This window comes from Sphaeramia orbicularis, chromosome 12, assembly GCF_902148855.1.
Source record: "Sphaeramia orbicularis chromosome 12, fSphaOr1.1, whole genome shotgun sequence".
In the NCBI taxonomy this organism is placed as follows: domain Eukaryota; kingdom Metazoa; phylum Chordata; class Actinopteri; order Kurtiformes; family Apogonidae; genus Sphaeramia; species Sphaeramia orbicularis.
This window is the reverse complement of record NC_043968.1, coordinates 16,201,748-16,262,695: the sequence shown is the minus strand read 5'-3', so window position 1 is coordinate 16,262,695 and position 60,948 is coordinate 16,201,748. Positions and strand designations below refer to the sequence as shown.

General features: G+C 37.6%; 5 protein-coding genes across 9 annotated transcripts; 3 read left to right on the top strand and 2 right to left on the bottom strand.

Moving 5' to 3' along the window:
* Nucleotides 1-200: 200 nt before the first annotated feature.
* Nucleotides 201-16,067, top strand: LOC115429245 (protein sidekick-2). 2 transcript variants are annotated; one of them, XM_030148538.1, is made up of 16 exons: nucleotides 201-328; nucleotides 529-573; nucleotides 1,612-1,671; nucleotides 1,787-1,907; nucleotides 2,001-2,152; nucleotides 2,245-2,390; nucleotides 2,721-2,862; nucleotides 2,977-3,065; nucleotides 7,348-7,555; nucleotides 7,635-7,820; nucleotides 9,627-9,758; nucleotides 10,985-11,146; nucleotides 13,593-13,736; nucleotides 13,851-13,932; nucleotides 14,033-14,114; nucleotides 15,500-16,067. In XM_030148538.1, the coding sequence occupies exons 1-16, from the start codon at nucleotides 289-291 to the stop codon at nucleotides 15,962-15,964; spliced, it is 2,256 nt and encodes a 751-aa protein (XP_030004398.1). In that variant the 5' UTR covers nucleotides 201-288; the 3' UTR covers nucleotides 15,965-16,067. The 2 variants fall into 2 exon arrangements, with proteins under 2 accessions (XP_030004398.1, XP_030004397.1); XM_030148537.1 differs by having other exon boundaries at nucleotides 1,612-1,680.
* Nucleotides 16,068-23,026: 6,959 nt separating this feature from the next.
* On the bottom strand, nucleotides 23,027-33,004 carry srek1 (splicing regulatory glutamine/lysine-rich protein 1). 3 transcript variants are annotated; one of them, XM_030148407.1, is made up of 11 exons: nucleotides 32,791-33,004; nucleotides 32,511-32,644; nucleotides 30,392-30,507; nucleotides 30,154-30,297; nucleotides 28,425-28,603; nucleotides 28,197-28,327; nucleotides 27,992-28,106; nucleotides 27,773-27,880; nucleotides 26,586-26,657; nucleotides 26,389-26,500; nucleotides 23,027-24,705 (listed from the first exon to the last, which is right to left on the bottom strand). In XM_030148407.1, exons 1-11 carry the CDS (start codon nucleotides 32,916-32,918, stop codon nucleotides 24,541-24,543), a joined length of 1,404 nt encoding a protein of 467 aa, XP_030004267.1. In that variant the 5' UTR covers nucleotides 32,919-33,004; the 3' UTR covers nucleotides 23,027-24,540. The 3 variants fall into 3 exon arrangements, with proteins under 3 accessions (XP_030004267.1, XP_030004268.1, XP_030004269.1); XM_030148408.1 differs by having other exon boundaries at nucleotides 27,992-28,103; nucleotides 32,791-33,003; XM_030148409.1 differs by lacking the exon at nucleotides 32,791-33,004 and adding an exon at nucleotides 30,870-31,887 and having other exon boundaries at nucleotides 32,511-32,666.
* Nucleotides 33,005-35,146: 2,142 nt separating this feature from the next.
* ankra2 (ankyrin repeat, family A (RFXANK-like), 2) lies at nucleotides 35,147-39,423 on the top strand. Its single transcript, XM_030148410.1, has 9 exons — nucleotides 35,147-35,255; nucleotides 35,549-35,874; nucleotides 36,613-36,771; nucleotides 36,852-36,917; nucleotides 37,021-37,118; nucleotides 37,258-37,383; nucleotides 37,472-37,538; nucleotides 37,639-37,719; nucleotides 38,327-39,423. Exons 2-9 carry the CDS (start codon nucleotides 35,580-35,582, stop codon nucleotides 38,380-38,382), a joined length of 948 nt encoding a protein of 315 aa, XP_030004270.1. The 5' UTR covers nucleotides 35,147-35,255; nucleotides 35,549-35,579; the 3' UTR covers nucleotides 38,383-39,423.
* Nucleotides 39,424-41,099: 1,676 nt separating this feature from the next.
* On the bottom strand, nucleotides 41,100-46,756 carry btf3 (basic transcription factor 3). Of its 2 annotated transcripts, none has more exons than XM_030150355.1 (6): nucleotides 46,681-46,756; nucleotides 45,236-45,304; nucleotides 44,184-44,297; nucleotides 43,899-44,100; nucleotides 43,743-43,799; nucleotides 41,100-41,588 (listed from the first exon to the last, which is right to left on the bottom strand). In XM_030150355.1, the coding sequence occupies exons 2-6, from the start codon at nucleotides 45,302-45,304 to the stop codon at nucleotides 41,542-41,544; spliced, it is 489 nt and encodes a 162-aa protein (XP_030006215.1). In that variant the 5' UTR covers nucleotides 46,681-46,756; the 3' UTR covers nucleotides 41,100-41,541. The 2 variants fall into 2 exon arrangements, with proteins under 2 accessions (XP_030006215.1, XP_030006216.1); XM_030150356.1 differs by having other exon boundaries at nucleotides 46,619-46,732.
* Nucleotides 46,757-54,243: 7,487 nt separating this feature from the next.
* Nucleotides 54,244-56,058, top strand: foxd1 (forkhead box D1). The gene has a single exon (XM_030148288.1). The coding sequence runs from the start codon at nucleotides 54,497-54,499 to the stop codon at nucleotides 55,535-55,537; it is 1,041 nt and encodes a 346-aa protein (XP_030004148.1). The 5' UTR covers nucleotides 54,244-54,496; the 3' UTR covers nucleotides 55,538-56,058.
* The last annotated feature ends 4,890 nt before the right edge of the window (nucleotides 56,059-60,948 follow it).

Sequence of the window (60,948 nt, the reverse complement as noted above, 5' to 3'; positions counted from 1 at the left end):
AGTTTCAGTCTTGGTTCAGGCTTAAATCTATTTCTGGAAAGGAGAACTACACGAGGGAACCATGTTTTCAGTGTCAGTTTGTGAGCTCTGTGAAGTGTAGCATGTCTCCACCCCTCCACACTTAGCGTATAAGCCGCCTTTATGTTTCCTTGTGCTTGACTCACTGTGAGCAGCTACTGCGTGCATCATGAATATGAATGATAAGGTGCGGTGGGTGTGAGATCAGTCAGTCCCAGCCCCAGATGCTATGGTGTACTGTAGATTACAGTTGGGCTTTTTAGGCTTAAAATGTGCTTCAAAGACAAGCCGTCTCTGTTTGTCATCCTAGGTGAGTCATCTACTGAGTGTGCTTTTTCTTATCACTTATTATTTAGAGAAAAGAGAAAATAAGGAATACAAATGTCATACTTTATTAAGATTGTTGCATCTTTCTTTTGGAGGGTTAATTCTCTTCTCTGTCTGTTAACTTATGCCTGAGATGTTCTGCTTTTCCTCTTTGAATCATGTTGGATTTTGTTCATATTTAAGGTTTGATCCACACTTACTACACTACACTGTCATTGAAAGCATCAGGTAGGCTCATTTACTTTTTAAATGTTACAATATTTTTGCTTTTACTTACCATTGTATAGCTTTTCAAACATCACTTAATTCTTCAGAATATTATTTAACATTATTACATCGTTTTGTTGTTTGTCTAAAGTCTTAAGTTTTTTTTTTAAATTTACAACAGAAAATTGCTGTCATACATCTTTAGAATGCATGGTTTTATTTAAGTATTTTATTTAACCCTCAAAGGCCTAAAATGAATATCTATTTTATTGTAAAATAACTGCTGAACCTGGAATCATACCCAAATGTGCTTTGTAATGTCAGGTAAAGTGGAGTTTATCTGCTTTTTGTCTCATATGGATCTCCAGAAGCACCATAACAAATGTGTATGATTTATGGGGAAAAAAAGTCACTGTTTGCATTTATTCAGTTTATAATATAACTGTTTTGTTTTTTTTGTTTTTTTTTTTAGCACATTTGCTTGTCAGTTTAAGAATATAAATAAATACACTGAAAAACAATGAAAAAAATGTGACATCAGATGAAACTTCTGCTTCATGCCTTACGCTGACTGATGCTAAATCATAGAAAAACAGAATAAATACATGAGGCAGAGGTAAAAAAAAAAACTGATTTGGACCTTTGAGAGTTAAAAAGAAGTAATAATATAATTTCAGCATCAATCAAATCCATTTTGTGTCATTATTGTTTTTCCACTCAAATTATTGATTTCTTTAATAAATAATCACTTTTGGAGACTAAAGAAGTTAAAGATCCTTAAATATCTTTCAATCTCAATTTATTTCACAAAAAAAAAAAAAAAAAAACAGCTAGCATATTCTGGTATTTTTTTAGGCTCATCTGCAAGAATAAGATACTTTTTTGCAGAAAGAATCGGCCTCCTTTTATACAGATGGGACAAATCATATAAAAATGTCCCTTCAGTGCAATAGAATATTATTACCTTTGAGTGTTTCTTCTGTAGAAAAGACACTTATACCCACACAAAGACTTCAACATTCTTATCAGATGTAACACTAAACCAATACTATGTTTCAGCGGAACCCTGCAAGTCAAAGAACATTTCAGCAACATATCAGAACTGTGGGTTTCATCCAGGTAATGAAAGTATGTCTCAGTCATTCCTTGAATTGTTTGTAAAATCTGATTAAAGATCAGTAAAAAGTACTTTTTTCCCACTCCTAGCTAGTGTGTATACTTCCTTTGATTTCAGATGGAGTCCATGGTTTAGACTGTTTTATGAAACGTGAATTACCAGGCGAGCAATGGATATGTGTGTGGAAACCTGGAAGACACACATCAGAAAACATATACACACTAATTGTACAACAAGAGTGAGTATCACAAATTAGTTTTACATTGAACTGAATTGTGTTTACAAATCTAACATGAAACATCTTTTTCCCATATTCTTTTCATTCTTGAAGCAAAAATTATTGCAGAAGTTATAGCAGTGTAAGAGGAAACTCTCAAAAGATCAAAATATTTAAGACTAGGAACCTGACAGCCCAGGTTCTTGAAAACACAGAGTCAGAGAATTGCACAAAAGACATTTTCAGAGGTTCACCAAAGAGCCTGCGTAAGTACACAAAGATCCTTCTTTTTCTTGTATCCTTTTTAATGATGAATCCCTTCTATAAGTAAATGTTTTGTTTATTTTTAACATTTCAGTTCGCTGTGGTCCTCCATATAATGCAACTTTTCGCTGGCGTTCTGGAAGGCTATATGTGAACGTGAACTGGCAACAGAATGAAGAAAAACGAATTCAGAATTACACAGTGAGATATAAAGCATTGGACAGCCTGCTATGGAACGAGGTTAGCATTAAACACCCAAAAATACATTACACACAATATTTTAATAAAATGTTTAAGAAGTGTCAAGTCTTTCATGCATTTGGAGGAAAATATTTACAGAAAATTAGATTGTTTAGCACCTTTTTAGTCTCAAATAAAATACAATAAGGCAACATTTCAGATTTTCCATGCATGAAATATATGGCATGTTATACAATTATGCATGTGTTCACTTGTTGATCACATAATGTGAATAGTAAAACTACTGAAACAGCTGGAACTAACCATCATGTATGCAGTAGATGGATTAAAATGTCATGACATTTTAATTCAGTTTCATGTTGTTTTCAGTCATCAGTACAATACCGAAAGGAGGAGGGGTGTACAGTGGAGGGCCTCAACTCATCACTGGTCTACATTCTACAAATAAAGTGTGTCACAAATAAAGAATGCTCACAGTGCCCGTGGAGTGAAACACATACTATCCCACCAGGTCTGTTTTTTGGGATGCTAAATTATAATTCTGATTGATTTTAAAAAATTACTATAATGAATGACTGATTTTATTTCACAATAAGTACAACTGTCTGATGAAATTTTCCTTCAGAACTGACAGTACAGCCTGTTCTCACCAACCTTGAGGAGGCAGACATTACAGAGGGTAAAGGTCGCCGGTTGCTGTCACTAAACTGGGAGGTATGTACATCCCCTGGTCCTGTCCAGTCCTGGTATAGAGGGTATGCACATATGTCACTTCACCCCCAGGCCACGCCCCTTTAAGTCAGACTGAGTGGCAAAAACCAACCTGTTCAACATGACAGAGTATAGCAGTAAACACAGCGAGACCGGGAAAATGTGAAATATGAAATTAAATTAAGGACAATTGAACTGGACATGGATCTGTACGAGCTACCAACGAACAAGTGGTCCACGAACATTGACATGTGGACAGAAATGGAGTATCCTGACATCCAGGGTGGAGGGGATCATCACTATTTTTACCTAAAACAAATATACATGGTTTCATCATTACTGACAACCAGGGTCCAAAACTAGGGCCCAGATCCAAAGTCCATTTACAGTAGACCATGGACTGACCCCAGTGAATATATGCATGATCTACTGGTATTGAGGAGATTTATGTCTAGTTCATATCAAGCACTTTATACAACACAGATACTACTGCTGTGGACCATCAGGGTATGACTTTATACTTGTAAATTATGATATTTTTCCCACTTGTTTTTAAATTACGACATTATTCTTGTAATATTATGGCTTTATTGTCGGAAAATGAGGACTTTAATCTCATAAACGAATGACATTTTTGTTAAATTATGAGGGTTTTTTTTTTTATCGCTACGATTTTATTCTCATAACATTGTGATTCTTTTTGTATTTGACTTTATTATCATAAAATTATGGGTTTTATATCGACATTTTATGACTTTATACTTGTAGTGACAAGCGTTTTTATTTTCTTATGTGGCCCTAATACTCCGTCGTAGCTTTATTCTCCAGTTCCCCCGTATTTGAAAAACTGGGTTAGCCTCAGTTTAAGTTAGTTTACTAATCATGTAGGAGCACAAGGTTCAGAATCACAAACTGAAGACAAAAACCATGAAAGATCTGATCATGAAACCAAGAGCTTTACTAAGAAGTAACATTAGCCAAAACAATATGCAATTTAAGGTCTGATTTGACCCAAAAATATAGCATAAATTAATGTTACCTGACACCAAACAGGATCCACAAATCTAGGTTTGGTTTCCTGGATTTGTGGATCCATCTACTTCTCTTTTCTTTGTCTTTTGGTGCCTGTAAAATGATAGTTCCAACTGATTTTCAAACCTGTTCATAACAGCTCTTCCCCATTTTTTTTTTTTTTTTATTAAATATTGTTCTTCAGTTTAGACAGTATTGAAGCCAACGCTGCCACTCATCTCCCTCTTTCTGCCACTCAATGGGCGTAACCGAGGTGACTTCCACTGGTGGTGACGTCATGTGCATACCCTCTATTAATATACAGCCTGGGTCTTTCAATCTGTAGTGGTTTAATGGCTCTCTTATATTATATACACTTCAGTCATGATTGAATCTTCAAGTGCATAACATACAGTATCTATATGAATTTGTACCACATTATGCAAGCTAAAGATGTGCTGATTTCCTCAAGAGAGAAAAAAAAGTAGCATTGGCCCAGTGCACTTGTGTGGCACAGCACATATGAAGCACCTGCGATACACCGTTGTAGACTTTTTGGACTCATAGTCACACTGTTCTGAGAGCAAAACCATGTGCATCTCAGACCTCCTTCACCGCATCTTAATACGTCCTTAATGTGTTCAGACTTACTTTAGAGCTGTCCGTGTGTGATCGGATCACTCAGAACACATAAGCAAGTCTGTTGATGAATAATATCCACACAATATACACCAATCAATCATAGCATTCTGACCACTGGCAGGAGAATTAGTTAATATTGATTATTTCCTCGCAATGGTACGTTTCACTGGGTTGGATATATTAGGCAGCGAGTGACCATTTAGTCCTCAAAGCTGATGTGTCGGAAGCAGCAACATGAGTAACGTAAGGAACTGAGAGACTTTGACAAAAACCAAAGACTGGGTCAGAGCACCTCCACAACTGCAGGTCTTGTTGGGTGTTCCTGGTCGACAGTTGTTAGCACCAACCAAACATGAACTTTGGGAGGACATCCCAATCTTATTTGAGCATCTGTGGGAAGTGTTCGGCAAGCACTGATCCATGGAGGTCCACCTCTCTACTTCAGGGATCTGCTGCTAACATCTTGGTCCAGATACCACAACACACTTTCAGAGGTCTGATGGAGTCTAGGCCTCGGGTCAGCGCTGTTTTTGTGGAAAAAGGGGAACTACACAGTATTAGACAGGTGGTAATAATGTTGTGCTCCCATATATTTTTGACTGGTTGCCATCTGGTTGTTGCTTTTTAGATACTTTTGGTAGGTACTAACCACTTTACACTGGAAATGAACAACAAGATCTGGAGATGTTTCCTCCCAGTGATTTGACTGTCACAATTTCTCCTTTGTCAAAGTTGCTCAGATCCCTAATCTTCTGCATTTTGTTGTTTCTAACACATCAACTTTGATGACTTAATGTTCACTTGCTACTGACCAACAGGTTCCATGGGCAGTGCTGTACAAGTTACTTCCAAACTAATACAGTACAGATTACTTGTTACTTGTTATTTAAAAATAATTCCTTACCTTACAATATTACTGTCTCAAAATTGTAATGCGTTACATGACTCCTGTATTACTTTTGAGTTACATACAGACTCTCACCATAAATGACAGTAGAACACCACCCCCCACCACCCCCACCACCCCAATACAAGAGATAGGAGAGCCTTGTGACGCATAAATTTGTACCCTGAAATACATGAGGACGGATAGATGAGCAAGCAACGCTACGGTCTATGACGTTTGAATCCCAGGAGGAATGCTTGCCTTTTTTTCAACATTTAACATGTTCAAACAGTCGAGATTGCTGGTAGATAAATCCACAATTGATAAAGAATTCTTACTAGTCATAGAAACATTAGCTTACCTTGTCATTGCTGATCACAGGGATCATGCTAACTAGCTTCTGGAAAGCAGGGTTAAGGTTAGTAATGAACAAACGTCCATGTTGCCAACGTACTGTCTTCTGCCATCTTTGTTTTTTAGGGGTTTTTTTTTTTGGTTTTCATTTGAGCAATTAAACTATGAAAGTGTGTTATAACACAAACGCTACTGAACATGTACCAAGTAAAATATGACAGAAAATTGATTATGGCTAAACTTTACTTAGGGGGCCAAATGAGTGTCCATTTTTGTCAAAAAAAAAAAAAGTTGTAAGAAATGCATAGAACTGTGTTGAAATAATGCTAATACATTTGTGCACAGACTACTGATATTATTTGACAGTGGAAGCTCTATTTTCAGAAATACTGGATTTTGAATAGTACGTGTATGTGAAAACTTTTGCTGGTGGACGGACGTGACATTACCCATGATGATCTGGTCAGTACCAGTACTTTATTAGTAATAAACTTATATACTTACTATTGCTAATTATCCTCTTATTCATAAATGTTAGTTATTGTGGATCTAAAACAATAACAGCTGACACAAAAACACAAAATGTGGCAGTGGACGGATGTGACATGGTTGTTACGGATCCCATCATACTGATGGCAGCCATGTCACCGTTTCCACAAATGATCCCTGTGCAAAAACTAGGATCATAATTATTTATTGTATAGTTTATCATCATACTAAAGAGTAAATAACAATATAGAATTGTTATTTCTTTAAAAAAAATGCTTATTATTAGAAAACTATTGATTTAAAAAGTGACGTGTGGCATTCTTATGGATGGATCAGCACGATACTCCATATTGCAACCTGTAAAACATGTGATATGTAGTATAAAGTCTTGTAAGAAAAATAGGGGAATCTAAAAGAATAGAATATTTGTTTTTCAGGTAAATTCAGTTAAAATATAACTTGGGCATTTGTGACATGAAAATATAACATTAATTGTGATGAAATTGTACATTTTTGACGTGAAAATATAGTTCATATGACCATCAACATGTTGCAACATAACTGAAATCCTGTTAATTTGTATAACTTGCATTTGCCAACACAAAGTTCCTTTGGGGATTCACTTATATTGATTTCTCATGCACAAAGACATAAATAAGACCTCTAAGCAAACTTTAGCCAATTAGTAATGCCTTACACAACTGTGTTACTGTAAAAAAAAAAAAAAAAAGTAATCCATTACTGTAATGCATAACTTTTGTAACGTGTTACTCTCAACACTGCCCATGGGAATGAGTTAATCAATATTAATACCATTTTGCCTGTCAGTGGTCAGATGTTTTCTGGCTGATTGGTGCATAGCCATGAAAGATTACTATTCTAATACAATGCCCTCTTTGTTAGTTTTCTGCAAAGAGGATGCTTGATGGCTTCTATGTGACCATTGGGAAAGCGTCAGGAGAACCCCCCACTAAGCGCATGAACACCACTCGGCCACAAATCAGATTGATTTTGTCATATTCAGCTTATCACGTCAACATTAGTGCCTTCAACAACGCCAGTATCTCCCCAGGCTCAAGTTGGACAATAAAGAACCGGGAAGACAATCAAAGTGAGTACTCATGCACTATATCAAAACTTTGCCTCCAGAAAGATGAGACTGTGTTAAGCAAATGGCTTTATTTTCAAAGGTTCAGAAGCTCATCAGCTCAATGTGACAGTTCAGAGCAATACATCTTTTACTGTCTACTGGAAAGATCCCCTCGTCAAACAGTACGTCTGCTACTCTGTGGAGTGGACTAAGAAGGGACATAAGGCAGCACACAGGTCCTTCTTTGAGAATATGAAAAATTACAAGGAATTGTCCGATTTACCAGGTGTGTGTACATTTTATATATGAGGAAATACACACTGTTTGTTTACCTAAAAACTCACATAAAGCCTTTAGCTTTGATTACGGGAGACATTTGCTGCGGCATCGTTTATGCAACACAGTGTTTATTCAATGTCACAATAAAGATACAGCATAAAGATTGGACTGTGCTTCAGTGGAAGATGGTCATGTGGTCTGATGAGTCCAGACTGACCCTGTTTCAGAGTGATGGGTGAGAGGAGCGGTGGGTGAAGTAATTACCCATCATGCCTATTGCCTACAGCAAAAGCCTGTAGGGGCAGTGCTATGATCTCAGTTTGACTTCATCATTGTCAATACTGAAGGTGGGAGGCGAAAAGGGGGGATGTTTTTAAAATTCACATCCCGACCCTGAGGGGCAACATCCCGGTCTCCCAGCATGGATATTTGTTGTGTATTCACGTATGCTGTTCTGCATTTGTCCAGCAGTCAGTGCCAAAGCTCTCACATTATTCTGGGCATAACAACATGATTGTAAGGCTATTGTATTTCAGAATTACTAATATCTCCCAAAATATTGCTCCTATCAACTTGCCATTTTTGCTAGTCTCTTCCTTGACCAAAAATACATAAGTATGCCAAACTGCAGCAGTCAGCTCTTTCTGGATTTTGTGTGATGCACGAGACACAGACACACACAAACGCCAGAGTCCACTTCCCTTTTATAATATAGATGACCAGGTCTGAACATCAGTGGATTTTTTCTTTGCTGATGCACAGACATATTTCAAGATGACAAATACTAGGATTCATCAGGAGCAAATTATGAAGAAGTGGTTCAGGGAATATGAGACATCATTTTCACACATGGATTGGCCACAACAGAGTCCAGATCTAAACCACACTGATAACACTGGATTACAAAAATTTTTTTTTTTGCAAGTTGTCTAGGTTTTTTCAACTGAATTGGGACCATTTTGCACCGCTAAATCCAAAAATGACATCGGTTTTTCTCAATCAGGTCAGGTTTTTTTGCTAATTTGATTTTGAAAAATTTGATCTTCTCACAAAATATAATAATTAATACCAAAATAAGATTGGTAAGCACACTTTATGAAACTTGTGACTTGATTCCTGTTAGGTACAATGGTGCATTCACCGCAGATGTAGCAGAATACATCAGGCTTATTTTTGCAAGATCTTCTAGTCGAAGCCATTTCATTCACCTGTAATATTAAAAAAAACATTAATCATAAATTGGCAAAACTAAAATCTTCAGAACTTGTTTATTGCAAGAAATATGAAAGAATTTTGTATCTTATGATGTGAAAATGCCCATAAATTTAAGCAAAAATGTTAAAAAGCCAATATGTAGCATAGTTCAGAAAGTTGACCTGATTGAGCAAAATCAATGTGATTTTTGGATTCAGCACACCAAAATGATCCTAAATCAGCTCAAAAAACTTCAACAATAAATTTGTTGTTGACCAGTGTAATCTTTGGGGTGTGATGGAGAAGACTATACACAGCCGTCCAACTCTCGATTATCAGTACAAGATCTTTGCAAAAATGAATTCAACTCTAGATGGAAATAAATGTTGTGACATTGAACAACCATAAGGCGATTAGGGATGCCAGTGAATTTCCCACCAAAGGGATCAATAAAGTTAATCTATATCTGCATTTGTGTTGCATACGCTTACTGCAATGATGCCACAGTGAATGCTCAAACCTAAGGATGATCCAACAAAATATTAGTGTGACTTTTTTGTCCTGCTGTGTATATTCTATATTTGTAACATAATGCATATACTTGTTTTGATAAAAACAGAGCCTTTGGAGCCTTACAAGAGGTACAGTCTAAGTCTGCACACAAGACCAAACAAAAACACCTGCAACATGCAATATATCAATGGAAGCGAGGCCACCTATGGGAGCACACAGTTCTATTACATGGAAGGATGTAAGTCTAGTGTCCCTGTCTGGCGTGTTTGCTTTTATTTATCTTTTAACCCATAAAGACTCAAACATCCACCAGCGACCAAAACCATCTTAACTGTTTATTATCTGTTGATCCGCTAATCCTATCAATACACGTAAATAAGTTTCTCACCTTTTATGGTCATCAGATATGACTCATTTGGATGTTCAGACGCTCCATTGTGAACACAGAAACACCGTCATCTTCTACAACATTGATTCACCAGTAAAACCCATGGAGTCTGATCAATAGCAGTGTATGGAGACACTTGTTTAATGCTACATTAACCCTTTCATGCACGAATTATGAGAACCTTAATCAAGATTTTTTTTTCCTGAGTGTTTTTATTCCTCTTTAGGCATGAAAAAAACAATGCGATTGAAAATTTTCTTCTGAAAAATAAATTAAAAATACATAAATATTATTTAAATTTAAAAAAAAAAAAACCTACATACAAAAAATAATAATGAAAAAAAAATTCTTATGAACCTATTTTTCATGAAGTTGCAATAATGTCCACTCAGCTGGACACCAACACGTTTAATTTTTGATGCACAGAAACATGTATTTACTGATAAATTGTTTGAAAACTATGGAGAGGGCTTGTAATTCTGGGGGTTTATGCTCGGGAGAGATCTACATAATGTTACCAATTCATGTCAGAAAAGATATGTAGTGTCTTAAAACTTTAATAAAGATATGTGTAAAAAAAAAAAAAAAAAAAAAAAAAAAAAACAATGAAAAGAACAACAAAACCCATGAATACACAAAAGAGAACAGCTGTAGAAGAGCTGTCCACTGGTGTGACCACTGTGCATGAAAGGGTTAATGATATACTTTGATGAAAATGTCAGTTTTTTTCAGTTACCTCTGTTTTTTGATACAATAATCCTCAACTTGAATCTGAGCTTTTATGAACATCTACATGATCAGTACATTAAATATTGGAAAGTACCAGGTTTTTATTGGAAAAACGCAAAATATAGATAATATAGAGATTATTTGATAATAAATGGTGACAAGACACTTAAGAAATGCTAAATATAGAGAAAAAATCATTTGGGAACTATCACAAAAGTAGCACTGGGTCTTTATGGGTTAATTTACTGAAAGCGTGTTTAAATTCACACACAGAATACCACAATGTTAGTTTCCTCTTGTCACTTTTACATTACAATTCATGATTTCCTGATATTTCACCCTCAAAGTGCCGGTCAGCGCTCCTGCAAACATCAGCAGCCACAGTGTGACATTAAACTCTGCGGTGCTGCAGTGGTCGCCCATCCCAGAGGAAGACGTCAGAGGTTTTCTACTGGGCTACATAATCCACTACACTGAGTACCATGACCAGACAACTCACACTGAGACAAGTAAGCATCATCAACCCTCAAGCAATTCACATGTGTAGGTTATTTTCTGCTGTATTTTCTTGAGCTGAATTTGCCTCCTGGGGATTAACCCTTTAACCCCTAATGCAGTGGTTTCCAACCTTTTTTGGCTCGTGACCCCATTTTAACATCACAAATTTCTGGTGACTCCAGATATTCATAACACAGACATTTTTTTTTTTGGCTACAATTAATTTGTTATTGATCATGTAATAGTTTGCTATACTATGTTGCAAATAAACATTAATTTTAGACAACATTTAGTCTATATAATGTATATTATTTTGGATGGAGGCAGAAAAGCCAGGTGTAGATTACTGCACAAAGTGAGAATTTTTTTTTCTTTGGTCAGGATATGTAGAGTCAGTCCAGCTTGTATTTACAAGGCTGACAATTAATACTGAACAAACAATAACTCAAACTATGAATTATGAAAGAGCTGCAGCATCTGAAACCGACCACAACAAACATTTGAAAGATAAACAGAACCACAGTGCTTCAGTTTCAGCTTCACAGTTTGTCATGTCTTTTATGTGTTGTGATATTCTCTCTCAACTCACCAAATAGTTTTTATTACCTCCGCCAAGGAGGTTATGTTTTTGCCAGGGTTTGTTTGTTTGTTTGTTTGTCTGTTTGTTTATTTGTTTGTTTGTCTGTCCGTTAGTGTGCAACATAACTCAAAAAGTTACGGACAGATTTGGATGAAATTTTCAGGGTTTGTTGGAAATGGGATAAGGAAGAAATAATTAAATTTTGGTGGTGATCGGGGGTGGGGGGGCCCACGGGGGGGGCCACTGATCAGCCTTGGCGGAGGTCTGCGCTCTCTGAGTGCTTCTAGTTAGTAAGTGGGTTTTTTTTTTTTTTTTAAACCAATTACTAGAAATTCAAGCGACCCCATTTGAATTCCTGGCGACCCCATGTGGGGTCCCGACCCCAAGGTTGAAAAACACTGCCCTAACGTGTCTGTGGTGCTCGTTGTGAATGAATGATTACCTCCGCCAAGGAGGTTATGTTTTTGCCAGGGTTTGTTTGTTTGTTTGTCTGTCTGTTTGTCTGTCCGTTAGTGTGCAACATAACTCAAAAAGTTATGGACAGATTTGGATGAAATTTTCAGGGTTTGTTGGAAATGGGATAAGGAAGAAATAATTAAATTTTGGTGGTGATCGGGGGTGGGGGGGCCCACGGGGGGGCCCATTTCCAACAAACCCTGAAAATTTCATCAAAATCTGTCCATAACTTTTTGACTTATGTTGCACACTAACGGACAGACAAACAGACAGACAGACAGACAAACAAACAAACAAACCCTGGCAAAAACATAACCTCCTTGGCGTGGGGGGCCCACGGGGGGGGCCACTGATCAGCCTTGGCGGAGGTCTGCGCTCTCCGAGTGCTTCTAGTTTAATTTAAATATTCATAAAAATTCAAACATTTGCTCAATAGAAAAAAATTCAAAACATGCTGATAAAATAGACCTTGCGCTTTCCATAGACATCTGAGCATGCTCACTGCACCCCCCACCTCCTGTGTAATGGGGAGCTAAACATAGAGCAGTGAGTGAGACTGACTGACTATAAAAATAGATGGTTTGTTTGGGTTTCTTTTTTTTTTTTTTTTTTTTTTTTTTAACACCCTTTTCTTTGTTGTTGTTTTTTGTCTTTATTGTTGTTTGCAGTTTTGTCATAGTTTTCATTTATTTATTTATTTATTTACTTATTTATTTTTATTTATTTATTTATTTATTTATTTATTTTTAACGAGTTTTGACCATGTAACTGATTTTTAGAGTTCAACCAGGTGCCAAAAAGCAGCTGGACAGATTAAGAAACAAAAAAAAAATACTGGGCCAAAATTCAAATACTTGTTGTTGTTCAGTGTGTTCCAGTTTACAGTTCATGTTCAACATCCTACATTTCTTCTTGATGTACATTCTGAGTGCCTTATTGAGTACAAAACTGTAAAACTTCAAATCCTCTCTTTGTCTTTTTCTGTTATTTCACCCTGTTTTGACCCTAAAACACACATTAAAGAAAAATGACTGAAGAAAAGGAACACAAGCACATACTCACAGCAGCTTTTATGACACTGAAACAGATGCAAATTCCAAGCATTGAAATAATGTCTCAGGGGTTAAAAGGTTCATGAAGTTCATCTGTATCACTGGGTTTCCTCAGATCTGCCATGTGGTTTATTTACTGCTGTGTCAGTCTCTAGGGGTTTGTGGATGCAAAATGCAAATGCTAACAATTACAGAACAGAAGGAGGAATAAGAATAAGGTGGTTTGTGAATTTTTCAGGCCTACTATCGTACCTGTGTCAGTGCAGCATTTACAATTGTATGATTTTTTTTTTTACATTATCTGTCAATAACCTCACCGCTGAAGAACCTTGAGTATAATGTCAAAAACCTGTCACCCTTTGATTGCAGATATGACAGTAGCACCAGAGCTAAACAGCTATGAACTGGGGGGCCTCAAAACCGGCACGGCTTATCAGGTTCAGATATCAGGGTTCACGAGAGCAGGATCAGGAGTACGAAGCATCACAACCTTCTTTAAAACACATCACCAAGGTCAGATTCATCATTCACAATAGATTTACGATACTAATGCCAAGATCCAAATTGCATCTGAAGCATCAAACATAGTTAACATGTCTGTATTTTCTTTTTTTTTTCTTTCTACAGCATATTTTAGTCAGTTAGGTGTTACTATCATCTTTGCTATTCTGGCCATTGTGCTGCTTTTTGCCTCTCCACTGTTAAAAAGGTACAACACGTGACTATATCATTGAAAGCATAAGTGAAAACCTGTCACATCAGTCTGTTAAATATCTGTTTGCTCTTCTTTACCCTCCGTCTTAATCTAGAGTAAAAGCTGTTCTGTGGCCAAGCATTCCTAACCCTGAATACAGCAAAGCAATGCAGAAACTAGAAAAGTCCTGTGAATTGGTAAGTGTCAGTAGATGAGTGCGCATTTGTTTAAAGACTCGTCATAATGTAAGACTGTTGTCCATGTTTGTTAAAGGTGGGGTAGGAGATGTTTTCCTGGAGCATTTTTTACAATATTGCTTAAAATCCCCTTCACACCCCGATTACAACCAATTAATTAAATGCTCAAACACAAAAATAAAAAAAATGTAGTCACCTGTGGAGCAGACAGGACTGAAAAAACATCATCCAATCATTTTAACCCTTTCATGCATAGTGGTCACTCCAGTGGACAGCTATTCTCCAGCTGTTCTCTTGTATATTCATGAATTTTGTTTTAGTTCCATATCAGCCAACACAATGGACGCTTATGCAACACCCCATACATTACAATTCATACCATTAGTGTTCCTGTTCTTGCTAAACCTGATCTGTACTAAGATATTTGAGTTTAAATCAATTGCTAATTGTTATTAGACTGTAAATCAAATTTCTTTTAAAACAAAAATTTGTTTTTTTTTTGTTGCATATTATCTGAGTGAGTAATAACTGATATTTTAGTATGTTAAAATGTGAGGAAACATCAGATTCACAGCATTAAAAATGATTTTATTTCATAGTTTTCACACAGTATGCCAGTAAATACATTTTCCTTTGCTTCAAAAATTAAACACATGGTGTCCAGCTGAGAGGACATTTTTGTAACTCCATGAAAAATAGATTCATAAAAAAATGTCAATCACATTGTTTTTTTCATGCCTAAAGAGGAATAAAAACATTCAGGAAAAAAAAAATAAATCTTGATTTAGGTAATCATAATTAATGCATGAAAGGGTTAATCGGCCCATCAAAATGACTGAATGGTGACATGTCTATCAAACTCTACTGCCATTTGCCCCTCCCCCCTCTGCGCGTACCCCTCGTCGTGCATGAATAGTGCATTCTCAGAGGCTTGAAGCACTTGTACAGGAGATGAAGCCAGAGCCAAAGCTTGGCTATTTTAGCTATATTAGCATGGAAACTTCACCGGCAAACTGTTAGCCAGATAGGTATAAACTGGGGCTGTTCTGTAAGAGCGGGGGGTGTTGGATGAGACTGAATGAGGTATGCATGGATCCTCAAGCCGGAGCCGGGGCCAGAGCTATGGTCGGAGCCGAGGTCGGGGCCGTGGCTGGGCGAACTGATGCTGTGCAGCGCTCGTGAACCCTCGGGAACAAGCATTGCACATGCCAGTACTCTGGAGGCGTGGCTTCGGGGGGATGTCTGAAGAAAGGGGTTTGGACTTTTGAATTGTGTATTTTCAAAATGTAGTTTGCTCGAATCGTTTTTCCGAGATCTCCTACCCCACCTTTAAATGTCTAAAATGAGTGTGAACACCTTTTGGTCATTATTTTTATTTGAACCAGGAACTCCTGAAGGTGATCAACACTTTGAAGGTGGAAGAGTATGACACAAATAGTCTACAAATTATTGAAAAAGAAGCTGCGATCCCTGTTAGCGTATTACCATCAATATTACCGCTTCTCCACAACTCAGAAGAAGAAGAGGACGTACCAGAGGTAACTTGTGACGGGATGCAAAGAGACTCAGAAGATGCAACAGGAGACGGTGCTCCAGACAATCCTGCAGACACACAACACACAGACCTAGATAGATCTCAGTTTGTCTTCACGTCTGGATATACGACAATGGAGATGTTCCAGCAGCAGGTGATGCCTCAGACTGCTCAAACAGCTGCTCCTCAAGATGTGGAAAGTGAACCGGAGAAAGTGACAGCCTGGACTGTGGTCAGACCAGGACTGGACTATATACATCAGTTTAGTATTGATAGGCTAGTCTTGGATCATGAGGATATTTCCACTGTGTTATGAGAGAAATAACACTGGTCAACAACAAATTTATTGTTTAAGTTTTTTGAGCTGATTTAGGATCATTTTGGTGTGCTGAATCCAAAAATCACATTAATTTTGCTCAATCAGGTCAACTTTCTGAACTATGCTACATATTGGCTTTTTAACATTTTTGCTTACATTTATGGGCATTTTCACATCATATGATACAAAATTCTTTCATATTTCTTGCAATAAACGAGTTCTGAAGATTTTACTTTTGCCAATTTATGATTAATGTTTTTTTTTAATATTACAGGTGAATGAAATGGCTTCAACTAGAAGATCTTGCAAAAATAAGCCTGATGTATTCTGCTACATCTGCGGTGAATACACCATTGTACCTAACAGGAATCAAGTGATCAAATGATTTTTTTTGTCTTAAAACCTATTTTGGGTGAGAACTATATAAAAAAAGCAACTGATAAAGTCACAAAAATGTAACCAATTTTGTGAGAAGATCAAATTTTTCAAAATCAAATTAGCAAAAAACAACCTGACCTGATAGAGAAAAACAGATGTCATTTTTGGATTTAGCGGTGCAAAATGGTCCTAATTCAGTTGAAAAAACCTAGAAAACTTGCAAAAAACATTTTTTTGTAACCCAGTGTAATTAAAACATATTGCAGGACATTAACCCATAAAGACTCAAACAGCCACTGGCGACCAAAAGCATCTACTGATCTAAAACGTTTAATACCTGTTGATCTACTAATCCTATTAATATATGTAAATAATTGGCATAAAATGCAGTTTGTCATCTTTTCATGGTCATCAGATATGACCCATTTGGATGTTCAGAGGCTCCGTGGTGAACGTGGAAACATGGTCATCTTTTACAACATTAATTCACCAGTAAAACCCATGGAGTTGGATCAATGACAGTGGATAGAGACGCTTGGTTTATGTTGAGTTAATATGTTTTTGCCGAAAAGGTCCCTTTTTCTTAATTTTTCTCTGTTTTTGATATAATAACCCTCAACTTTACTCTGAGTTTTTAGGAACATCAACATGATCAGTAAAGCAATTATGGGAAAATACCCAATATTCACTGAATAAACACAAAATACAGAAGATAATATTATAATAAATTGTGATAAATCACTCAAGCAAAGTTAAATATAAAGACAAAAATATTTTTGGAATTGCCACAAAAGTAGCACTGGGTCTTTATGGGTTAAGAGCAAAAAACAAATAATTTTAGAAATCCTGTGTTTGATGGTCATATTTTGGATTCTGAATATCATTAACCTCATAGCATAATTATCTAAGTCATATTTTTGGCCATCTTGTGATATTTGTGTAACTTCACTGTTCTAATACTGCTGTTTCATTTTTTATTACTGGATATGACCAAAAGCAAATACATAATTATGCAGCTATGTTATGAGCTGATGATATTATAGCATTAGCTGTAGCAGAAAACAGGCAATTAACTCTAGGATTTGAAAAACTTAGACAATATTTATTCTTCAAATACTGCAAAACCCAATATCACAGCTCACTTTCACTTATCAAATGAAGACGAGCAGGTAAGGCATTTTTCGGCCAACAGCTTTCATTTCTAGCGTGCATTAAGGAAAATAAAAATAAACATAAAATGGCTGATCAATATCACCACACACACTTTAACCTAAATTCACACAAACACAATAACTCCATTGAACACATAACACAGAATATAACAGAGCATAATGTCCAATACCCACAATGCAATGCGGCAAGCATGCCACAATATGTTCTATTTTAGCTACCTTGTACATAGCGTATGAGTGTTACTTCAACTTCTTAAAAACAGTTATCAGCTACCTCACTGTGCTAACATACATCCCAGAATGTGACATCTGTTTATTGTTATCACTAGTTATTATCTTGTGCAAACAGGACACCGGGCCTGTCTCAATACAAAATTCACCAAATTTTATATTGAAGATCTAAAGATTGGTATTGACTGCTGATCTGGCATTTTTTAGAAGATTGGATCGGATCAGATTTAATTACGAGATTGGGCCGATCCGGGCCTGGTCTGGGGTTAAGGGGGGCATGAGGGGTCAATGCCCACTTAAACAAACATCCTTCCCCCTCAAATTAAAGTTTCCGAAGGTAGGGAAAAGGAAAATGAGCGGCACAATAGCGGGAGATTTAGAGGAATTTGTAAAGCGTCACTTTCACTTTGTATGGTTGTATGGTCTGCACATACTCTGAGAGGTACATACTGCATGGACCCCACCCCCACCCCACCCCGACCCACACACACACACACACACACACACACACACACACACACACACACACACACACACACATAATCCAGTGACGGACATATCCACTGATGTGTTATAGCAGGGGTGGCAAACATACGGCCCACAAGCCAAAATCTGTCCATCAAAGGTTCTAATTTGGCCACAGGATGAATTTGGAAAGTGCAAAAATGATACTAAAGTTATTAAGAGTCAAAGGTGTCATACTTGTTTCAGCTCAGGTTCCACATCCAGCCCAACTGTGATCTCAAGTAAAATAACAGCATAATAACCTATAAATAATGGCTCCAAATTTAAATCAAAATTCCATTGGAAAAAGTATCGGTGCCAGCCATAAAAAAAATTGAATCGGAAGCAAAAAAAATCCCAATCGGGACATCACTACTTGAAAGTCCAAACTTCGCAAGTTTGATCCAGGAGTACAGACAAACAGAAGGTGAGAAGACACACGATGGTTATGTGTGTATTGCAATTAGAAGTGGAGTTAGTGTATTGTATTTAATGTGACCGCCTCCATGTCAGCTCATCTTATCGTACATTTCTATCCTATAGTTGTCTTTACTATGATGTATAAAACACCACCCTCTGTCTCCGTTTTCAAATCAAAAGTGTTTAAAGTTTCTTAGTTTTGATTTAGTGAGCTATTTAGTCTATATAAGCCCGATAAATGGAACAAACCCAACGCTGACCCTGCCCTTATCTCATCTTTGCTAACTTCTCCTATCTGCCTCCATAACCATACACTGACCCTGAAAGACCTGAAAAATGTAGGTCAACATTTCCATGTAAATTTGACATGTTGGCCCTAATGTAACGTTGAAAATGAAGGTCAAGGTCGACGCCCAAAAGAACTCATCTAGGAGCTTCTCTCGTACATAAATACCAAACATGAAGAAGATCAGATGATGCGATGAAGAGTAATCGTGCCGACACTGATGGACAGACACAGACAGACACCGTGGGATACGTTAATACCCCTGGGGTCAAAGGGCGAGGGGTAAAAAGACGGAGATATGTTTTAATGTTACATACATAGGATCTAAAGGACTGACTGTAGACACAAATATGACTACAGTATTGTAGTGTGTTTAGCATCAACAGGGACAAAAAACTGACTTAATACAGATTAACTTGATACTACTGAGAAAATTTTTCATGAACACAGATAAATGGAGAAGAGAGTTTTCAGAAGACGCCTGGTAATAAAACATATCAATACCTTCAGGTTGGTTAAGTGAAAACATGCAGTACCTCTCCTTGATGCAAATAACTTGTAGATATTTGTAGATCTTTGGCAAAAAGCAAGTTTCTCTTCATTTTTAATGTAAAAATGTATTTTATATCGTTTAATTGAATGAATATATTATGTATTTTATTGTTTTGATGTGCCTTGTTCAGACTGCTCTTCAAAGTTTTTTGTTATGTGTGAATTATCTTTTGCAATAAACCTGGGTGAAACAAACACACACCTTGAAAATTATGAACTTCAAGTAAAAGTTAAGCATTAAATGAATATACAATACTACTAGTTTTACTTTAAGGAAAAATTATTGGCAAAAAGTATTTAAAGTGTGAATAGTAAAAGTAGTCATTGTGCAGTAAAACAGGCCCTGTCAGTGTCTCACTATTTACCATTGTATGTTGTTTTGAGTCTTATTAATTAATTAATTAATTAATTAATTTACCATTCATTCATTCATTTTCTGAACCCGCTTTATCCTCATTAGGGTCACGGGGGTCACTTGGAGCCTATCCCAGCTACATAGGGGCGAAGGCGGGGTACACCCTGGACAAGTCGCCAGTTCATCGCAGTTATTTATTTATTTAATTCATTTATTTTTATTGTTTATTGTTATTTGAGTCATTTTACTGCTGCAGAAATGTGTATATTGCACTTTACACCGCTTATTCCTAACTATTTTATATACTGTTGGAAGGTCATTTACTATAGGATCAAGACGGACACATATTTGCCTGGGATTTACTGAGGCACAAAACTAGTATGACAGTTATAAAATGGTAATACTACTGTAAAACACAAGTACATAAGTCAACTTTGTACTTGTACACTACAGGGCAAACACTTGGAAGCAAGACTAAATTTGTACAAAAAAAGTACATCATTTCATTGGTATACTTTACAACAAACCATAATTATATAAAGAGTCAATAATCAGAATACATTTTTACTGTTATAATCAGGTATTTGGGTTTTTCTTGCTTAGACTATAAGATCCTCTAGCTTTAACAACAGCAGGACACATACAAAGCATTCATTCAGTTTTTAAAGGTATGTGTCATGTCAATGAATGCGAAGTCTGATCATGAAGTAAATTCAGGGTGTCCACAAAGTCTCTTCACAATTTAAAAAATGTTTTACAAAAGCAATTGATGAGATTATGTTCATCAGATTTGTTCTATGTACTCCGTGGTTATCACCGTTTTTAATCACATTGCGAGATCATGTGCAATCCAATCATTGGTCCATTTTTCTTCAATGACAGATCAATTACTGCAAATATTTACCTTGACCTTTTGACTGAATATGTGGCATCACAACTGGATGACCTTCAACCAACCATCATTTTCCAGGTAGATGGTGCACTACCTCATTGGGAACTACATGTTGGTGGGTTCCTAAATCAAACATTTCCAGCCCAGTGGATTGGAAGGGATGGTCCAATTCCTGGACACTTCGTTCACCACATATCACTCGCCTGGATTTCTGTTATGTCTGGGTTATATTAAAGATATCACATATTGGTCAAAGATACAGGACATCAACGACCTGAAGTAAAAGATCACTGATGCCATTGATGAGGCTATACTACAGCCAACATGGAAACAAATCCAGTACTGTCTGGATGTGCTCCATTCAAGTCCATATAGAGGTGAATTAAATGAGGCAAAAATACTTCAAAGTCTACTTTTCATTATGTTTTCACTGTCTGTTTGTCTGTTAGCAAGATAACTCCAAAAGTTACGGAAGGATTTTGATGAAATTTTCAGGAAATGTTGACACTGGCACAAGGAACAAATGATTAAATTTTGGTAGTGATCAGGGGGTTGGAGTGGGGTGGGGAGACTGATCAGCCTTGGCGGAGGTCTGCGTTGTCCGAGTGCTTTTCTAGTTTTGTAATAATTTCCACAGATTTGTCTATTCATTTGCTTTGGTAATAAATGTTAAATTTTAGAGACTTTATGGACATCATGTACATGCCAAAATCTATAGAATCCATGCTTCTTTTTAACCATGTAAAGCCTGAACCATTAAATCATTGACAGAAAATTCCAGTTCTTTGAAATTGGAGCCTTTATTGGTCCTTCTGAAAAACCAAAAACATTTTTTTTAAATATAAATTTCCATGTATGAGTTTCAATTTTGTATCATATTTGACATATTGGGTCTCAGTGCTCAAATATTATTTTTGAACAAACAAAAACATGACACAAACATGTCTAATAAATTGGTCATTCCTTTTCAAAATTGGCAAAGTTCTGCCTCCTTCCTCATCAATGACAGTCTTGCAGTGTCACTGGAAAGGCCTCTGGTGAACAAATTCCTTCCCCCTGGTGAATTATCTGTGTATTGCATGTATCAAATTGTATACATCAAGTTTTTCAAGAAAGAAAAAATCACACTGGTCATGTAGAGAGCTTCAAAACTTATGTATCAAACATAATATGTTTGGTGTTATAGGGTTAAGGTGTTGTGAACAGAAACTTGAAGTTGCTTCCAAACTTTTGGCCTGTAGTGTTCGTTGCACCGCTGCAGAACAGTAACTACTGACCCCAGATCTGATGGAACCACAAAGCCACTTAAGCATCATGAGAAGTCTCTTTATTGAGCACTTTGAAAACATATATACTTTTTTAGATTTAGTAGGATCACATTCATCCAAGCTCTTCAAAAACAGTGTCTCCAAACATTTATGGTCAGCGCCCATTCCACAGGTAGCTAAAACACATTTTTAAAAGTAGGTTATATAATGTTATATAGGGGATTCATGGATATAAAAAATAAAATTCTTCACATACTTTATCACAGGTTACGACTTCAAAGTGAGCAGTTTTTCAGGATGTTGTTGTAAAATGCTTCAAATTATTATGTGATATGGGTTGTTCTTTTAAAATAATCTATTCCAGAAAAAAAAAAAAAAAAAACTGACACTTTCTGAAAAAATTTTCCCCACATTCCTCCATACTGGTACTGTAAACACTGAAAACAACTGAATGAAGAAAACATAGAGGCTGAAAATGAGAAATAACAAATAGCTTTTACCATTAAAGTCCTTTCATTACTGAAGTTAAGTGACGACACTTTAACAATGTTTCATTATTTTCAACTACTACTTGTAACATCTTAAACAATAAACTTGTGTAGAATCTGTCAGTAAGTCTCCTTAATTTATTAGAATAATCTGTACAATCTTAGTCTAGGCACTTTTTGACCCCTCTGTGCTTGTTTGTTGACCTGTGACACCTTCGTTTTGCATCATCTCACTTGCTTACGTTATGAGCTGGCATATACTGTGAGCACAACATAATTTTTACAGTATCGGCCTGCTTTGTATCTATAAAAAAAACAATAAAATAGGTAATATTTTATCTCACAGCATCACAACGATAACAGGAAAAAGACGACATAAAATACACACATAAAATATTTAAAAAATGCTCAGCAAGTAAATGTACACCCATAAAACAAATACATGAAATAAAGCAATGTCTTAATGTTGGCCTGATAATGAATCAAAACATACCCCCCTCCCCAAACTGCACGTTTTTCTTTTTACAGTATTTCAGCACTCGGTTAACAGAAACGGTTTAATACGAACCTGCATTCTTACAATTACAGCACTTCAAGTCACAAAATCAACACTGTATAATGTGAAGGAAACACTGGTTTCCAGATGGAGAGTTAGTGTCAAACAGGAGGTGAAGGATCGATAGTTCACACCTTCCTTCAGCATCACACAAAGGACCAACGAGCAGTCGATACAGAGGACGTTCTTCAGTTCTTTATGTACAGAAATGCACCATTTTAAAAGCTGAAGATGGCAGCTGGGGGTGTAAAGGTTATTTAATTCTTTAACCTCAGTATGTCACATGATTACCTACATGAATAGTGCTGCTTTTTAAGGACATTTCAGCTGCTGTGTAAATAAGTACGGCTGCTTAAACTGGTAGGCTGGTATTTAATTAGCATCTTCTAACACATCCACTGTTATGGTGGGAAATCAAATGCAAACCTGCCAAGAATAGTCATTTTTGTGCACCAGTGGGACGTCTATGTGGATGGATTTAAAAGCAGCAGCAGAGACTCGCCACTCAAAATGGCAAGAGGTTTTTTCATAATTTCTCTGTTCAAAAAGTGGAGTTATTTCACCTCTGACAGTCTGTATTTTCAGGATTTGTCAAAGTATTTCACATTTTTAAATAGGAAAAAGTCCCACACTTATGTAGTGCAAATGTCAAATGTGGAAAAAAAAAACACTGTTCTTCCAATAAAAGAGGAACTAAACTAATGGTATGATGTTATACATTTACTTTAGCTGTGAGTAAAAGTAAAAGTATAAGTGGTGTATTACTGTTGCAGGATATTGACATTTGCAATAAAACAGCAAAGATCTTTTTTTTTTAATGCTTAAAAACCATCTACAATACATTATTATTACTGTATATATTTATATATATTTTGGTATTGGATACTGAACCAAGTTTTCATGTTTTAGTCATTTAAAAATACATTCAAGATCCAGATGGATGAGCTGGGGACGTTTTTTCTGTGGTTATTAAAGCAGATGATGTGTTGAGATTAGAGCCACAAAGAAATATTTTAATATATACTTATGTAATTGCCAACGTGCATGTTTCATTACCTTATTATACATTTTTGTGTAAAATATTTTGTCGATTCAACATCCTGCTGGGTTTTTTTTAGCATATTATGGAAAAGCCAGGACTTCTGTTCAGCTCAGCTTTCATTTTTCTGAGTCTCTAGTGTTTGTGTTGTATTAGTGTGTGGAACACCCAAGAAGTCCCAATGTCCTCACATTATTTACACCAGTCCTCAATGTGAACTATCACTGCTGTACCAAGTGCTCACTTGTCCTTCAGGTGAGCTATAAGTGAAAAAGAAGTTGAACTACAGGATCCATGTGATAAAGAGTGTTCTATGTTGAGAGGACAGTAAGAAAAAAAAAATCAGAGGGCTGAGATGATGGATAAGATACACTGTTGTAAGTGTTAATACGGTGTTAATATATGCATACGCACAGTTTTTTTCCATGTAAGTCACTGTGCGTTGTGAACACCCACAGATGCATCATCCTCATTGTGAGTCTTGTAGCTGCCGTTGTGCTGGACGCATGGTGATGACATTATGTCCTCGTTGGGTGTGGCTGAGCCTTCTCTGTCACTTTCATCTCCCTTTTCTTCCCTGTCATAGTCCCTTCCCACCTGAAATAACAGCATGTTCAGGTTAGTTACTGATGAACCAGCAAAGTGAGCATCTTTACACTAACTGAGAAATGCAGATGTGCCCCTATCAGAGTATAAACTTTCAAGAAAAGTTAAGACATTTTCACAAACTAAAGGAAAATGTATCCATGCTGACCGTCACAGACTGCAGATAACACCTACATGACCTATACATGTGTCCTAGACATATACAGGTACATGTTGGACACAAAGCAAGAATAGATATGTGTAAATTGGGTTGTTGCACCATTATTTTGTTATCACTTTATTTTCCCTGCCCACACTGACATACACAAACCACAGTTTTTACATATCTCTGTGAGATGTTCAAATAAAGACAAAATGTTTGTTTTGCAAAATATTTGTGTTAGTATGGACATGGCCGTCTTTGTGAAGTCGAGTCCTGGTCCACACCAAAGGATATTTTTAAACACAAAAGTGGAAATGAATTTTGTTTTTTCACCATCTGCAGTACATAAGAAAGACTCAGAGTTTAGGGAGATCTCACAGCATGGAGACAAAGAGCAGAACCCACAGCTGAATGTGTGGGACCTTCAAGCAATGAACTGAATATAGCAGCATGGGCTCAGAGGACTTGGGAGAACTGTTGTCACTTTACACAGTCCAAAACAGCCTAAAGAAATGAAGCATGACACTGTATTAAGCTGCATAAAGGTTCAAATATTATCTACAAGCCACAGATTTTAAGTACTAGATTTGAAAAATTTGTCCGAACTTCTCTGGAAATGGAGTTTGTGCTTATTTTATCGCATGGGAAATCAGCTGAAACACTTGTATAAGGGCCACCTTTGATGCACATGAGATTCTTGGTGAAGATAACTTCAAAGAGCTGTCAAGTCTGTGGTTATCTAGAAAATAAAAAAAAACCTGAACACAAACACTTGCAAGGACTCAGTGGTTCCTGAGAATATAAAAATGTCATAGATGTTGATTGATAAGTCATTTGTGGCATGACTACTGACATGTTATCCTTCCAGTAACATTTTACAAGTAGGTCAGTGTTTATGTGGTTTGATGCTCAAGTTGGAAAGAGGTAAAAAGTTTCAACAAGTTTAGGCTGACAAAGGAAACAAGGCTTAGAAAAAGTGTTAATCATACTCAGTCCTCTGATGTTAACCATACTGGGTCTGTTTGATCATAAAGAACAGTTTCAAATCACATACATAACTATCTTTTACACTAGGTTTTGTACTGTTGAATAAAAACTCAGGTTAAAATAATCTAAATAAGCACTACATCACAAATCAGGGGCTGCAGCGGTGTTTTTGTCTTGTTACATTGTTTTATGTCAGTTTTTTTTGTTTGTCTGTTACGTCATTTTCATCATTTCAAAATAAGTCAAACCACAAATTCATCTACTCTCACTCAAGACCTAAAAAAACAGTCATAAAATTTTAAAGAAATAAGAATTTGCCACGTATTGTAATAATTATCCATAGAGTGATAGGAAAGTGTTTATGGTGATAAAAGTTTTGCTCATATCATCTAGTTCTATCTGGAGGGATCTCCTTAAATCCAAACACTTCCAATAACCCAGATGAATCTGACAAAACTGGACTCATTCATCTGTGTGACAGCCTGTTTACTCCATTGAGACACGGCAACACCTGAACTAAAGTCCTGTGTATGCTGTTGAAGTACCTTCATTGGCTTGGCCTTGTTCTTTATCCTGTCCTCGTCTTTGCGGTTTCTCCTGGATGTGGCATGGTCCTTTCTGTCTCGGCTCCGCTCCCTCCTCTTATCTTTCTTGCTTCTAAAATAAGTGAATGAACGGAAACTAACTCAGTAAGAATCAATACCAAACATTTACGTGATAATGTGAGATGTGATGAGAATACCTTTTTGGTGAGGGCGATTTAGGTCTTCTTCGAGGACTTCTGGACCGCTCTTTGCTCCTCCTCTTGTGGCCCCTTAATCAACACATGGATTTAATACAATTCTTGGATGTACAAGCTACATACTAAAGAAGCAGTTAGCTCCAAGAAATACAAAATACTATGGGATGAAGGTTTTCTGCCCGTGATGCCAGACCCTAGTCTAGTCTAGTCAGTAAGTAAGCTTGGAAGTTCACTGTAAACCTGATGACATCTATTACTGAAGGTGGGAAACGGAGGGAAACACCACAGTCAAGTATTCCCAGCATGTGGCTACATGTAATCCTGTATTTGTTGGTAGGGTCCGTGTCACTGATGATACATTCACACTGCAGGTAAAAGTGGCCAAAATCTGCCCAAATGTGACTCGTATCTAATTTTTTGGACAGTCTGAACAGCACAAATCTGAGGGCACTTTCATATGTGGTCCTAAAATCAAACACATATTTGACTTCAGACTGAAGCCACGTCGCATTTCATCTGACTTTTATGTCATTGATATGTGACAGACGTGACAATTCTGTGCTGGAGGAGGTGGGACCCGGTATAACAGGATAACTTCACCCCTGGGGAACTTATCCTAGTATAACTTCCTCCCAGGGAGAAGTTGTCTCAAGATGAGTTCCCCTCCCCCCTGGTCAACTATCCCCCCAGATAGAAGAAGGTAGATATTACATCAAAATTATATTATAGCGATTTCAATGTATATTACATACATAAAGACATGTACCTCTTAAGAAATAATAAATAAAAGGCGCTTTTAGTTCATCCGGGTACGATTCTGATGACAAGTAGTAGTGTACTTCCTGAATCTTTTTAGAAAAAGACAGTGCACTATGGCACGATGCCATGGTGGTGGTGGCGGCAGCGGGGGGGGGGGGGGGGGGGGGGGGGGGGGGGGGGGGGTGTCTTGTCCAAGGGGGAAAGTTCTTCTGTTACACCAGTGAGATCCATATTTACTTCTGTAAACACATTGTGCTGTGTGTGACATCACATCTTCCTCTGCACATGTGGGTCACTTCTGGACCGTAGACTGTTCACATGAGTCACTAATTAGAGGGTGAATAACCGTCGAAACTGAGCCTTAAAACCTGCAGTGTAAGTGCAGCATTTGTCACCACCAGCACTTCATGCAATTTTACCCAACAAACCTCGAACGACTGCGGCTGTGTCTTCTGTCTCTGGAGCGAGAGCGCCTCCTGTGGCTGCTTCGGGAACTGTGGGAGTCACTATTTGGCCATGACCTCTGAGATGGTTTGCTAAAGAAGAAAAGATTACAACAGCTGTAACTCAATGGACATGATTACCAGCTCACAGCCTTAAAGAAACTAAATCTAGAATTCCTAAGTGGTTCAGTAATTGTTGTGCACCTGTGTCTTGAACGAGACCCTTTCCTTCGTGTTCTTGAGTGTGAACGGGAATGGGACCGAGAGCGGGACCGGCGGGACCTTCTGGACCGACTGGAGGAACGCTTTTTTGTTTCTATTAGAGCAATAACAACAGTATCAGCATCAGTTCACAACACTGCTACAGTGTCCTTTTGCTAAACCCTGAAAACAGACTAATATCCTGTACCTGGCTCTATAGCAGCAGCGATTGTAGACTGGGCCTCTCTCACCCTCTTCATCACATTTTCCAGCTCCTTCGCAGCAGCCTGTGGTGTCAACTCTGGAGGCTTCACTATTGCGTTATTGGAATGATTAACCCTGGAGGAGAAAGTACGAAAAAAATATTAGATTCAAAAGGTTTGATGCTGGTTCTGCTTCACTGAATGCATTTATATATTTGTCAAATAACACTTACTTTAGTGGTCTGTCTCCAAACATGACTCCGTTGAAGGTCAGGGCTCTAGCAACAGAATCCTGCTCGACAAACTCAACGAAGGCAAAACGGGTCGGCTGAGTCTCATCTCCTGCCATTCGCACAAACTTCACATCTCCCACCTGCTTGAAGAACTCCAACAGCTGTTCTGCAGTGGTGGTCTGCGGGGAGAAAAATGACTGTAAATTATACTGATGTCAGTCAGATGCAGCCACTATCCTTGCACCATAAACTGTTCATGCGGTTCCTGGATGCAATGGGAGATTTTGTCATATGCAAGAATGAAAGCTTGTGTTGTTTGTGAACAGCTCTGCCATGTTGCAATCAAAACCTGATCATCAATCATCAAGTATAAATTACAAGTTTGTGAACATTTTGCAAGTCTGTTCCTGAGATTATGGATGAGTATTGTGTAGATTGTTATGATACTGCTGCTCTTACCAATACTACTTATCGACCCTTTGGCTTTAACAGTATTCATAGTATTTTTTACGTGAGGATTACAGTTCAAATTAGGAACAGAATTATTTGCTTTATTTTCTAATTTGTAGTGTAGGACTATGTAATTAATAATTTAGTAAGAGAGGCCAACAGTGTTGACTTGAACTTATCACTATCATGAATTCTGATTTTGCCACAATGATAATATGAAACAAATATTATAGCTTATTTTTTACTGCAAAGAAAATAGTCTTTCATCCATCATTTTTAAGAATAAATCTAAATGCAGGGCTTAAACAGTATTTTTAACAGTGCCGTAGTTTTCCTGCAGCCTCCTGATCTCTAAAACCACCAGCTCTGAATCTGTGAAAACTGATTAGATGATGCTTTAACTATTTCACATCAAATTTAGAAAACAAACCACAGTGAAACAATCAGCGGGTACCATCACTTTTAATCATTAACTTGGGTTCATATTTGGGCTGTAGCCTACTAGTGTACCAGTACATATCATGAACAAGTCACAAAGATGAACTATGATTAACATCAAACTGTGCATTAATTCGTCGGTACTTGATAGACTTTTACCAGAATTTATGACAGATCACTCAGGTTTCTGCCTGAATGCATACTGTTTGCGTGTTTCAGCTGCTTGAAGCTGCAGTGTGTGACCAAAAGTAAAAAATGCATCACAAGTAAACATCTTAGTCAGAAATGGAGTGGGTGAGAAAAAGTTTCCAAGCAACTTTCATGTTGCTGTAACACATAGGAGACTTATTTTTCTTCCTCTGGTACCATTAGAAAAAACAGTAACATTAGAGCTTATCAATACTGGGGTCTTTAATCATTTGGTCCCAGGGCCCATTAGTACCAGTTTTTGGTAATGTTTTAAACTGTACCAACATAAAGAACAGCTCTTTTTATAGCTATGCATATACCAAACTGACACAGAGTTTAACTGAAATGGACCAGGTTAGGAGCAAACACACCCTTAAGGTCCTTGGTGCACTTACATGGCAGCCCTCCATGTCCTGTCTTTCTTAAATGCTTTAATTAAGCATCTAAAAACTATGCAACATACATACAAGACAGAACTCTGAAGATGATGATGGGGAAACACTGGAAAGTAGGACCAACATGTGGGCATACTTCACTGTGTGCAATAGGCCTATAAGATAATCTAAATATGAATGTCACCCTGGTCTGCACCTACAAGTTGGAAAAAAGGCCATCCTGTGCACAGGGTATCTCCTAGTGAACACAGTTTTACCTGTGAGTTCAAGTTGCCAACATAAACAGTCCTCCTGATCTCATCAATTTTTGAGGGGTCGACGTTCCCCATGAGTGGGGGCTGGGAGTTCACCGCCATAGGGTCCAGGCTAGCTGATATCCGGTTTACAATGGGTAAGTTCAGCTGTAGGAGTGACGAAATGACACACACATATGTTATGTTTAGTGTAAATGAAAAACAGAAGAAAAAGTAAAAGGAGTACAAGGAGCCAACTTACATTCTGAAGTGGAGTTGGGGCTGGAATTGGCAGCAGTCCCCCACCAGGAATCAGACTGGGCACTGGGGTGGCAGGTGCCAAAAGTGACAAGGCCTTGGCCTCCTCTGGTATTTTCCCTGCAGGACAGAAGCAGATGTTACTGAAGGCAATAGAGGTACCTTTCTCTCTGTCTCCACTATGTCTGCACAATAATCCCACTGTATTCTAGAGAGAGAGAGAGCATACACTTCCCTATGCAGCCTACAAGAGTTACACTGTCTAACCATGGTTAATCTGGAGACTGGAGCATCCTTACTTTTGTTTCAATAAAATTATTCTCCTCAGTCAATCTGAATTATTATGTTCAATGACTTTCAAAAAAAATCTTAATTTTTCACAAACAAAAGAAGACTGATTTTGACCTTGGTCTCTTTTCATAGATCAAAAGAGGAAAAAAAACAATGCAGAGAATGAGTCAACACTTTGATGTTTGGGTCACCTGTACTGGAAACATATTGGTCATGAACCATACGATATCAAGCATGGGCGGTTTTCCGTGGGGCGATCGTTTCGCAGTGTTGGAAAGGTGTGCAACACAAGACAACCCCAATGGCTGCATCACTAATAGCACACAGAACATCAGATACAGAAAAGAACAACAATTTTAAGAAATGTTAACCAAGACTTAAGCTACAAAAACAACCAATTAGGAATTTTGCTCATTCCACTTTGGGTTAAAATCTGTTGCTTTGTTTCTGGAGAAGAGGCCTAGAATAAAACTAAAAATATCTACAAATTCAGTTCACTGTAGCTGGAGGCGCTGAGTATGAATAAACACGAGGAGTTTCCTGAACACTTAAAGTGCTAGGAAGCATTAATTGAAAAATAAATACCGACGCAAAGCATTAATGCAAACATCACAAATATTCAAGTCAAAAAAGAAATGGTGTTAAGTGGATAATATCTGTTATAATATACTAAGATCCATAACAGAACACTAGAGCAGTAATGTGAGGGAATGCTACAAACTTGAGCACAATGACTAGCCCTTCACTACATCAACAGCAGTAGGAGACTAGAGAATAAAGTGTTAGTGATCCTCCTAGCATCCCATGTGTGATACACATCCCACCGGTATGCCGTAGCAACCTGGACAGATTTCAATCACACACAAGCTGCAGCTGTAGCAGAGAAAGAGAGGGGGGTGGGGGTTGGACAATAATCAAAACAACAAACCAAAATAACAAATATAAACAACGCTAGAGATAAGCAATACTGTAGTTTCTAGATAGAGACAGTAGAGAGTGGACAACATGGGAGAGTATGAAAGGAAACAAACCAAAAGAAAAGAAAAATAAATAAAAAGAGACAAGGTGTCCATCTTGGAAGGTTCAGCGGGCTATTCTCCTGGTCACATTCCCCCTTGAAGGCTGCGTTGGCCCGATCGGGGATAGTGGCTTGGAAAACAATGCCTGACTCAGGCTAGTGTAGTGTAACGGCTGGGCCAGTCTAGTCATCTGATATGCACACATAATCACACAGAAAAAACATACAAAACCAAATTAATAAACTCAGTAGCCATCCAGCACCAAGTCACGTGGACAAAATGCATCAAGTTAGAGGTGATATAATTTTTGACTGTACACATAGGGACAACAGTGCCACCAAAGGGGAGGGAAATTTAAAGAAAAAGAGCACCAAAAATAAAAGAAAGAGAAAACGGATTACGTTAGCTGTGTTGCCATGAACTTAGTTATACATTTCCATGAAACATGTAATGGCTTTTGTTTAAGGGAAATACTTGGGTATTCAGTATATACAGTATGTGGAAAGCACCCTGTGACACCAGCAGAAACCTATGCTGATACTGGTAGGATGATAGCTGTGTAGATATGTTTATAAATGGGTGATCAGGCCCGTCAAAATAAAGTCTATGCCTGACTCTAATACATTTGACACAAATCTAATTTAAGAACGCGTGAATGGCACATCTTGCCAATTTTCCATGTCAGTAAAATTCCCATGTTCAACCAAAACAACAAACGGTTACATACATAAGGCAGAGGAGGCCATGGCAAATCTACTGACACATCTCAGACATTACATTTTTATTTGTTTGAACCAAGTGGGTTGCACTCACCTTCCGCACATGGAACTACTATCAAAGCTCTGTCAATAAAAACAGTATTGGTTAGATGTTGCGCCACACCAACACTGGATGGATCTCGGTACTTTATATAACACACTTTGGAGGAGAAAGAAAGTGGGGCATTGCTGCGGGAGGGAAAACAAACAGAAAGATGTATGCTTTAGTTAAAAACACAGCTGCGACGTGCTAATGTACTGTTGATATGTAGCTCCTGAAGGCCGCATATCCGCGGTGTTTCCTGGCTAACACAGCCGGGCCAAGCGGCTCTTACTCGGGAGGGTACAGCCGGAGCTCCTCGATGTCTCCCAGAAAACCGAACAAAGTACGCATCTGCTCGCTACTCACGGCCGAGGATAGGTTGGTAACCTGGACCACAGCAGTGCCCGGTATCCCGCTCATTGCATTAACTTATAAATACGGCGATATTTTAAGTATTTATTTCTCAGGTATCCTGCTTGGTGCAATATACACTAGTATCCAGGCGGGGAAAGTAGAGCGTCTACGGAACACTTCCTCCTCCTCTACTATCAAACAGCACTGGGGCTCATTAGCGCCCCCTACAGCGGTGGATATGGAAAACCATACCAGTATCTGAAAACTAATATGGGCATAGGATAATATATTACATACTTTTTTTTTTGTGTGTGTATATTTCAGCCCAAAGACCAATGAAATAAATTAACAGATAATTAACTCTGAGCTACAGCGACTTATATCAGAATAATGGAAAAAAAACATGACTTTTATTCCTTTTCATACAGTAAACGCCCCTAACGACGTGCAATGATTACATATTGACTCCCAGTTACCCTTTATCTATCAAGAATAAATCAAATTGTCACGATAACTTCATGTGAAGACTTAAAAACATTTTGTTCCAACTTTATGGGCAACAGTGTACATTTCAGTTTATCCTTAGCTTATAACTTTCTACAGTGTTTAAAGAACATGTCATGTGGTGGAGGTCACACATTAAAGTAATTGAAACAAGCTGCATTACATGCATTTTTACTTGATAATACTTACTCGGTTAATCTTATATTACTGACCAGCATGTGTTTCATGGTTTTTCTACTCTAATACACCTCCGTTGCTGGAGTGGAGCTGGTTAGAAAAAATCCTGTACATTACACATTTTAAGATCAAATCAGTAACAGCTATTTAAAAAATAAAGGTTGCTCATATTACTAACCAGATTTTTTTTCTTTGTACTCTTTTACTCTGCCACCTGGGGTACTGGTGTTGACATCAAGGTTAGTACAATCTTCTGTGTAGAGAAAGACCTCAGATGGGCTATGATACCAGGAGAAATGCACAGTTTTATCTAAGCTTGCAAAAAACTACTGTATGTTATTGCATATTGCATATTACTAACCATATTATATCACGTGTTATTCTGCCACCTGAGCTACTACAGTTCCCTGAACAATGAGATTTCAGCTTAAAAAAAGACAGTGAATAAAGTAAGCCATTGTGGGAAAAGCTATAGATACAATTACAGTATTTATTTGAAATAGTTTCTGGTTAAAAATTTTAAAAGGCTTGTCATTTTCACTGTTATATTTTATGTTCAGGTGTAGATTACTGACACCAGAAATATTTCAATGATGTCCAGTGACAACATCCATAACTCTTGAATGGATCAGTGTCCAACTCACTGAGTGTTGCTGATTTCCCACGATGCGATGAGTCATATTAAGACTCTGTTTTCTTTGCCCCGACTGACTGGCAGACCATGAGCACCATCCACAGGTGAAAAGTTGTGCATGCTGTTTATCATTACATTGTGTCTGCATCACAAAGAAACCTGCAGTGCCTCCCCGTGGCAACGCATACTAACTGGGTGTCCCTCAGGGATTTCAGATCAGCAGTGGGACGACTTAAATAGAAACCTCTTACTATTTTTAATCTTATGTTTTAGGTGGCTTGTTCTCTATGACCATCCTACGTGAAGAACATTCACATTTTCTGAACAGCACAATTTTACTAGAGCAAATGCTGTCAAGATTTTAACATATAGGCTTTGAAGACAGTTAAAAACAAGAGAGACACTGGTGATTAAGCCACAGCTCTGCATTGAGGAAATATAGCCTATTGAACTGTAATTACTGAGACACTGACAATTTTTAACATTTTAATGTTGCACCAGGCTCCTGACAGAGCTCATTCTAAAATAGCATTTTGTTTGTCAATTTGTCTTACATTTAAGTTTTTCAGTTTCATTTTGAATGTGTAATTTCTCCCAACTTGAAAAAATGTGAGGAACAGGATGAAAATGGCAGAGTTTACTAAACATGTGTTCAGTAAAATTCTGCTTCTTCAGTTCCTACGGAGTCCAGGTTGCATCTCCTCCACAATGCAAATATGAGATGAGATTACAAAAAATACAGTATTACTGTGTGCATTATAATGTATGTTCAAACAAGGATTTTTTTTTTTTTTCTGTGGTACAGAGCACATCTAATGAGTCTACATTTATGAAGAAGGGCAGAGCACTGACTTGACAAGACACATAGTAAGACAGATATGTGCTCTACAAACCTACAGACATGTCAGACGTTTGGTTCATTGGTAATTTAATAAGATTCTTCATCATCCGGAACCAAAGGAGAAGGAATTAAATAAGCGATGCACTGGCAACTCAACTGCGCATGCTCAAGTCTACCAAAACACCGTAACGATTGGGTTAACGGAGAAATCCGCATGACGATATCCGAGAAAACAATGCCTAATCGAGTGAGAAATTACTTTTATTTTACAACGAAGATTTTGTTTATGGTTGTGCTGCATGTGTTTCAGTTTTAAATGTTATTGTACATAGCCCCTGTAGCCTGTAATTTGAGTTAAGCTTACAACCATAATAGCTAGCATGCTAACAAATAGCTAATAAAAGTCTGTTTCTTTCTTAGGAATTACGTTCAGTTAGTCTTTAATTTGTGCATATTAGTTATCACTAACCCCAATACAAATTGTGTTGAACTTCTAATTATAAATGTGTAATATGGCTTCAAACTGTGTCCGCACATCAGTCTCCTGTCAGTGCTCAGTAGTGATCCGGTGATGGACAACGTTACGGTGTCAGCCTCCCATGGGACAGCGGACTGTCCTCTGGTAGCCGAGGACATGGAGGGGATTTGTGTCATGCCAGACCTGGGTGCCATCAAGACGGAGGAGTCGGTGGGTGCCGATGACGGAGGCACCCAGAATGTGGCCATGGGGATCAAGTTCATCCTGCCAAACCGCTTTGACATGAATGTGTGTTCACGGTTCGTCAAGTCGCTTAATGAAGAGGACAGTAAGAACATCCAGGACCAGGTCAACTCCGATCTGGAGGTGGCGTCTGTTTTATTCAAAGGTAATTAACTCTATATGTCTCCAAATTTATAATGAATTTGCATTTATTACTGTATTTTTCCTACATACAAACTCAATATTTAAATGACGGAAAGTAAGAAAGTCTTGTGTATCTGCACTTTTCCACGGAAATAAAAGCTCAAGGCTTTTCTAATAGTTCTCAATGATATGAGTTTGTAATTTGAGTTTTCTCAGTTTTCAAGCTATGTTAAGTGATTTCACCCAGGACCAAATCATTTACTGAAATGATAGATAGAATGTTACTACTACCATGGTTAACATTAGGTTGCAATAAAGGGGAAACTACTGAAAATCTTTTGTCTGTTTTTATACATTGTGAATTATCATTAGTGTCTCATTGATTTGCTACAAATTTCTAGTCCAGTGAAAACAGGCACTTGGTTAGAGTACATACATTCATACTTACACACGCATGCATGCACACACATACTAATGATGTTTACCTCCAAGGGCCAAACCAGTAATCACTAAAACGTTTTTGGAGTAGAGCTTTAGAATTTGGAAATTAAATCAGTTGATTAATTAAGTTATTAATTTAACAGAGGTTTTCAAATGACTTCTTTATTAGAGAGTCCATGACATGAACTTATAAAAACATATTTTATTCTGGTTGAGTTGGTATGGAATGACACCTTAATTATTTTGTGATGATCCCTGATGTACTGGACTATAGGTATAGTGAATACATGTACAATAAGTAGTATCTGTTCTCTTTCAGCGGAGTGCAATATCCAGACGTCACCTTCTCCGGGTATACAAGTGCGGCATGTTTACACCCCCTCCACTACCAAACATTTCTCCCCTATCAAACAGTCCACCACACTCACCAATAAACACCGTGGCAATGAGGTCTCTTCCACTCCTCTGCTGGTGCATTGTAAGTACAACAGTTGTTTTGATAATAACCTTTGTTTTGAAGCATAAGTGAGTAAATTGTCTACATATTTGTCTTTTTAGCTTTGTCCATTCATCAGCTAGCAGCTCAAGGAGAAATGGTGTTTCTGGCCAGCAGGATTGAACAAGGTAGGCAGCTACACCAGTACCTGAAATGTGAGTGTTTTTCAACTGATGTACCAGAAAACATAAGTGACTCTGATGTTTTTATCATTTTGTGTCATATCATTAGAGACTGTAATCAATCTCCAAGATGAGGAAGGATTTACTCCTCTAATGTGGGCTGCTGCACATGGGCAAATCGCTGTTGTTGAATTTTTGCTCCAAAATGTAGGGAAAATTTACTTGCTCTTTAATTATTTTTATTTTTTTACAAATTCTATAATCATGCTTTACATGTTACTAAGTCATAATGACAGTAATGCATGGCTTTAAGTTGTTTTCTCATATTGTTGTTAATCACCATTAGGGAGCTGACCCTAACCTTCTGGCCAAAGGCAGAGAAAGTGCTTTGTCCTTGGCCTGCAGTAAAGGATACACTGATATTGTGAAGATGCTTATCGACTGTGGTGTCGACGTCAATGAATATGACTGGGTAAGCTTTTGGCAAACAAAAAAGTAAAATGTTATCCTGAAATGAAACCCTGTGCGATCTGCTGTGATGTTGGCTCTGTGGCTTTCAGAATGGAGGAGCCCCTCTGCTGTATGCTGTTCATGGGAACCATGTACGCTGTGTGGAAATCCTTTTAGGTGAGGACAGATGTTTTAATAAATGCTCATGCAGTCAAAGAAACCTATGTTATTGTTTTGTGTAAATATGTGTGATAAAACTGTTGGGGTTTGTTTCCAGAGAGTGGGGCTGATCCTACCATTGAATCCGACTCTGGTTTTAATGCAATGGACATGGCTGTGGCTATGGGCCATCGGAATGGTACGTGGAAATTAAACAGATTTGTCATATGAGATACATTAAACCTTAAAGACTCACAACTATTTTTGTCACAACTTCCAAATGATATTTTTTGCCTTTCCCAAGGGATTTATCACCATATATTATAACATTATCCTCTGCATTTTTCAGTAAAATCAGGTGTTTCCTTATATTTAATTCATTGATCATGTGGATGTTCATAAAAGCTCAGTGTAATCTCAAAGGTTATTAGATGTAATTAGAAAAAAATTAAGAAAAAGTGACTTCTTCAACAAAATATATCATTAACTCAACATAAAAACAAGTGTCTACAACCACTGTTATTAGTCAGATTACATTGGAGTTATGGATGAATCAATTTTGCAGAAGAGAACAGTGTTTCCACTTCTTCTGACCAGACAAATGGATCATATCTGATGACTACGAAAAGATGAGAAACTGCATTCTACCTCAATTATTTTCATACATTGATAGGATTAGTGGTTCAACAGTTATTTCATATTTCAAATCAGTGGGTGTATTTGGTTGGTGGTGGATGTTTGGGTCAATATCAGATTATCAAATAAAAAAGGGATGCTGTTTTCAGTAAATGCTTTTCTCTCTTTAGTTCAACAGGTGATGGAGGCGCACTTACTGAAGTTACTGATGGGAATCAGAGAGTGAAGTGGGAAGATTTAGGGGAACAAAAGCTGGAGGCACAACACCAGGCTTTGAACAATCATTTAGCTTGTCCTCATTGTTGGCCTACACGAAGATCTTATCCCCTTAAGTCATATTTGAACATCAAAGATTTGTGATGTGTGACTTTTCAATTTTAACCCAGTTTTTAAAACCTATCGTACTCTGCACTTTTCATGTTGAAGGTGGAGTAGCACATTTGGTCAAGACTGACTGTAATGTTTTCAGCAGTGTGAAGTTAAATGTACAGTGTATTAAGACATGCTGTGATGCACATTTCTTCACTACTCTTCACCTAATGTTAACAGATATGCTTGGATGGCTCTGCTCCAAAGTTCAGCTCATGTAAATGACTAAACATGCAGTCAGCAGCTGTTTATCCCTTCCCTGTTATGTGTTTTTATCTTACAGTAACTTATTCACAATAACAATCTTTTAAATACTATTTTAATGTGGTGAGTTGAGTGCCAGCTGTACTGTCCTGTACAGTCTGAGGTGCTGTTTATTTTGTTCTGTTGCGAAATAGAATCGCAGATGTGTGCATTATTTTGCTGCCAAGACATTTGTTTTGATTGTACTTAGTTAATTTATTTTAGATTTTGTGTTGTACTGAAATTGTCAGACTGAAGTTATTCTGTTTTTTTGTTTTTTTTTCCCTCTGTATTGTGGTACAATGTCTGTTGGATGTCATGGATGTAATCCTGTTACAGTGGTGCTGTTGGACACTGAGGATGTTTGTGTTTTATACTTGTATTGACCTTAGCATCAGCCTTAGACTGATTTTATCTGGCTGCCATTCAAAGGTCACACTACTGTTCAGTCACTGAAATGAGGCTTTTATTTAATTAAAACATTTGGTCTAGAATGACTTGTAATTGCATCACATTCATGTTTATCAAGGGAAACTTTAAACATAAGCTTTTAGGATTATCCAGTTTTGAATCAAGAATAATGTGCAGAGAATTTTATGTCTTTGCTTGATTGATTCCTGGTGTTTATTAAATAAAAGGAATCTAAATGACATCATCAGAAGACTTCATTTTTTTAAAGGTGTGATGGTAGTTTTTTTCAAGACTTGCCGTTTAATTACAATTGATCAGTCTGTGAGGTTGGTTGTAATGTCATTTTGCAATGACAAGTAGCAATATTAAGTAATTCACAGAGTATAAGGCTTTTATGGTGGTTCAGAGCATATTAAATGTCCCATTGGGCTGGTAAATCTAGAGACTCCTGTCTGATAGGGCAAGTGGTAAGAAAGAAGTGCACACATTTTTTTGGATAATGGATAGTGCCAAGAAGTGAGTGATCTCTCGAATGTTACAGTTAACTCAGGTCTTTATATAAAAATTTATCCAGAGACAAGAAGAAAGTGATGAAGGGTGAGTAGATTTCTGTTGATATGTTTGTGTTGAACCCTTTGAGTTGAATTGTTAAAGGGTACCTATAGTGAGATTGCGCATAATACTAGTGGTTCTGTCTAGTAACTTGTGCTATAATCCGTTGTGAAATATGTGGGAGTACTAAATCACTGCTGAGTCAGTCAGACACAGTCAGAGACATGTTGCCTCTTTCATGGGCTGTTCCAGCACCGGTAGTGACGAAGACCCGTTGATTTGTCCAATTACCAAGCTGTGATGGACTGGTCACTGTCCTTGTGCAGCAGATACCAGTCTAAGGTGACACATTATTGGCCAGCACTAGGGTCACTTCTCTGGGAGTACAAAGCTAACGGCTCCACAAACAATCGCAGAAATCCACTCAATCTGGCTCACTGACTGCTACTTGTTTACTCGCACTCCATCACCCAGAAACCACATGGGTACGTCACTTCTGGCCAGCAATGGCTGCTCCCCATAGGTTCTGCCCCCATGTGTGATTCATGTAATAAAAAGGTCCAGTGTGGTGCATTTATTGCGATCCTTTTCAAACTGAATTTGCGCTGCTCTTGCTTATAAGTAAAACACAAAACACAGTTACTGTTGTAGGCATGACCAGTACAGGTTCACTTTAAAGCAGTGATTCTCAATTGGTGGCTCGTGACTCGAAAGTTGGTCGCAAACCCATTTTCAATGGGTCATGGGGCTTTGCCTGATCAAAAAATAAACAAATCCTGTGCTTTATTATTTGAGGTGAGCGCTGTCCATTCACACTAGCCAACAGTAGGTGGTGGTAATGCGCTGTAATGCTTATTAACACCAGACACAACTTAAAAGACCCAAAGGTTTATATTCATATCATGTTGAAGCTCAGGTATAACGACAACTACATCAGATAGGATTTTACCTACATTGAGGACAGAAACCTCAGTGTGTTTAATTTTTTAGCCCAGTGCACATTTTTGGTTTTGGTTAAAATGTACTAAATTTAGCGTTGAAGAGTATTTCCCTTTTTAGCAAATCAATAAACTTGTCTTCTGTGTTGGCATACTTTGATATTCTGTATTATCTCAGGTTCAAAACACACTGTCTTTTTATTAAATACATTTGAGAAGTTTAACTTCTATTAATTTTGGTCACGGCTTATTATTGAGGGGTGATAGTGGGTCTTAAATATAGACCAGTTGAGAACCACTGCTTTAAAGAGTCTATCCAAAGATCAACTGACTCCCTTTAACATTCTATCCATCTACAAAAGAGCGAAATGAGTATTTCAGTTGTAGAAATTGTACTTCAGAGGGGGAGAAAAAATAGATTTCAAACTTGTTGACAGTAGCAAAGGTTTATTCCAGATATGGTTTCTTTTTGAGAGGCCACAAAGGATTAATGTTCAGTAACATGGAGGAAACAGATGTACAACAGGAGCATTTAACACCACATTTTACATAAAATCTCTCGACTCAGACAGGACATAGAGAACACAGCACCACGAGTATTTGGAGAGTCTGGTGGCAAAGAAGAGGCAGAATGAGTACTAAAATACCTTAAATACTACAACCTCTGGTTTTAACACTTTTAGAGTACTATTCTGAACAATATGACTCAATACTAATTCATTTAAGAGTGTGCAAATACTTAGTGTTGCACGTTACAGAATATTCACAGGTACTTCAGCCGTTGTAACCTTCTACCTCTTATAATAAACTGAAGAACATCTTGTGTCCCATATGGTCCTGTCAGGTTTTGACACTCCAGAGTCCTGTTTCCTCTAGTTAGCCTCATCCTTGGATGCTTCGTCAAAGTTCTCCACCAGATCTGAAACAAAAGAGTTGGCGATAAACAGATGAGTTCGCGAGAAAGGCACGTCCATCTGCGCAAATGACTCAAGAGGTGCCAGAGCACAATTCAGGAAAAGTGTGTTTATCTGAAAGGCGATACTAGATGTAATGGAGCCACAATGCTGTGCTCATCTTTCCAATTCTTATATAGACTGATGTGCACGTTCACACTGACTGAAAGCAGCTGGAAAAATGACGAGCATCAAAAAAGTTGGCGTCGATGACTGTGAAATGTGAGAAATCTGCCTCTTGAAGACTTAGTTCAAGAGGTCAAGGGTTAAAATGGAAGCGATTCAAGAGGTCTGAGTAAATGTGTTCCCTTCAGTGGGAGAACAAAAAGGAAACTTAATTCCAGTAACAACATGATGGCAATGGCTGTTAACCCCGTGTCATCAGGCTTTAACGGCTCTTATTGCTGGATACACGTGTAATCGTTTGTTACATTAGTGAGATCTTGAGCCAGTCCTGGGAAAAGTGGAGATTTTTGTAATGGCAACCTCATGTTTGACCCAATTTCTTCACAAAGAAAAGCAAACTTGGTTGTATGATCTTATAAACAATGAATGCCGGAGTCAAACACACAACTGTGTAGCGCCAGCATCAGTTATTGATGAATCCCCTCTTTATGACCTCTTTCAACAGCTACCAAAGCAAACCTGTCACGGATTTAAACAGAAACATCGAGGGTCAAGCCTGGTTGATGCTTCTACACTAGTGGTTACAGAAAACACATACACAGACTTGTGTACAGGATCTTAACATAGTCCAGATCAACATGCATGTTGTTGACAGACGCACCACCTGAGGGCTGTAGGAACCGACATTATTAGCCGCTTGAGGGTTTTTTTTCCAGGTGGTTTATAAATCCAATGATACTGTGAACGAGGGTAACATAGAATATGCTGTTGACAGATTTTCTTTAAACCAACACTGTGCTGGCGTCTAAGGCCTGACATTTCAAGCAAAAACACTTTGACAATTGCTGGGAGGTTGTCAATGATTATCTGAATACTGCAGGAGGTCATTATTATCCACCGCTTTATCAAACAACATCAGTTATAAAATAAACACTTCAAGTAAATCATTGTTTCCAACAACAGATAAAAGCTTTATAGTGGTTTCAGCCAGATTCAAACATTGCACATATACAAGAGTCCTGAACAGACCCGGCAAAGTCAACAAAACCACCTTCATTCTGTTCTTAGGAAGGGGCTTGTAAACTCATCGTTTCTGACTCTAGTTATGAGTACATATATGTATATATACACACACACACAAGGACAAAAGAAAGTTAAAAGAAAGTAAAACCCCCACTGGTCACTGAAATAACTTGAAACTAACAAAAGTAATAATAAATAAAAATTAACTAAAAATTAACCAATGAAAATCAGACATTGCTTTTGAATTGTGGTTTAACAGAATCATTTTAAAAAGCACATTAATGGAACTGGCCTGGACAAAAAAAAATGATGGTACCCTTAACTTGATATTTTGTTGCACGACCTAAAGCAACAGACTATACAGAATTTAAAAATATAAAAGCCTAAAAGTACAACATGAGAATGTCAAGTCAAACTGTCCACTGTATAAAGATGTGAGTTTATGTCACATCATGCACATCATGTGAGGCATGAGTACGTCTGGCTGTAATTATGACCGTTTACTCTGTTTAACTGAAATGTTCTTAGATGTATTCCTATGACCACTTATGCCCCATCTTTTTTGTCAGTTCAGCACTGGCACAGGTTAACAGTCCTGAGGAACTCAAAAACAAAAACAGAAGTGTAAAGCAAAGTCACTTAAATATTATACAATGAATAAGTCAGCGCTCTACTACTTTAATCCCTCTCTGTTATAAGATTAGATATTAGGCTGCATCACAAAGGAAAGTTCACATGTCAAAAGAATCACCTCTCACAAATCCTCACATTACACTATGTTTCCTTTACTTAGTTTGTTTTTTAACCCCACAGGATCTTCAGTAGAATCATTGGTCAGAAGGAGGCTAGTTAAGATGTTTTGATTAATTTTCTGGGACAAAACCTGACAAGCAGCGGGAGGGGTTTGCACTTGGTTTTGTAAAAATGACTCTAATGACTACCTGATGACATGATTGTGTCCGAGTGCTCACCTGGAACGTCGTCGTCCTCTTCCTCTACTGCTGCAATCGGTGCTTTTCCATCTCCAGCTGTAACAAGAACAGAGAGGATCTGTGAGAAACCTGAAGAGTTTCACAAGCCCACAGAGCGGGACCGGTTCAGGTATGCGAGGTGGGTCCTGTACTGACCCTGTTTGGGCAGAGCCTCTGCAAGTCTCCTGAGGCTCGTCAGGCTGTCGGCTCCCAGCTGGTTCAAGATACCGGGCAGCATCTCGGTCAGCTGTTTGGTCTCAGCATGGCCAGTGATGGTGAAGGTGTTGGCTGCAAGGGAGGCCTGCACTTTGGGATTGTTGAAGTGGATGACTGTTCCTTGATTTGTAAACATGTTAACCTGTAAAATACAATTAATACACATTTACAAACAAAGCAACAGGATACACAGCCACCATAAACTGAAACAGAGCCATGTCCTACCTCTTCAATACCAGAGATGTTGTTGACACCAAGTTTCTTTAAAGAGAACTGGAGCTTCTTGTCATCTGCAGTTGCTGTTCTGTGTACAACCTTCTTCTTTCTGCGAGCACTACCCTATAGAACATTCAACCAAAAAATGCTCAGGATATAAATAATCTTAAAGAACTGACATCTGTAAACTAGTAGTCTTTAATAACCAGGGTACATTGTTGACTGAATGCAATTTCAACCATTAAAATTGCTTCTACAGATTAAATTGTAGACCATCAAAGAAACATATTCGAAGCTCCTTGAACACTGAGCTTTTATAACCAAAAACATCTTTTATGCACATCCTTTACTAAAATATTTAGTTGACATTTTGTTGATTACTAAATGAATCAACGTCTATATAGATAATTAATGACCAAATTAAAAGTCTCTTACATTAGCTTTTTTTAAATGTAAAACATTTTCTAGTTTCTTTCATGCTTTGACAGTAAACTGGCCTCTTTAGTGTTGTGGATCATTCAAGACATTTGATCACCATTTTTTCACCCTAACAATTACTCAATTAATCAAGGATTTAATCAACAGCTTAATCAACAAAGAAAACAAGTGAAAAAGTAACACTTTGCCACTCTCACTCACTGCTACCCTGCCTTCACAGGGATTAATTTTGAGGCTTAACTTTCAATCTCTTCAAGAAATCTTTAAAAAAACATAATAATGAATGCAAAAATTGTGAGAAGGGCACATGTAAAATCGGAAAAGAATCAGGTGAATAGTGTCCAAGAAATGTTTTGGACAAATATCTTGGAGAGACGGACAGAATTCTTGGTATATCTATATGCCCTATATAAGCCCTCTGAAGCGGGTGGGGGTATAATAATTATTAGTTCCAGCCCTACTTTATTACCCTATCCTTAAAAGAAGTCTTCACCCTAAAATTGATCCAAGGTCCATTACGGCATCCTCTGTCCTTATATGTGATTAAACAGATTTCTATGCCCTTGACATAAGTCGCACATACACAAGCATCACAAGGCTATCTTAATTATTGGGTCGGTTACCTTTCCACCGATGCGGACTTGTGCCTGTAGTTTAGCAAGTTTTTCTTGATTCATAATTGCTTCTTTCATCTACAAAAGACAGAAAGAAATAAAGTTAGTGTTTCTATCCCAACTAATCTATATGTATTGACTGGCTGTCTTCACATCTTTTTAAATTCTCATTTTACATTTTTGATAACAAACAATTATAATACTAGAATGTACAATATTTCATCAACACTACAAACTGTATGCATCATGGATTACAAACAATAAACAGAGTGGGAAAAAAAACTGTGGAAAACTGTACCATCGAGACATAAACACACCATCACACAACCCCATGCAACTTACATGAATATTAACATTAGTTAGAGCTACTGTTTTTACCTCTGTAGTTCCTGACTCCACTACTATTGTTTGGCAGCTTTTGATTTCAATTTTTCCAACCCTTTTCTGTGCTTTTTGTAGGACAGAGGCACTATAAACATGATGACCTTACTACGATGCATTCAAAGTCCTTGAATGAGCTCAGCCTCAAACATGTATAGCAGTAACATGCAACATACACAGTCACATATTTATTACTAAAGCAAACACAGACCAACTTGATTACATTGGGTTGTTAATATTTAGATTCTTAAACTGATGTAAGGCTTTGAATAGAGTTTTTACTTGTAGTGGAGTATTTTCAGTATGGTTGTGGTATTTTTGTTAAAGTAAGGGATCTGAACACTTCTTCCACTAACATCGTTGCATGCATTAAAGCTGGAAACAACGCATTCTAGTAATATACAAGGTGTATACAAACAAAAAGAGCATTAGTCGACAAACCCACTCTAGCAGGCAGCAGCATTTGTGTAGGTGTGGTAGCCGGCGGTGACACAGTATTCATGAACCTAAAAGTACTCAGTGTTACAGTCAAACTACAGTGACCACCTAATAATAGCAGTCAGATATGATATTAATAATACTTCTAAATATTATTTATCAATGGATCACGAAGAAAACAAGTGATAACGTGTTAAAGTGAAAAACACATTTCCTACATGGTGCAAAAATGTTTAAACGCAAAGGCAAAAACCCTTATCTGAACTGTACACAACAGGCGAAGGCGGGCTAAAGCTGACCAAACAGGCAGTCCAAACATCCGCAGACAGCGCCATATCAGTGTAGTAAGACGTTTTCTAACTAATTCCGCCACCCATTGTGCTGATACAAGGTGTGGTTCAGCTTTAGTGCCAGAAGTTTTAAGCTAACTTGAGCTAGCTGCTTAGCTAAGTGGGAGGCAGTGGAGTGGATGGCCTGTCACTGTAGCCCGTCTACCACACTCCACCGTCGATTAAAGACAGCCTCAAACCCCCGCAGACCTCAGCCATCCGGTCGGAAAAGGCTTTCGTTTACCTCTTGACGTCGATCAGGAGAAAACAGTGCAGGGAAGAAGGTATTTAAAGCTCCTCACTGACCTGTAAACTAACAGCAGACACATGCGGGGAGCAAGATGGAAGCGAGAGAGGAGGGAGGAAGTGACGTAGGGCACAAGTCCGAGCACCGAACACATGGGTTTTACCGCCCTGGGTCAGGCTTCACAGGCATTTCATCTGATTCAACATAGGAAACACTTATGGCAGCTGACAGTTATCAAATTAAGAAGCTGTTCCATGTATGACATGCACTGAAAATTACACGTCACAGTAGCAAAAAGTGTTGAAAAATATGGTTTAGACCAACATTTATTAAGCAGTATACAAGGCTATTATTCACAATAAAAGCCCTCAAGTGAGCCCCCCCCCCCACCACCACCACCTATTTCAGCAGTTTTGTCAGATTCTTCATCACTAAGAGGGAATTTAACTTTACTATGAATCACATGCAGGTGTGGTGCAAAATGTTTGAGACTGAAACAGAGCTAGACTAATCACTTACTATAGGTGTTGACAGTTACTGTTAGTGCTTTTAATTCAGTGTAATTAACGGATATGAAGATCATGAATCAGTGCTTTAACAGTCTCTCCAGGGGAGCAGGTCTATTCAGAATGTATTGTAAGTTAGTAATAATGGAAAGGCGGTAGTGTAGAACTTTTTTTTTTTATAGATAATTCAAAGAGGCAGAAGATTACAAAGTGAACATTTTATCTACAATAAGGTGAAATCTGGGGGGTGTTAGAACATCTCTAGTTCTGGTAAAATTACAGTCATATTATCATTTGTTTACCATGTTCCTTCCTGATCCCACATGGTGGATGTCAAGGTGGTGAACATAAATACTCAGATTCTATAGAAAAAAACACCTACATGAGATAGTAAATTAACTGGACACAGCAATTTGTCCATTCATATAAAGATAAAATCATATCTTATATTAGGCAAACCTGTAGTTTTCCTAAATATACTAATGCAGCAAGTGAAACAATGACTGACAGGCTTTAGTCACATCTTATTGTGTGATATAGTCATCTCTTTACATTTCAGTTTAAGACTTTAAGAAATTTACACAGTTCCTACACACAGACATGCATACACACACAGACACACACACGCATGCGCGCACACACACACACACACACACACACACAGAGGGACATGCTCTGCAGACATCAAGGAACATCTTAGTTTTGTGTAGACTCCAACAACAACAACTATATTAGTACTTTGTAATCCATGTGATGTTTTATTATGTTGGTCGTTTGTCCAGGACAACAGATGGAAATTAGCTTCTCTGCTAAATCTGGTGCACTGATCTTGTTCTTTGCAACTAATGACAAAGCACACTATCCAGTGACTAAATAAATAAATACTAAAATACAATTACACAATTATTATTTTCAAAATGTGTTAAGAGAAAATAAAAAGCAAAAATTTACATTCCCGCTCTAAGCATAATCATCAATATGTTATTTTTGCTTTTTGTAGTTGCAGTTCTTTCATCTCAGTGAACCTGTTTCTGACATACATCATTTGGTGTATCCTCTGGTCTTGTATTTTTTTCTTTTTTTTTTTTCTAACTGTTAGAACTTACCCCTGTATATTTTACCAAACACCTAGGGGGATACCATATAAAAAGGAAACACCACATATTTAACATTAAGTCACTGAATCTGTGATATCCCTGCCAACATTTGAATCAGTGCTATTTGCAGTTGTCAGCTGCACTTGCTTTCACACCGACCCAGTTTGGTCGATATTGGTATTTGAGACTTTCCAGTTCCAAAACACATTTTCAGGTGTGAAACCTCCCATGGACCGTGGTGTGGACCAAATGGACTCTCAACTGGTCTGTGGTCCAACCAAAATGGATGGTCTTTGTCCTGATTAAACTAACCACAGATCACTTTATGTACAGTGTGAAAATTCTTTCTGGATACTTCAGACTTTTGGACCATTTGTAGGGATCTGAGCAACGTTATCAACGTCAAAAAAAAAAGAAGATAAAAAAAAAAGTTAAAAGGGAGATTGAAGAACAGCATGCTGATGTCAGTCACACACCAATCAGTGTCTGTTTGTGAGAAAAGAAAAGAGGAACCTTGAGTTTCAACCCTAAATATCAAACATTATGTGAAAAATTCAGAAGAAATCCTAAAGCAAAAAGCATTCAAACCATACCCATTCTCCCCTATTATTTACAGTCTGGAGATGAAGAAGCTATATGTGCACAGTTGTTCTGCGTTACATTCTAAAAAACATAACATATCTTACTCATTTGGAGCTGAAACTGTCATCATATTTATCCAGAAATAGACGCTCCCTATCCAGATGTTGTCTGTGACCTTACAGAAATATCACTGCATCATAAAGTCCAGATCCTATAATTCCACCTCACAGTGTGGTTTCTTGTCCTGAGAAGCTGCCTTTATGGGTTGGAACAAAAAAACAAAACACCCCTTTTAGTGCAAACCACAGACACGTTTTGTTTTATGCTCATTTGTTTGCTTGCTTTTGGTGTAAGTTTAGTGAGTTAAACTGCTGAGGGAATCAGAGAGGCCCAGACCCGGGACTTCCTTTAGACAAATCTACAGATGTTTTATGGTGATGACGCTAAATAAATACTTTTCATTTTTTACCACCATGTCATCTCAACTTTGCATGAGGCATATTCCAACAGGACGGATGAACTGGATACAAACAAGTTCTAAGTTCCGATAATCATTTCACGTCAAAGTACTTTCTGCATCTAGAAAAAGCTGCTGATTTTGGTGTGAAATAGCAATAAATGCAAGTGTCTGCTTGCAAATTCTAATCCACGGGATAAATTTGTTTATCCCATTTAATCTCAGACTGCTGTGTTTTGTCTGTTTGGATTTCACGAGTGGATTTAGCTGATGGGAGTCAAAGGACAGAGAGAAAAAAATGACTTTTTCTAGAGACACAGCCGGACCTCTGGCAGTTTTCTTATCTGTTCTGTGATGTTTAATAGGATATATCCTTGGTTTAGAAATCTGAAACCTATGCTATTATCAGCAGCACATAAAAATGTAATTATGTTAATTAATTTAATGATTGATGTAAAATGCATAACACAAATGATTCATGATTTTTTTTTCCCTCCATACTTTTAACGAAGATAAATGAATATTATTATGCATTCATGCTTAACTAAGTCTGGAGGTGTTTGGGAAAATGTAATGCAGCTAAATTACAAAATTATCAAAACATCCTGATTTCTTTTCAGACATGCAATATTTTAAAATGAACAGAACACTGTTTAACCTTTTCATTTATGAATTATGAGAACCTTAGTCAAGACTTTTTTTCTGGAGTGTTTTTATACCTCCTTAGGCATAAAAAAAATTGTGATCAAGTTTTTTTTTTTTTCATGGAGTTACAAAAACGTCCATGCATTTAATTTTTCAAGTAAAGAAATATGTATTTAAAACCCAATATCATAAAGTAAAATGAAAACAATGAAATAAAAACATTTTTAAGGCTGCTAATTTGATGTTTTCTCACATTTTAACATACTGTAATGCTAGTTATTACCTCTTATAATATGCAAAAAACAACTCTTTTTGTCTAACAAATAACTGATTTACACTTAAACATGTTACTGCAGATCAGGTTTATCAAGAACAGCAAAGTTATAGTAATGGTATGAATTGCAGTGTATTATGGGATGTTGCATAAGTGTCCACTGTGTTGGCTCATATGGAACTAAAACAACAAAACCTATGAATATACAAGAGAACAGCTGGGGAAGAACTGTCCACTGGAGTGACCACAATGCATGAAAGGGTTAATTCTGCAGATTATGCACAAAATTCACACAAAAAACTAATATTTGTATTATCACAGATAATCATCATAACTGATCTGTGATAATCACTGTTTTCTTGTCTCTGACTGATCATGCACTTGGTTTTTCACTTTAAGCAACTTTATTTGACCCTTTCATGCATAGTGGTCACTCCAGTGGACAGTTACTCTACAGCTGTTCTCTTGTATATTCATGGGTTTAGTTGTTTTAGTTCCATATCAACCAACACAGTGGACACTTATCCATCATCTCATAAACTGCAATTCATACCATTATTGTAACTTTGCTGTTCTTGATTGGTTCTTGAGTGGAAATCAATTGTTAATATTCATTTTTTTTGCATATTATCTCCGTGAAGTGAGTAATAACTAGTATTAGAATATGTTAAAATGTGAGAAAACATCAGATTAGCTGCATTAAACATGTTTTTATATCACTTTATGATATTGGGTTTTAAATACATGTTTCTTTGCTTCAAGAATAAAATTCATGGTGTAGCTGAGTTGACATTTTTGTAAATCCATGAAAAACAGGTTGATTAAAAAAAAAAAAATTCAATCACACTGTTTTTTTTTCTTCATGCCTCAAGAGGAATAAAAACACTCAGGAAAAAAAAAATCTTGATTAAGGTTCTCATAATTCATGCATGAAAGGGTTAAACTATTCCGGTGGATATTTGCCTGGAAATATCATTGCTCACACCGCATGTAAAACGAACACTGAGCTAAATAATTTAAAGCCAAGATCAATACAGTTAAAAACATAGACTGGGACTGATACTTCAGCACTTTTTTTTTTTTCACTGACATCCTATATTGCATCAGTGCAGTTTACTTCCTGTTTTAAATTAAATCAACAAGTCAAACAGTTCCATTTCAGTAGAGTTACTCACCCAGCCTCCCCTTGGTTTTACGCACCGGTGTGACACTCCATCCCTGGTGATCCGACGTGGGTCCACGGTCCGATGCACGCGCAGTGGGCTGCAGCCACAGGCCTGCATCTGAGTGTCCGTCTGTCTGTTTCTGCATGTGATACACATTAATCTCATGCGGCCTCCGATGGAGCGTTTTGGTGACACTCCAGGGTTTTGTCAGAGCAAGAAGCAGGGATTGCGTTGGAACAGTTAAGTGCTTTCTTGGTACTTCATAGCACGGAAACAGCCCCGGATTGCTGAGGAGGGATTTAATAACACTTCAGAGGTGCACCACATGCGAATGCTACTTTTACAAACATATATAAAAAAGAAAACAATGTCAAAATAAAATAAAATAAAATAAAATAAATAAAAAATAAAAATAAAATAATCTATCTGGTTGCGTCAAATAAGCGCATAAATGATGAAAGCTTCAGAAATGACGTGAAGACCATATTCACCTTTCTGATTTTTTTTTTATTGGACTTCTTTAGCAACTTAAAAAAAAACAAACAAACAAAAAAAAAAAAACTCAAAGGCACGATTAAGCTCATATATTGTGCCCTATGATACTATTCTGGCTAATTTACGGATGAATTTCATTCAAAAAATGACGCAATGTTTTTTTTTTTTATTCACTAAAAGTGAGTCATCAAATAGTCTTAAAGTAAAGCTCAGTGGAAAAGGATATGGAGATGCGTAGATGTCAATGATTTCAGGATCTAAATAAAAACTTTAAATTATTCATAATTAAGTTTAAACTGTATGATTTACCTAAATACAAAACAGTATGAGAACATTACTTTCTTCCGTGAGGATCAAATCATCATTAATGTCGTCAGATGCTATAATACAAACTGTAATTTAATCTTTTTTTTTTTTTTTTTTTTGAACTGTTGAAAAAAATCCCTGGAAACTTTTTCTTTCATATAGTCTACAGGTCTATAAGTAAAGTTACAACCCACCATCAACTTCTTGTTTTGTGCACTGAAAATTTACCACAGCAACTTTCATTTGAGGAAATACTCACTCAAATTTTACCTGTCCTATATTTTTTATTTATTTATTTTTCTTACATTTCCACTGATGCTGTTATATTTGTTAATCCATGTCCTCTTGGTAGGTTTGTCCAACTTTGTTCTGCGTTGGGTCTGGAGTTGTGTTGACTGACACCATTGGCCGCTAGATGGAGCTGCTCAGATGAAAAGTTACTGAGAAGCAACTGACCTGAACACAGCCGTCTATCTGGAATGAAGTCTAATTAATATCAGTATATGTTTAAGAATACACCATTGAATGGGATTCTAAAAAAGTAATTTTAATGATTAAAAAAAAAAAAATTCTAGTTTTTCATTCTATAGAAAAAGTGAAAGGTCAAATGTAAAAGTTTTTGGAAGTTTGATGAACTTTTTTTGTTTCTTCATAATGTGATGAACCTGATGGAAAATAATATCAATATTAGAGTAAGAGTACTTACTTAATTTTTTTTTTTTTTTTACTATGGGATGTCGGGGAGGATGCGCAAAAAAAGTTAAGAGCAGTTCACGTCCAGCTTTTAAAATCTGTAAAAGTCAGAGAGAATATATAATGGACAGCGTGATTGTTCTCTAGAATAATAAAAAAACATAATCCATATGTTCATGAGCTACTTTATTAATACACTCTTATTCTTTTTAATCTGATTTTAAAGTCTATTTTATAATGGCCAGACATGAACAGCAGGGAAAATAATAATACTAATACTAATAATAATACTAATAATACTAATAATACTAATAATAATAATAATAATAATAATAATAATAATAATACACAGCTAGAAATCTGTTAACAGTATTTTTTATTCAACCCATGTTTTGTCCAATAAGGATTTACTTCAGTTATAGGTTATTATTATTTTAGAACGAAATGCATTTTACATTTCAGATTAATTCGCTTAATTTCCAGTTGGTCTAATTTCACCGTCTGATTTTCCCTCCTGTCATATATAAGGAAACTTATCACGGCCTTTTACATCCATCCTTCCATCCCAGTAAAATAAAGTAAACGGCCGTGTCCACGCACACACACACAGCTCCGTGCTCCAGACGCACGGCAGAGGCCTTATATCTGGGGCTTGCATGCTCTGCGTGACCCGTGACTGATTCGAGTTAACAGCTGACTCTTTTCCATTACAAATGGCTCGCGGATAATCTAGATAACTACCAGATCACGCAAACCGAGCTGCCTAGATGCACCGCACAAGGCTGCGTTTTACATGTCTTCTTAAACATTTATATTCGGGTTTTTATTGAGCGTAAAGTGGGCTGTGAATATATTTATGCACGTATTTTAAAACGCGCGCTGCTTGTATATATAACACACACACATACACACACACACACACACACACACACACACACACATATACACACACACACACACATATATATATATATATATATATATATATATATATATATATATATATATATATATATATATATATATATATATAATGCGTAAACAAATATAAAGCCTGCAGAATATCCGCTTCGACCTAAGGAATGAACCTCACAGTAATTACACTTTCCTTAAGGTCTTTTCATCTTCTTAAACCTATTTTTGCACAAAACTCCCTGGTGGAATAAAAGCTTTAGTCATATGCAGACTATAGGCCACCCTGGATGACCACTAAAAGGATGGAGGCCACACCAAACTTGGAAAAAAACCTACTCACAGTTAATTTTCAAAGACCTTTTTGTTATTTATTTTTCTCTCTCTCTCTTTTGATTTGTCCCGGTGACGTTTCGTCACCATGTGATCAGGGCAGTGATATAAATACCCAGACTAGATCCGCCCCCTCTGTGTTCATGTTTGGCCCTTTCGCAGGTTTCCCCACACATTTGTCAGCCTGGCATCGTCGGGAGCCGTTCGTTACAGTCGGAGGTAAAAATCTTGAAATCACAGGCCTATGGAAATAGGGAGAGGAAAGAGGGACATCTGTGATCGGCTGCGACACGTGCTCCTCTCCTCTCCCCCTCCTCATATGAGTAGTTGAAGAGGGAGGGCAGGGCAGCAGCTTGTGCGTCTCCTCGTCTTCCTCCTCTGCCGTCGGAGGCACTGGTTGGTGTGAGCCATGACTCTGAGCTCAGAGATGTCCGATGCCTCCATCCTTTCGGAAGAGACCGACATAGACGTGGTGGGCGAAGGGGAGGACGGGGACACCCAGACGCGCTCCTTCGTGGATGAGGTGGCCCAGATGCACGACGGCATCCTCCTGTCCGGCTCTCCTCCTCCGTGCCTGGACAGCTCCGCTTCCTCTAGGGATACCTACAAGCCGGCGGGCAAGAACACCCTGGTGAAGCCCCCTTACTCCTACATCGCCTTAATCACCATGGCCATCCTGCAGAGCCCGAAGAAGAGGCTCACCCTCAGCGAGATCTGCGACTTCATCAGTAACCGCTTCCCCTACTACAGGGAGAAGTTCCCGGCCTGGCAGAACTCCATCAGACACAACTTGTCCCTCAATGACTGCTTCGTCAAGATACCCAGGGAGCCCGGGAACCCCGGGAAGGGCAACTACTGGACCCTGGACCCGGAGTCGGCTGATATGTTTGACAACGGGAGCTTTCTCCGGCGGAGGAAACGCTTCAAGCGGCAGCAGGCTCAGGACCTGCTGCGGGAACACACCAGCTTCCTCCCGGCCGCAGCCGCCGCCGCCGCCGCCTATGGCTACGGACCGTACGGCTGCGGAGGATACGGCATCCAGCTCCAGTCCTACCACACACACTCTGCGCTTTTTGCCTTCCAGCAGCAGTCCAGGCATTCGCACTCACACACGGGAACCATTATCCCCTCTCCGTCCTTGATGCCCACCACCACGGACTTACCCCGGAGTAGGTTTTACCCCCAGCTCAGCTCCGGTCTGGGGGCGGCCAACGCACCGGCCCCGGCGCACAAGTCCGGCTCTCCGGTGCAGCGCTCCCCCTTCTCCATAGAGAGTATCATCGGGGGGTCGCTGAGCCCCTCTAGGACTTCTCCGGTCGTTGTCCCGGTTTTACCCTCCGCCCTGGGGCCTCCGGGGCCCGGCCAGCCGCAGAGCGTCCACCCCGGAGCCGTTCTACACCCGGTTGAAAACTTTACCAATAGAGTTGTGAGCGGCACTAGTGGCTGTTAAATGTCTTACCTACAAACTTTTCAAGACATAAAATTAAAAGCAAAGAGCGACAAAAACAAAAAAACGCCCCTCTTTGAAGGTAGGATTATTTTTGTATGTTTATTTGATAGCACTCAGCTGAATGATGGACATAAATCTACACAATGTGTGCCTATATTCATGCTGTTTTCAAAAAGATATATTTATGTTCATTATTTTCGGTGTGAATCAGACTTTTGACAAACACGAACTTTCTTTCCTTGTATTTTCCATGAAGTGATTCTTTTTCAGCCACTGTTTAGGGCGTCTCAGGATAATAACAACAACTTAATAATGGACAGGTTATAAGTGATCACATGTTTTAAAAAAATAGGCTTATAATGTATTTGTGTCAAACACATCCATGTTTTTATTAGCTTGGCAAATCAAAACTTTTTTTACGGTTTTGATTTGGAGTTTGTATTAAAGACACAGAGAGCAAAGTCATACATTTATAATATGCAGTGTGTGTTTATTTCAGTAATAAAACATTGTACATTTTTTGGCAAGTATTGTGTAATTCAAGTGTGATATTTTTTACACAGTTTGTTTTTCAACAAGAATAAATATCGTTTTGCAAAAAAGGATAATTTATTTGGAAATGAATTTATTAACAATGCAGCACTGCCCGAGGGGATATTAAATTATAGGCACATTATACGTTATTATCACTATTATTATGTTGCCAAAAATCTTAAATTGGAAATATTTATGACTTAATGTCTCTTATGAATTTTGATTGTTTTCTTTTTTTCTTTCTTTATTTTATTTTATTAAATTTTTTTATAGCAACTAGATTTGGTCATAAATTAATTAGCCTGAATAGAACAGAAGCTTATGATAATCATTGAATGATGAATAACATTGTTCACACAAGCTAAGAATGACATAAACGGCGTCATTTTCAAAATGTTTTGGGTGCAAATGTCCCAGAGTGCACAGTTCAGAAGGCGCACACTCTAATGTCAGTGCTGTACATGCGCACATGTGGCCTGCGTGTCCATCTGACCTCTCCCACACTCATCCTCGTAATTACGCGGAGTGGACAGGAGGGTGTCAGTGGGGTGACCACCACTGTTATTTTTCACCTTCAGGTTGGTGGTGATTATACCATTGCTGACCAGCCCCGAGAAAACACTCCAAGTATATAATACCTATTTTTATCTGCTGCAGTTTTACCTGAAAAACAAAAAGGAAACGTGTCATTCATGCGCCACAGGAGCAGCAGGGCTTCTCCAGGAAGGGGGCCTGAAAACAAAAACTTGATCTTTACATGGTTTTTAATATTTTCTCATTTGTGTTTTAGGCATTAAGGAACATGAGGGTGATATTTGCAATATTCCATCAGCGGCTAAGGCCTTATATAGTCTAGTAATGCAACTTTTACGCACATGTGCAGAGAAACGTGCAAGCAATTGAACCGTCGTAAAACACTAGGGAGCTTTAATAAAAAACCTGAGGGTGCCAAGATACGTAGTATTTTTTACACTCCTGACAAACATCTCACCCAGCTTCCAGTACGTGTCAAACACCTGTGTATCCTCCTCCTCCTCCTCCTGCTCCTGCTGCTGCTGCAGGGACAGGCAGACCTCTCCCACTGAAATTTTCATGAGCAGTGTTTGCAGCTTACTGTACAGGCCCGCCGCTTCCGTGACTGGATGTGTGCGCCCATTCACTGCGTGCGTCTGACTCCAAGTAACGTGTGTGTAGTAGATGGCTAAATTGGTGCAGCGCTTAGAGCCAGTTCACTAGGCCACGGGAGGACAGCTATTGCGTGATGATGTAACACGCAACGAGAGAGGAAGAGGCAGACAGACACAAACACACACACACACACACACACACACACACACACACACACACACACACACACACACACACACACGCATGCATTTCCACGGCGGAGAGAAAGCAGCAGGAAGGGGGTCAGTGTGGTACTGTAAGGCTGGAGAAGAAAAAATAGAGAAAAGTAGGCTATTTAACTCAGTAGGACACATTTATTTCCACCATATAGCTCCAATATTTTTGCCAGTTACTGACCTTTGCGCTTGTTCTGCTCTTCCGTTCATTCAATTTCCATGTAGTTTTTCTTTCTATAATCTTAAATGATTAAAACACAGTCATAATAAATTTTAACCTTTTGCCATGTGTGATTTCTATGGTAAAAAAAAAAAAAAAAAAAAAAAAGTTAAATTAAATATTAGAAGTCCAGGATAGAACTTGTTAATTATTAAATAGTATCCAAACAGTATGAGTCTGGATTGAATGATAGACAGTAAAAAAACAAAAAACAAAAAACTACACACCTTCATACTTTAAATGTCTAAATGTTTTAAATGGTCAAATACGCTAAATATGTCCAACTATTACTATCTATCTATCTATCTATCTATCTATCTATCTATCTATCTATCTATCTATCTATCTATCTATCTATCTATCTATCTATCTATCTATCTATCTATCTATCTATCTATCTATCTATCTATCTATCTATCAGCTGTGTTACATGCCAATATGTTGTGTTTATAATGTAGATTGTTCAAAATGATTGCAGAGTTTAACACAAAATTAAAATATAGTTCCCAATGCTGATGCCCTTGACCCTTGTGAATCGATGATATGAATCAGGAAGAAATCCTAAGTTTATTTTCAGAAATTATTATCATTATTCTTATAATTATTATACTTCTTACATATGTAATATACAAGGCAAAGCTAATAAACACCAATGATTGTTATTAAAACTTCAGTAAATAAATACACTGTTACCAGTAATGTTGGAATAATTTAGTTTTCCTCTTTTTATTATTTCTACACATCAATAATCACCTTTGACTATACTTTATCTATGAAGAATAAGTCCCATTATCACGATCATTTCACTAGAAGGGTTAAAAATATTTTATTCCAATTTTCTGGGCATCAGTAGAGATAAAGAATGAAGTCCTTCTTCCTCAAGTCAAGTTTCTTGATTTTGGTCCATCTTCCCTGATTAGGCTAACCGCTTCAAGAAGAGGATAAACGACTAATACACATTTTGAAGCTCACATTGAAATGTCTGGCACAATTAAGAAACTCATTTAGACTATTAAGACGTTTTGTGGGCTACAGATTCTTGGTGCTCAACACACTTAAAAAGGGGCTTTTCATGAAATGTCACGGATCATGTGGGCATCAGCCTCCTTGAGCATGACTGAAGCTCGGTTAGCAATTTATCCTGCTGGGTCACAGGTCATGAGGAGAGGGGATAAAGCACAACACTTTCAGCCCATAAAAGACACTGGGCTTTAGGTAAATGTGTGGTGGCGTTCCAGGCTGTGAGAACAATCTGAGTTCCAAACACAGTCAACAATAATCAGCTACTTCAGTTTAGAAAAATGGTGATTGTGGTCACCTTTGGACACTGTCAGATGGCCCTGCAGCCTCTGACAGACCTGGTCATTAGAGGGTGTTTGGAAGAAATACTAACGTGAGGATTACTAATAAAATGCTACTTTGACTACTATTACCACTACTGATTATGAGTAGTTTTCTTTAAACAAGAAATGAAAAAAAAACCAATAAAAATAAAATTAAGACATAAATATTTTTTTTTATAAATGAGACAAACTTCTACACAAATGCTTAAAATCTCCCACTGTGTGATCTTTTAGTTTGTGCCTCTAAGTTATGGATCAGGCTATTTTTGTGTAAATAAGTAAAAACACCCACACACTATGAGCATTTAAACACACTCATGGCCTTGAGCAGAAAACATTTTTTTCCCCCTCCAACAGAAAATATTTTAGGTTTCGTGAAATAAGAAATGCCCTGTCATAAAAATACACTTTTAGAAAACACTTTTTAAAAAATTAATAATTAGATAAATAAAAAATGGCTAACCTGATTCTTATTGGTTGCGATGATGATAATAATAATAATAATAATAATAATAATAATAATAATAATAATAATAATAATAATAATAATAATAACAAAAATAAATGCATGATGATGAGAAGTTAATTTTATGTGAATATGTTTTTATTTGAAAGCTGTTTCTATGCAAGTATCATTAAAACAGTAAATACTTCACATAACCAATGAAATGCCTTTTAAGTGATGCTAATTATTTTGTGTTTTTGCATGTTATATTGGCTTGTTTCAAGCCATTATTAACAGGCTGGAGGTTGGTACTTCAAGTTTTTTGTTTTTAAAAAGTTTTGGTAATTAAATAAATAAATAAATAAATAATCCATGCATTGTATATAGATATCTAAAACCCAGACTGTTTCCATTCCTGAACTTCAACTCTGAGATTTAAAAAGCATCTACGCATGTATTTATTATTAGCTTATTGCAGTTAATAAATGCTGTATCTACATTTTCAAACACATTCTAAAGTTAAATGTATGGAACAGACAAGAGGAGAAACAAATGTATATAAAAGAATATAAAAAAGAGAGCAATAGGGGGAAAATGACAATACAGAGAATGGACTAAAAAGAATAAAAGAGTGAATACCTCCCAGGGAGGTGCAGAATCTCTCCATCTGCTATTCAGTGCATGGAACAGTCACTACACTTATCCCCTCTCTCCAAAAGGAGCTCCGCTTTCCACCCCATTAAAAAGTTTGGGAACTAATGCCACCCCTGAATACTACCCTAATTAGAGGCTGCTCAGAATTGCAAGGACCTGCTACACAAGAGTGGCTTTGGGATAGATTCTGCTCTTTCCTTTTTGTGATCCCATCGTTTTGCTCTTTCTTTTTCTGACCCATTACATCTTCTTTCTTTCTTTCTTTCTTTCTTTCTTTCTTTCTTTCTTTCTTTCTTTCTTTCTTTCTTTCTTCTTTCTTTCTTTCTTTCTTTCTTTCTTTCTTTCTTTCTTTCTTTCTTTCTTTCTTTCTTTCTTTCTTTCTTTCTTTCTTTCGAGTCCTCTCATCAGAGCTTTCTAATATAAAACAACAGCTTTCATCATTTTTGGATCCACTATTCCAGAGACAGGGAGATGATGGAAGTGCAGAGCCTGATAGTGCGTTGTAAACCTGAGCAGTCGTCCTGTCCTCTTCATAGAGCAGTGATGAGTCTGCATGATGAGCCTTACAGTTACAGTAACAGCTGTACAGATGCATGAAGTGGAGTTTGACAGAGGAATTAAAGACTCATGGCTCGGGGCCACCACACTCCAGACAGGCCGAGGAGAAACACAAGCCTTTCACCACTTCATGAAGTGCAAGCATACGCGTCCTTGCACATAATTTATTTAGTTGAAGACTTTCAGGGGTGTTTTTATTTGTTCTACATCTTGCCTGTCTCACCTCAGTGTGAACCCACAGATCCGGGATCTGCTGCAGAATTATGTTGCTGCCTCTCACTGCATTTTTCACTTTTTTTTTTTTTTTTTTTAGT

Coding starts and splice junctions, on each gene's coding strand:
- LOC115429245 (XM_030148537.1), top strand. CDS start 289: ATGTGCTTCAAAGACAAGCCGTCTCTGTTTGTCATCCTAG. Junction 2,863..2,976: donor AACACATACTATCCCACCAG/GTCTGTTTTTTG, acceptor ATTTTCCTTCAG/AACTGACAGTACAGCCTGTT. Junction 13,933..14,032: donor GCCTCTCCACTGTTAAAAAG/GTACAACACGTG, acceptor GTCTTAATCTAG/AGTAAAAGCTGTTCTGTGGC.
- srek1 (XM_030148407.1), bottom strand. CDS start 32,918: ATGAGCGGGATACCGGGCACTGCTGTGGTCCAGGTTACCAACCTATCC. Junction 32,645..32,790: donor CTCCGGCTGTACCCTCCCGA/GTAAGAGCCGCT, acceptor TCCCTCCCGCAG/CAATGCCCCACTTTCTTTCT. Junction 28,328..28,424: donor TTTGGAGACAGACCACTAAA/GTAAGTGTTATT, acceptor TTTCTCCTCCAG/GGTTAATCATTCCAATAACG.
- ankra2 (XM_030148410.1), top strand. CDS start 35,580: ATGGACAACGTTACGGTGTCAGCCTCCCATGGGACAGCGGACTGTCCT. Junction 37,384..37,471: donor ACGTCAATGAATATGACTGG/GTAAGCTTTTGG, acceptor TGTGGCTTTCAG/AATGGAGGAGCCCCTCTGCT. Junction 37,720..38,326: donor GGCTATGGGCCATCGGAATG/GTACGTGGAAAT, acceptor TTCTCTCTTTAG/TTCAACAGGTGATGGAGGCG.
- btf3 (XM_030150355.1), bottom strand. CDS start 45,304: ATGAAAGAAGCAATTATGAATCAAGAAAAACTTGCTAAACTACAGGCA. Junction 44,298..45,235: donor AAGTCCGCATCGGTGGAAAG/GTAACCGACCCA, acceptor AATGTTCTATAG/GGTAGTGCTCGCAGAAAGAA. Junction 44,101..44,183: donor ACATCTCTGGTATTGAAGAG/GTAGGACATGGC, acceptor TGTATTTTACAG/GTTAACATGTTTACAAATCA.
- foxd1 (XM_030148288.1), top strand. CDS start 54,497: ATGACTCTGAGCTCAGAGATGTCCGATGCCTCCATCCTTTCGGAAGAG.